Source organism: Colius striatus, chromosome 5 (genome assembly GCF_028858725.1).
Source record: "Colius striatus isolate bColStr4 chromosome 5, bColStr4.1.hap1, whole genome shotgun sequence".
NCBI lineage: Eukaryota > Metazoa > Chordata > Aves > Coliiformes > Coliidae > Colius > Colius striatus.
The window spans coordinates 37,520,810-37,592,898 of record NC_084763.1 but is presented as its reverse complement, the minus strand read 5'-3'; positions in this window follow the sequence as shown (position 1 = coordinate 37,592,898).

Here is a 72,089-nt window from a genome sequence, read left to right as displayed (position 1 = left end):
ATACCCAGTCTGCTCCCTCTCTAGTCTGAGATTAGACCTATCCTTTAAGATCTTGAAAATCAACTTGGTAGACAACCAGAAAGAAATGTAGTATGATAATTTGTGTGCAATTACTGGAAGATAGGCAAAGTCCATAACTCCTGGTCCTATCACCTACCCATCAGAAACAGCAGCACCAAGTGTCCCACTGGGATGGAGGAGCTCAGCCCTGTGAGCAGACACACAGGACTCACTGAGCATGTACATGCAACCACCCTTCTCGTTATTAAAAAGGTGCCAAGTGTAAAACTGTAACTGAGGCTGTGTCAGTGGGTCAGTGGGAGGCCTCGGCTTGTTTATTTTTGGAGCTGCCATCCCAGCAGGAGACCGCTGAACTGAGATTCTCACAGAAGCTATTCCCAGCTTGAAGCCTGTCCCAAGCCACCAATTTAATGAGTGTCATTTACAGCTAGCAAAGATGTGGCTGTAGGTGGAAGCAAATAGATTGTAGCAGTTAGCTGAAGTCATGTAGGCTGACCTGCCACAGCAACAGACTTCACACAAACTGTTGAGTGCTCCAGACACTGATATGCCATGTTAATTCAATTAATTGGTTCTTCAGCTTGATTGAAAGATCAGCCTGTGAAGTACAAATATCTAAAGCCAAACAACTGTTTTTTTCTTGTCTGTCTTGGGTAACGTGTTCTGCAGATGATTGTCTATCAAATGTTCATCTGCAACACATGCATCTGGATGTTTTCAGGTGCTTTTCTCCAAGTTTCACCTTCCCCTCTACTCTGCCCTGGTGAGACCTCATCTTGAGTCCTGTTCTGGGCTTCCCAGCTCAAGAGGGACAGGGAACTGCTGGAGAGAGGCCAGCACCAAGATGATCAGGGGACTGGAGCATCTTCCTTATGAGGAAAGGCTGCTGTAACTGGGGCCTGGAGAAGAGAAGACTGAGGAGGGGAATCTCATTAACACAAGTATTTAAAAGGTGTGTGTCAAGAGGCTCAGATGGCACTTTTGTCTGTTATCTCCAGTGACAGGACAAGGGGCAGTGCACATAAGCTGGAAGACAAAAAGTTCCATTTAAACATAAGGAAAAATATCTTTGGTGTTGAGGTGAGGGAGCTGTGGCACAGGCTGCCCAGGGAGGGTGTGGAGTCTCCTTCTCTGTAGGCTTTCAAAACCTGCCTGGATGTGTTTCTGCGTGACCTGATCTAGGTGGACCTGCTTTAGCAAGGAGATGGACTAAATGATCTCTAGAGGTCCTTTTCAACTCCTTCCATTCTGTGATTCTGTGGCAACTATTCCACATTTTACTTTGCCTTAGGTCAGTAAATGAAACATTTTCCTTCTATGCTTGCATTACATTCAGTTGGGGAGATATGTATGACTAGGTACAAGTCAAACTGATGTTCAGAGATTTTGCTAAAACTGGAAGACAGCATCAAAGTGTGTTGGTCTGAGCATTATTTGTGATGCTTTGCCCCTGGTTAGTCATCCAGCACCTCTGTGTAGCAGAATCCTCGGTTGCATTTGCATTCAGAGACTTTGAACTGCCTGGTGTTTTGTGTGAAATTTCCCCTTGGCTGAAGGCCCTGTGCAAGATCCATGGGCCATTTAAGTTCGTTATGCATTAGCTTTTACCAGAATAGTTAAATAATGAAGGCAGCCTGTTGGCCAATATCTCGATAAATTAATTTCTTTGCTTCCATTAGCTGCTATTTATGTGAGTGGGGGTTATTATTTGCAAGTATTCCTGCAGCTCCAACTATAAGTGGAAGTGCCTGGGTCGTGGAGGGACAGTACTTTTTGGGAGAGAAGGATTTTGATCTCATGGGGAGCTTTCCAACTCTCTTCCTAAGGAGGAATTTGTGTCTGAGGGATTGGGTTCTATTTGCAGACTGCCTGGGCCTGAGACAAAACCAACAAGCAGTTCTAGGACACCTGCTTGACTTGTACTGCTTTGATTTAGGGAAATTAAACTGTATCCCATAGAGAAAGTGCTGAAATCCTGCTGCTTTTGGGAATGTTATTTCAGTGTATTTGTTCAGTGAGTTGGCCTGGTAGTTTACAATTCAGAAACCCTAGAGCATTTGTGAATTGTGAGGGAAGTACACTATTCATTATCTGCTGTCAGGCATTCATCATTCCAGTGTAAGCTTCAATCCTCTCATCAGGATGCAGAACATTACTTAAGACCAGTCACAGGCCATGAATAATGGCTTAACGAAATGAACAGTTCTCTAGCAATTCAAACTCAGGTTTGTTAATCAAAACTATTCAGAGCCAGATTCTGGCATCCCTTCACACACACTGAATGACATCCATCCGCAGAGCAGGCTCTTTGCTTTTAATTGCATTTATGGTTTAACAAACTGGGGTTTTTTTTTAAATGTCTGACCTCACCTACCTCACTCACTGGACAAGCTGGTGTTTGCCTCCACCAAAATAAGTAGTTCTTGCCTTGTTCTGCATTAGCACTTGCTGTTCAAAACCACTTTGGCAGCGATGACGAATCTGCACGTCTTTTCCTTAGCTCCGCCACATGGAATATCCACACTGGTCAGTAGCTGAGCACTGCCTAAAGCTAAGCAATGATTTAAACATATCTTTTATTCTTTATGTGGGAAAAGTAAGTCAAGTGACATATTCTTTATGGGACCTTATACACAGCAGTAAAACAGCATGACCATGTTAATCCATGTGTAGGATCGTGCACTATTCTAGTCAACTTCCCAGTTGAGGTTTCACAGTAACATCAGTTCCCTCCTGTGTATTGCCCAACATACTTTAGGCTCTTGGAAAGTGGAATGTATTTGCAAACCAGTCCCCAAGTATTCCTCTACAAATGTTCCAAGCAGCTGGTAGCTCTAGCTCTTTTCCCCACTTGTAGGAGGCTTCTTACATTTTTTTGCTGTTCTGAACTGTGCCAAGGTACTGCATTTCCAGAAGCAGGGATTAAATTGGAACATTTCATTTGAAGAGTTTTCTGGATAGTGGCAGTAAGGTAAAGTCCTGGAAATACAGAACGGAATCCTTTATCTTCAGTATTATCTTTACATTGTAAAGCACAGCCTTGATATAAGGCCTCCAAGAACGGTTATCTAGAACTATTCTGGGGCATGGGACTACTAGCAGATGTGGAGGTGGTAGGGTATTTCCAGGATCCTGGATGCATTCCTTCTTCCTCTAATATTCTTAGTCTGGGAATCCCAATGGAGACTCTCAGGGATATAGTTACCAGCTTCCATTGTGGTCAGACTCTATGTGTTTGAACAGAACTCTGCATTTTATTTTACATATTCATTTGTAAAAATCATTTTTGGTGTATAATCTTCCATAACCAGTTCTTCTTCCTTGGGATCATATTTTGGGAAACAGTCACAGCAGTTTCACCCCTGGAATGTATTTCCCCATATGATTAAATGTCAGTCTGTATGTATGGGTGAATCAGTGCTCAAAATGAGGAAGAAAAAACCCTCTAGATTCCTGTCAAAGGATCTCTCTACCAGCAACGGCTGGTGCAGGGGAGGCACAGCTTGCTGTGTTTGGTTTTTGTTTTGTTTTGTTTTTGTTTTTTTTTACAGAGTATGGTCTAAGGCACTAGCTGCAATGAGTGGGAAGAGAGTAACAGGGAAAAGAGGGAGAAAAACTGAAAAGACCTGTATCTAGAGAGAAGCCAGGAGTGCTTGTCTCTCCCTCCTCTGCCATGTCGTCCTTCCATCTTGTCATCTCTTTGTGCCCTCAGAGTTATAAATAGGGACATCTATGTGGTAATAACTCAGTATCAGGGTTGGTCTCCTCTTGGAAGTTTTCAGCTAATTTTCATTGTGAAGGTTTCTTTTATTCAGGCATTGTGTGTTCATTATTAGGGAAAAGAGAGCGGTAAATGAAACCCAAACAACATTTCAGCTTCTGCAAGGATCTGCTGGGACAATTCAGGCAGAAAGCAGCCATCTATGAGAGGTGGAAACAGGGGCTGGCTTCTTGAGAAGAGTATAGGAACATTGCCAGGGCATGCAGGGGTGCAACTAGGAAGGCTAGAGCCCTTCTAGAATTAAATTTAGCCAGGGAAGTTAAGGACAGTAATAAGACATTTTTCAAGTATATCAGCAGCAGAAGGATGGCGAGTGGGAATGTGGGCCCTCTGCTAAACACTGAGGGTGCCCTGGTGCCAGAGGATGCAGAGAAGGCTGAAGTACAAGTCTTTACAGCCAAGGCTGGCTCTAGGAAAGCTCAGTCCAGCAAGGATAACAGGATGGCCAGGACAGCAGAGGGCTTGCCCTGGGTGGAAGATGAAGAGGTTAAAGACTTGTTCTCCAAGCTTAAGCCTCATAAGTCAATGGGTCCTGATGGGATGCATCCTAGAGTGCTGAGGGAGCTGGCTGACGTGATTGCTAAGCCTCTCTCCATCATTTTTGAAAAATCATGGTGAGGTGCCTGAGGGCTGGAGAAAGGCCAATGTCACTTCAGAAAGGGCAGGAAGGACGACTCAGGAAACTACAGACTGGTCAGCCTCACCTCCATCCCTGGAAAGGTGATGGAACAAATCATCCTGAATGTCATCACTAAACATATGAAGGAAAAGGTGGTTATCAGGGGAAGTCAACATGGCTTCACCAAGGGGAAATCCTGTTTGACCAACCTGATAGCCTTCTATGAGTAGATAACCAGCTGGATAGATGAGGAGAGAGCAGCGGATGTCATCTACCTTGACTTCAGCAAGGCTTTTGACACTATCTCCCATAACATCCTCATAGGAAAGCTCAGACAGTGTGGATTGGATGAGTGGACAGGGAGGTGTATCGAGAGCAGGCTGAATGACAGAGCCCAGAGAGTGTTGATCAGTGGCACAGAATCGAGTTGGAGGCCTGTGGCCAGTGGAGTTCCACAGGGATGGGTTCTGGGGCCAGTCGTGTTCAACATCTTCATCAACGACCTGGATGAGGGGACAGAGTGTACCCTCAGCAAGTTGGCTGATAACACCAGACTGGGAGGACTGGCTGATTCCCCAGAAGGCTGTGCTGCCATTCAGCAGGATCTCGACTGGCTTGAGAGTCCTGCACCTAGAAAGGAACAACCCCATGCTCCAGTACAGGCTGGGGATTGACCTGCTGGAGAGTAGCTCTGCAGAGAGAGACCTGGGAGTCCTGATTGATAATAAACTAAATATGAGCCAGCAATGTGCCCTCATGGCCAAGAAGGCCAATGACATCCTGGGATGCATCAAGAAGAGTGTGGCCAGCAGGTCAAAGGAGCTTCTGTTCCCCCTCTACTCTGCCCTGGTGTGAGGCCTCATCTGGAGTAGTGTCCAGTTCTGAGCTCCACAGCCCAAGAGAGACAGGGAACTTCTGGAGAGAGTCCAGCGCAGGGTCACCAAGATGATCAGGGAACTGGAACATCTTTCATATGAGGAAAGGCTGCGAGAACTGGGGCTGTTTATTCTAGAAAAGAGGAGACTGAGGGAGGATCTTATTAATATTTACAAATATCTAAATGGTGAATGTCAGGAGGTTGGGACGTCCCTTTTTTCTGTTGTATCTAGCAACAGGACAAGGGATAATGGGATGAAGCTGGAACACAAAAAGTTCCATTTAAATATAAGAAAAAACTATTTTACTGTGAGGGTGACGTAATAGTGGCACAGGCTGCCCAGGAAGGGTGTAGAGTCTCCTTCCTTGGAGGTCTTCAAGACCTGCCTGGACATGTTCCTGTGCGACCTGATTCTGCAGGGGGGTTGGACTAGATGATCTCTAAAGGTCCCTTCCAACTCTACCATTCTATGATATATGATTCTCCAGCAAAGCTTCTATTTTGATTTATTGAAGACTGGTCCAACCAGTTATTTATATTTTATCTGTGAAAGACTCAAAAAATTTCATCTGAAACAGATATTTCCATGGAAACGTCCATCTTTGATGAGATGTCATTGCTCAGATGTTTCAGCTGAAGAATTTTGTCCCTTCTGGTGGAAAAAAAAGAGTTTGGGGCAGAACAAACCAAGACCAAGCTCACAGGGAAACATGCAGTGATTCAAGTTAATGGGCTAAAATGTCAGCTGGTAAACTGCCATAAAGCCAGAGAAGTCAACTAGTCAACCCGAGTCAATGGAGCTATGCTAATTTACACAGAGAATCTGGCCTTAGATTTTAATAGAACCAGCCTGGCAAGCTGTTTCTTCGCTTACCCACCCTTCTCCCTTTTTAATAAGCTCTCAGTCATACTTGGCCTGTCCTTTAATAATTCACCCTTCTCTCTTCATGAGCCTTCTTCCTTTCTGGAGATAATGGGATGGGATTTTCTGCTTGTAGCCCTCACAGAAATATCACAAACAGGTTAAACTCTGCACAGCTGGCTACTGGCTTCTAATGTGTCCCCTGTGTCTCTTTCTGGACTCTAATATCCATCTTCTGTTTGGCCTTTACTTAGCCAGTGCCGGCTGACTTCAGTGCTATTTGCTATATATCATGATAGAGCATGTTGTATTGTAATCGATAGATCTTGGGATATTGAAGTATGGAGCCTACGGAACAATCAGTTACTTTAATGGGGTTGTGTGTGTCTGGCTGCAATTCTGGAAAGCAGATCTATGAGATAGTTCTAGGACACTGTCCAACTTCTGGACCAAGAGACTACTCTACTGCAGAAGTTACTATTTATTTCTTACTCAGGGCCAAATTGGCAAGGTACACATTATTGTTTGCTTTTTTTAATTGTTATGTGTCACTACAGCGTGAATGACCATGTGTAACTGCTCAGTCTTAGGGAAATGCTCTAGTGGTTGATAGGGCTAGGACAAAGGCTGGGCTTGATCTTAAAGGTCACTTCCAGCTGAAATTATTCTATGTAACTTGTAGCTGTATGAAATAAATACTTGATGATATCCAGTTCCAGATCTGCAAGTTCCCTTGAAACCAAGATCCAAAGTACTGATTTTTTAAGACCCACCAGACTACTGTTCTCAATTTGTGTCCTTCCTTATCAGCCACTTTGATTAAACAGAATAGGGAAATGTTAATGCAGAAAAACTTTCTGACTTGCAGTCCTGCAGTCCTTTGAAATCTTGTGCATCTTTTTTTTTTTTTTTCCTTTTGGAGGTTCCTCATTGAAAAATGAATGAAACCTGATCATCTCCTGTGAAAGTAAACAGTTATACTTGATTGTCTCCTGTGAAAGTAGGTAGTTTTGAGTCCTCGGAGAATGTGAAGCCTTATTTTCAGTGATGTATTCTGAATGCTTCAGTTTGTTTTACCTGATCTTGTTCGCATGAAGGAGTGAAGACATCATCAAAGTCTGAGATGTCTTCTCTCGTGCTCTCTGAGTGCACCTTTTGCACACCTTTTTCCAGAATATCTGAGATGCTGTTTGTTTGTCCCCAGTACAGAGCTGGTAATTGCATCTTCCAGGGGAATAAAAAATAATGTGTGTGAATGGTTCCCTTACTGAAACCCCGTGGAGATGGTATTGATTAAATCAACCTTTTGGAACAACAGAAGTGTGATGAATGTTGTTTTAATTTCAGCTCAGCATCTTGATTTTCATTATTGTTTAATGACTTTTCCTTATTTGTTAAATTTAATTGATGGTTATTGCATTTAATTCTAAAGAACATTGCTTCAATTTAAGGAAAAAAAAAATCTCTGCTCAGAAATTAATATTTACCATCTATATTACACAAAAGGATATATGGTGAACATAGAGAATAATTAGTAGCTGAAGAAGGAGAACTTATTATGAATATGTAATAGAGGAAATAGACTGTAAGGAAATTAAACCAAGAAGTTTACAAGTGAATAATTGACCTCTGAGTATATATGAGCATTCTCTCAACAGCCACTTGACGTATTGTTAACCACTCAGTATTTCAGAACATTAACCATGTTTTAACTAACCAGTTCTTTGCTATTGCCAACAACTCATTCTCTGGAGTTACTTCCCTGCTTTACAGGGTGATTGCTTACTGTATGCATAATGCTTAAAAGACACGTGATGCCAAAGCTTTGGAGTTGGTGAGAGAAAGGTCATACATAATCTGTTACATATGTGTAAATCTATCCTTAGCCAAAGGAAATAGTTGTAGGGAATAAGTTAATCTGCTTCTGGAATTCTGCTGTTATAAATGAGAGCAAAATTTTATCACTGCTACCAGATGAAAACAGGTCTCTTCCCACCATCAGGGAATCAGTCCATAGTTGAGATTTTCAGAACCTAGAGGCTAGAGGTTAGAGTTGTCAGCTTGTCCCAGAGAAAGTCCCATTGTCTTACAAATGAGAGGCCTGATAGATATGAGCCAGAAAAGTAAAGTTGATAATGGTTGTATTTGAGAGGTAGATCCCAAGAAACAGAGCATCTGTAAGGGCTAGGCCTTTAACCTGAATTGTATAATGGGAGTGAGTGGGGTCAAGGCTTCCTGAAGGAAGATTAGGTACGTGTTTTGAGGTTTCAGAAATCATAATAGTAAAACAATAAGATGATGAAGTTTGTTCATTGGGAAACTTTTGTTTTAGAACAATCCATGGAGAATGAAGCATCTGAATGGCTGTATATTGAGGGAAAAATTTTCCTTCTAGAGAGATGATTATTATGGACTAAACACCCTGCTAAATTATTGCCAATTTTACACCAATGGAACTGATAGATGATCTCTAAAGGTCCCTTCCAACCCTACCATTCTATGATTCTATGATAACAGAGATATTATATCAGTGGAGCTTTGTCTTTTTTCCTCCTTCCCATTAGAGCCGATTCCCGCAGCAAACATTTTTTATATTATAGAATAGAGGGCAAGTTATCTAGAAATGTAATGATCAACTACAATACATGACTGATTGAATCAGGTGAGTAGTGTGAAATATGAGGTTCACTTGCTGGCCTTGGCCTCTTTGTTTGGCAAAGAGAGATAAGAAGACAAAGCTCAGTTTTATCAGAAGTTAACAAATGACTAAGTAGATGAGAATCTCAAATCAGCTCTTTATTTCATTGTGATCCAAGTAATTAACAGAGTGTTCTTGGAGGTGATGGAAGACCAACAGCTTACCTATCCTCCCCTTCCTCTGTGCTGGAACATAGAGTAGTGCTGTGGGAGGTACTGTCAGTATCATTGAAGACTAGGTAGAGCTTTTGGGATTGAAAAGAGTTGGGCACTTAGTTCTTTAGCCTTCTTGGAAAGTCCTGATCTAGATAGCTTTATTCTGTATGAGTCCATACCTACAGTCCCAAGTCCTACCTTTGGCTATCTCGATGAAAGTCAGCAGTTTTGGGGAGCTAAAGTTATTAGCTATAGGAATGAAATCATAAGCTTATCCCAGAGGAAAGACATGGATGTGCTCTACTTCAGCTTAGCTTTTCTCAGCAATTAACATTTTTCTTTCTTTCTGGGAAGTGGAGAACCACCCATAAGCTAAAAGCAAGTAGTCCAGAAAGAAAATCGTTCCAGGTGTTTTTCTGGTGATGATGGGAAAGCTTTAAAGAATGCATATACAGTACTGAAATAAACAGTATTGACCCCTTAGAATGGTCCCTGGCAAAATTTTTGCCCAGGGTCACCTAACACTTCTAACAATTTCAACCTAATGCTGTTTGGAAGTTCACATGGATGAAGGACCTTTCCCCATAGGCAGTTTGGATGAGCTCACCATTTTCTGAAGGCTGAAGGGACATAGGGACATAGCCAGACTGTGACAGTTGGCTTCTGGACCATAAAATGCTTCCTGGCACAATATAGTCCACTAGAAGAGATGTAGCTGAAACTTGTTAGACTGTATTCAGAAATACAGGGGAGATCCTTCCTCAATTACCTCTTCAGCTAATAGCTGAGATAAGTTGTAAGAGGAAGAGGTAATATATGAAATCTTTAATACAAATCATCCATGTTCTCAATGACAAGACTGTTGTTTGGAGGAGCTGTCACCAGCTGAGTTGTAGTTTAGTACTTTTTGGAGCATTCTGCTTTTTAGTGGTTTTCAGTGTTTGTGGAAAATAGAGAACGTGATGGAGAATTTGGATACAAGAATTGAGGGTATATTTTGAGCTTCTGTGGCTGTGCTCTGTTTCAAAACAGACAAACAGCAGTATAGACATAAAGGTCAAGTTCAAACTGGAGGCTAAGACTAAGATGCAAAAGGAGGGAGCAACAATGTAGACTCCAAGAAAGCACCCTTATGCAACTTTTCTTACAGGTAAACACATATTACAGGTCTGAATAGGTGAACATGGGCTTATACGCTTTCCAGAGATGAGGACAGGTTCCTGCAGAACTAGAATTCTGATGTAGGATGAGTTTCGTTCTAAAGTTCCTGAGAAGGGACTTCTGGGAAGGTGGATTTAGTGTATGAGCAGGGAAATTAGAAACTAGGTGGTTGTAGAAATCAAAAGATGCAAAGAGATTATCCATAGGACAGGATCTGAAAAAGTAAGGTTAGCCTTGTTTAATCAGAGTTAACATTTTCTGAGTGTTTAGATACTGTCTTAGGTGTTCTGTATGCTAAAGCAATGTTAAACATGGTGTGCCCATTTCATTTTTATGGCACAAATGAGAAATAAAACCTCTCCACTCACTTGGGCTCTTACTGCATGCAAGATCAAAATCAGAGCCAGAGGTATTTGGAGTTTGAAAGAAATGTTTTTGTTCTTGATGTCTATTTTTGCTGCCTCTATTTAGAGCAAACATAGCCATGGCTGGGAGTGAATACAGTGTCTCTGAAGAGGTGAATTATTCCCAGCCAATCTGTAGTGGCAGAAGTATGGTACCTTATGGGCTTGAAATAGACGATCCTCATTAACCACATGTTGGGCCAAACTCCATTAGTTTCTACAGCCCCTCAGGGCTGAATTTAGCCCATTATAACAAAGTGATAATATCATTAGAAGCTATTTTTGTGCCCTGTTCTGTAAGTTGGATACTATGATATGGTGTAAACTAGGCAAAAACGAGATATTTTAGGCTTTTTGGCATGAAGTAGTTTCTCAGTATTTGTCCATGTTTTTCTCAAGAGTTCCCAACAGTACTAATTAGTGTACACTAATGATGGTTGAAATTCAGGGAGAATTAATGCAGTAAGTGTGTTGGGAGTATTCATGGTGTCTTCAGAGCCATGACCTTCTAAAAGTGTTTGAAGAGAGCTGTGTGATGTGGTGGTATGTTGGCCAGTGATCACTGGGACTTTACTAGCGGCAGTGATTGTGGGAGTGACGATGATATAGAGTGAAGGAAAATAGGCCAGGCTCTGGGCAAGTTTTCCACTAAAATCTCTGGCACGGCTCACCTAGGGCTATTGCATGTTAATTCACGTGCTTCCCTCCTTCTGGTCTAGGTTATGTAGAGACCTCTCAGGCTTTGCTGGTGTTGAGGCATCAGCTGAGGAAAGAGTGGAGATGATGAAGTTGCTCAGGCTGACATCACAAGTCCATCCTGGGACTAAGAGAGTTGGTCATACCCCTTGCCACAAGTGACAGTTGGAAGCTAAGAAGCAGTTGACATACTTGGTCTATGTGCTACTTCTTAAGCCCTGCCTTCAATTTGTCTTCCCATTGGTCACCTGTCTTGTGGCTTTTGGCCATCTTAAGATTCTAGTCAGTGTCGCATGAGCTCAGGACTCCAGTCACTGATAGGGTTTAGCAGCGCAAATAGGACTCACCGAGTTAATATGAAATTTTCCCCCAAAAGTACACAATGTCTCCAAATTAGGGTCCCTTCCTCCAGCTGAGGTGAAACGGGTGAAGGTGACTGCCCTGCCAACACGTGACAACTTGCTGTGATGTTATGTGATGCTGCTCTCCTATGTTGTTATTCCCGTGGCAACGACAACAATTGTTTGACACATTATGCTGCCTGATGCATGCCTGAGCTGTGCTGGACTGGCTTTACACCTGCTCAATAATTAACGCTTTTTCTAGCTTCAAGATCAGGCATGTAATAAGCTTCAGCCGCTTTGAGAACAGCTTCACTGGAGCAAAAAATCCAGTTAAAGAGAGAAACATAGCAGGCAGTGAGCTGCTGAGTCATTACACAGCCCTCCTCAGATAGCCTTGCACTAACATCAAAGGATCAAAGGTGAGGTGACCTTGTGTGTTGGAGGTGAAGTAAAGTCCTCTGCACTAGCTGGAATGTGCATTAACTCTGGAATGCAGACAGGCAAACACTGCCTCTGTTAGCAGCTGGAGGCATGGGTTTAAGATCATCTGCATCTAAGAGGACAAAGCTTCTTGTGTATCCAAAACCCAGAGAAAGTGGTGGAAAGACTCCCATCAGTTGTGAATCAGGTGCTCAGAGTGAGTATTCTTAGATCTATTCTTCTGGCCAGGATTGTGATTAGTCTGGGTGATGTTTAGTTTTGGTCCACTCTGTCTTGAAGCTGGCTGAAGCACCTGGAAGGCCTAGAAACCTCTCGTTAATTTGCTAATTAGGAAACTTGCAATCTTGTCCCGTAATTTCACAATTCTCATTATAATCGCCAAAGACACATTAAAATGTGTCATATTTTAAATATTACTATTTCTCATCCCATCTCCAGCCCACTCTTTTTATTTCAGTGGTCTAAATATCAAGATCGTTATTTCTGGATATGTGTGAATCAGTGGTTCCACACTTGCTGATTTCTACACCACATTCTGCTCTGTGTAATTGAAGAAACCTTTTGACTACTTTTAGAGGGATTGTCTGACAAAGCCTCTTTCACTGGCTTGTCACTTGGATCCAAAGCAACAAAGAGCCCAGTGTTGTTTGCCAGATCTCCTCCATTCCTCTGAAAGATTTAGCACAGAGAACTCAAAGGTGATGGTCAAGGTGAATGCCAGACTCTTGTTTTTTGTTTAAATCCCTTGCTCTGTTTTGGGCTCACAGGTGTTGTTACAAGGCACAGACTGGTATGATTCATCTCTTTTAACCTGAGACATCTGCAGAGTGGACATTTATAAATATCTAAACGGTGGGTGTCAGGAGGCTGGGACATCCCTCTTTTCTATAGTAGCTAGCAACAGGACAAGGGGTAATGGAATGAAACTGGAACACAAAAAATTCCACTTAAATATAAAAACAAACCTATTTTACTGTGAGGGTGATGGAGCAGTGGCACGGGCTGCCCAGAGGGGTTGTGGAGTCTCCTTCCTTGGAGGTCTTCAAGACCCTCCTGGACATGTTCCTGTGCGACCTGATCTCGGTGAACCTGCTTCTGCAGGGGGGTTGGACTAGATGATCTCTAAAGGTCCCTCCCAACTCCTACCATTCTATGATTCTATGATTTACTTATGAGTAATCATCCAGGACCACCTTTAGAGTTCAGCAATTTATTTCATCCTAAAGAAGACATTTGCAAGACATGCCGAATTAAATTGTTTCCTAAAAGACCCTGGTTGTCTTCATGGACTTTAATGGGGTCTGGCAAATAAGCTCGGAGACAGACATCTACAGCTGAGATATACAGATGTGATTAGAGTGCCTCAGATTTACAGTCTAATTTTCGCTGGATCTCAGTGTTTCAAAATCTGTTGAGCCTATTTTCACTCCAGTCAGTCACCTCTGAAGCTGAATTTGCCTCTTTCCAGGATATTATTTGATTTGGTTCCTAAACCATCTGAACATATGGCCATTTAGAGAAGTCATGCTTTCATACTTTCTTGCTCTAGGGCATACCTCTCTTTCTAACCAACCTCTAGGAAATATTTTGTAACAGGAGAATCTCAGTGGGATGGCTGTGCTTCTTTCCGTTACTACTTGGGAAACCACAACTGACCAGAACACTCATGAGCAAAAAAGCCACAAGGACAGAAAAACCAAACAGGCCTTCCCTGGACAAAGCCCATCATGATGTCTTCATGAGCCAATCTATTCGCATAACAGGAAAGCTGCATCTGGATCATGCCATATAATACACCCTGGGATCCTTCTGATGAAAGAAGCTCTATAAACAGAAAATATCTCTATTGATTATAAATAACAGCAAAAGGGAAATGTATGATTTAAAGCAGTGCCAGCTCTAGTCAGATAGCAGATAAAAAGCACTGAGGCTGCTGGTCAAATGATGCCTTCCACTCTACACCAGTCGTGTTCAAACTGCTGGGGAAGGATAGTTTTTTCTGTCAACCACAAGAAGGTCTGCGTTTTACTATATGTCTTTCCTATAAAGACATGAACACTGCTGACATGTTACATTCCTCTTATCTGAAACAATTGTGCAATCCCACTGGTGTAAATCTCCTGCTTCCTAGCATGATGCAAGCAAGCTCTGCCATCACAAAGCAGGAGGGAGGTTTGGCATGGCAATGCTTTCCCAAAGCAAGAAGTGTGACTTGTCAGCAGGAAAATCGTGAAAGTGATTATACACAAGGTGGCAAAAGGTTGGAAGTTAATACAGGGACCTTCCAAGGTACACCATGCAGTCTCCACAGCAATTCCTCTTCTCTCCATGTGTCTTATGTAAAGTAACAAAAGAATGACTTGCTCAGCTGGGTAATCTTCCAAAAGTCTGGACAGGACTGTCACACTGCAGGCTGCTGTTACATGATTCATCTTTGGAAATACAGTCCCAACAGGAGCACTTCCAAATCATGTATTTTCAAGTCCTGTTGTCCCGACAACTCTGGGAATGATTTTCATCTCATGCAACTTCGGGGGAATGAGTCAGGCTTCAAATGCCTCTTTAGATGCCCTGTGTTGTCAGTGACATTTGCATGAGGCTAGCAGATAGATGGGACCTGTGTGAGACCTGTGCCAGGGGAAGTTTAGATTATAGTAAGAGGGTTGTCAGACACTGACCCAGGCTGCTCAGGGAGGTGGTGGAGACCCCATCCCCGGAGATATTTAAAAGATGCATAGAGGAGGTGCTGAGGGACATGGTTTAGTTTAGTGATGAGCTTAGCAGTGTGAGGTGAGTAGTTGGACTCGATGAGCTTAAAGGTCTTTTCCAACTGTAATGATTCTATGATTCTTGAGTGGCACTAGAAGCCAGGGAAGAACATGAGATTCCTGTATTTAGGCACCTACATTCTTTCCTGCACACCTACACCCTCAGAGTCTCTATCAGAGCTGGTCACTCTGGCCTGTTTTTGCAGTCGGCATACAGATGCGAGTATTTTCAAGGTGTGGCTTAGCCAAACTGTTTTAGACACCTTTTTGAGGAGGAGGTGAATTGTTCCCTAGACACCACAGACTGTCATAACTAGATTCCTGTGACTGCAAAGGGAGCTAAAATACAGATATTTGCATGAAATCAGATGATTCTCATCACAGATCTGATCTGTCTCAAATTGACATTACCTTAATACCAAGAAAACAGCAATCCACAGATCTGATTTTACTTGTAATTACAGCAGTGTTGACGAGATTAGTTTCAGAACCACAATTTGGCAGTTGTCCCCCGAAGTAAGCTCTGATAGATATTCATTACGGTAATGTTTTCATGGCTCCCTGTGTAAAAACAAGAGGTTCAGTTAAGAGTTATTTGTTTGGATTCAAGCCAATTGCAAACAGCTTCAATTTTAACAGGGTGTCCCGTGATGCTTTCAATTACAACGAGGTGAGTAAGAGATGTTTTGTTTTGCTGGCAATGCTGAAAGATAATTACACACATCTATACTGTTCTTGATCTAATAAAAAAGTTTCACTCAATCCCAGAGAAAACATTTCAGTTTGCTCTTAAGCGTTTTTCCTGTTAAGAAGAAAAACAGAGTGAAAGAAAATCTCTGAACAAAGAGACATTTCGTAGTGAAATCCATCTCAAGCAACTTATGTTTTTTAATGCTAAATGAATTCATTTTGTAAAACTGATAGAAATTCAGTGTTGCATTTAACCCCCCAAAACCACACTCATGCCTTTGCAGCTGCAGTGTTCAAAAAGCCACAGAGCTTTGGACCCTTGCTTGCAGGGTGGGTGGGACCTGGGGTGGTCCCTGCAGGTTTATGACAGCATGTTAACAAAGGGCTCTTGAAACCCTTCCTTCCATTATGCATCCACAAGCTAAATGTTCCTGGTACTATTTGCAACATGATCATATGTCAGAGCAAATGCCAGGTACAATAAGACTCAGACAGTAAAGCTGAGTATAAATAGATGAGGGAATTCTTGGCATTAGTTCTGGAGCAGTTTGGGACTGGAAGAAATGAAAAATATGATTTCTTGAAAAGAGAAGTTTCCTGTAAGAAAATTCCCCCTATTTCTCTCCTTGTTCTTTCCACATATTCCAGTTTTTCACCAGGGAGAATCCATCTGTTTCAAGTGAGTTCAACCACAATCTCATTTTGCTGAACTGTCCTGATTTGGGATGCAAACTGAACTCTGCAAAGCTGACCTTTCCCATGGGAGCAGAAATTTTCTGAATTTTGCTCATCTCTAGTTGCTTCTCACACAGAAATGGCCCAAAGCAAACAAACAGCCACTGTCCTGGTGTGGACAGGAGAGCCACCTGGTAAGTGGGTTAATTTGGATGGGGTTCCCTGGTGACAGCTCCTCTTCCTTTCTTCTGCCCAGGGAAGCCTTTGCACTGGTCAGCTCTGCAGACAGGGCATTGACAAGCTTCCCTTGAAGGCAAAAATAAACTGACACATACAGAAACTCAGAGATCTTTTCCTACAGGATTCATTTACATCCCAGGTCAGGCTGGCATCAACAGAGCACTCCAGCAAAAGGATATCCTCATTCTAGATGTGAAAATGTTAAATTTCTCAGCAAAGCTAAGGCCTTAAAGGATTAATTTTTTATTTTTTTTTAATAGGCTCCACAGAGCAGCTGATAGCTCAGACGGGACTTCAGGGCTGTGGCTGGATGCTGAGAGGCTGCCAGCTGGTAATGCATCCCCATTGGTGTGGTATCAGCACAGTAGTAGTGAGGATCAGTGAGAGGAAGCAGGATGGATGTGTGTGTGTTACTCTGGATGGAAGCAACTGGTTCTTTCTTCTTGCCTCTGTCTCTATAACATGACTGCCAGGAGACATTAGCCTCTAGAGGTGATCAAAGCCCAGGGCAGAGCAGCCTTGAGGCAGTTGATGGGGACAGCTGGACCCTCAGGTACAGAGCAGTACTGGTTTTCTCTGCTGCACGTGTATAGGACATGGGATGCAGGGTTGAGTGGTTCGGCCTCATTGTAGCAAAGACAAATGTGCCCTCTGAGCACTGCAGTCTCAGTCCTGAAGTATTCATGGCTTTCCATGCTGAGCTTCAGCCTCACTGCTGCTGTGGTGTAGTATCAGTCTTACACTTCTCATCTGAGGATAGCAAAGTGCCCTGCAAGCAATTAAGTCTCACAATCCCCCTGTGAACTGGAGAAGAATTATCTCCTCATTTTTACCTGTCTAGAAAATGACACAGAAATTAAATGACTTCTTCAAGGTCACTCAAAGAGTCAGTGGGAGATTTAAAAATGAGACCCAGGAGTCCTGACTGCTGGTCCTTTCAAACCACTAAAGTTTTAAAGGAAAATAAAATTCACTGCAACTTTACCCAGCAATGCATGACCAGACACAAGTATTACTTAAGAAGAGCTGATCTCTGTATGCTCTGCATACACTTGAGGTCTTAGGCTCAATGCCAACTGGCATGGGCAGTGCGTCTGGCTCTTGCCATGATGGGCAGCTCAGGTGGCTGTCAGGGCTTTGCGTGTCCATGTCCAGAAGATGAAGTCCTGAACTGAAGAAGCAGCAAGCTGTGGGTTTACACCTTGTACTGGCTTCCCCAGCTGCTCTTTCCTGGTGAGGCCTTGTCTGGGGTCCTGTCTCCAGTTCTGGGCTCCCCAGTTCAAGAGAGACAGGGAACTACTGGGGAGAGTCCAGTGCAGGGCTATCAAGATAATCAGGGGACTGGAACATCTCTCTCATGAAGAAAAGGCTGCAGGTCCTGGGGTTGTTTATCCTGTAGAACGCTGAGGGAAAGCCTCATTAACACTTACAAGTACCTAAAGGGTGGATGTCAGGAGGATGGGCCAACACTTTTTTCTGTTGTCTCCAGTGACAGGATAAGGACAGGGTAATGGACATAGGTAGAAACAAAAAAGTTCCACTTAAACACAAGGAAAAAATTCTTTAGTTAAGGGTGAGGGAGTCCTGGCACAAGCTACCCAGGGAGGGTGTGGAGTCTCCTTTTGTGGAGATTTCCAAATCTACATGAACATGTTCCTGATCTAGGTGGACCTGCTTTAGCAGAGTTGGACTAGATGATCTCTAGAGGTCCCCTCCAAACCCCACCTTTCTGTGATTCAGTTGTGTTACGTGTTCAAAAGTATGTAAGTTAGCTGCTAAATACAAGTAACCTGGGCTTTGAGAATGACATGTAGAGTTCAGTGCATGCACCTCCTGTTCTATTTGCAGACCTCATTTCTTCTGCCACCTCATTTCTTCAACCAGCAAACAGGGACTCCCTCCCAGCACACCCATTGCTCTTTCCTTGGTGCAGCCCAGCCCCATAAATGCCCCATAGCAAGACTGGCCGGGGGAGAACAATCTGCTGCTTCATTTGCTCTTGCCTGCTCACACCTCTCTGAGATTGCCACTTCCCACCCCTCCATCAGCAATACCTCTTCCAGCCATGTGGCTTCAGCAGTCTGACTCTCTGTTACCCTCTAGTGCTGGACCAGGTGGGTGACAGGCACCTCCCGAGAGTAGGCAGGTGCTGCAGGCAGCAATAGGTTGTCCTCTCCATTCCCAGACACCCCAAATTGAAGTCCTGACCCCAGCAACTCATTGTAGGGTGCTCAACTTCAGCCCGTGGATGGTTTGCTGAGCCATTTGCTCTGCCTCTCACACCGTGGTTGGGCAGCTTTGGCACCTTACTGTTGGTAGCATGAACAAGCATTTTGGTTCACTAGATCAGCACCCATTGTGTGTTGTGGGTTTTTGTTTTCCTTCCTTCCTTCCTTCCTTCCTTATGTAAGACTCTCTCTGGCATCTCAAGTTTTATTCTCCAAACTTCATTCGCTGTGGTTTTAGCGAAGGGACTGGTAGCTGCTTTCCTCCTAGTCTCAGAGGAATATTGACATTGGTTTCCAAACAGTCAGGATTTCCCCTCTCTGCTAGGAAAGGAGGAGTGGAGCATCTTAAGAGCTTAGCCTTTATGGATAAGGCAGAAGACAACCCATTGGGTTGGGACCAGAGAGCTGGGATCTGGCCAGGATGGAGTGGGGAGCTTGAAAGGGGGATGGCTTTCCAGGGGAGTGTGGAGAAAGGAAATCCCTTGCAGCAGCGGATCTCTAGCCCTCCTTCCCTCTCTGCTTCCAGGGGAAGAGGATTAGCATTTTTCCCTAATAGGATTTGTCAGTGTTGGGCACCCAAATTAGATGCCTTCTCATCCTAGTGTGGCCACAGCCCTGAGTGCCAATGATTCAACACTGGAAACACTAGTAAAGCTACTTTCTTTTTCACATCTTTCTGTTTCTTTTGTTTCTTAATGAGTGCTGCCAATTCCTTATTTCACACATGCCAATGTGGATTATAACTTATTCATCTGAAAAAGGTCCAGTAATCATATTGGCTATGGGCTTGAAGCTGTGTAATCAGGAGCTTACTTTGGCCCCCTTACACATTTGAACCTGTTTTTCTGATAAGCTTAGCTTGTTTATGGACGTGCATAAAATTGCAGCTTGTGGTTTTCTGTCCTAGTGCATCTTGTTTGACTATATTTTAGCTTCACCAAGTGTTCCCATTAATAGAATAAACATCAGCAATTGTATAAATCATTTACACTTTGAGATCCTGTGATAAAGCACGGTAAAAGTGTCTTGCCTACACCAATGAAACGAACAACGCAAACATCCTGAGAGATAGATAAGGAATGTTTTTAGAAACTTTATGGCCAGAAACATCATTTGATCTTTGAGTCTGAGCACTTATATGAGCCATAAAAACTCACCCACCTGTTTCTGTATTGTGTCCAGCAAAGCATTCTTGAGTAATGTGTCTGTTCCTGGAAAACATAAAGGGCACTGTTCAGTTGCTTGGGTGGAGGTGTATGGGGTTATTTTTTTGAGATGCTATGGGAATCTAAGGCATCCACACAGGTCTGTTAGGAAATAATGCAGACCTACAGGCTACCTCCGTCTTGGAACAGCTGGTGGAATTTGGACAAGATACCCTTAAGAGGTGTGAGATATCTATGTGTTGTCAAGAGAGTTGAGGTCGCTCTCTGCATGGTATGAAGGGTAGAGTTCAACTCACTGACAGGGACAGCTCAATTCAAGTGTCTAGAGAATGGTGTTCAGATGAGCATTCAGTGTCTGAGCCATCAAACCCAGTCAATGGACTTCGGAGAATGATTTGTTTGGTCAGGGAACAACGCTCTTGACTGCAATAGAAAAGACTCAGTTTTCTAGGTTGACATGCTTCTGCAGGGGGGTTGGACTAGATGATCTCTAAAGGTCCCTTCCAACCCTACCATTCTACATTCTACAGTTCTATGATTCTAAGCAGCGGCACATTTTGCTGTGTGAGATGCTCCAGATTATCCCAGACAGCTGATACCCAGAATACCTGTGGCATCTGCAGAGGCAGACATGACAAAGGGCTTAGAAGAGATCAGGTCTGGATGACATTAAAATCCAGAGAGGTGCAAGTCTCCATAGGTCTTTTATCATATCTGCTGGCAAATATGTGTGCAGATACCTGATATATCCAAAAAGCAATAAACACGTCTCAATTGGAAAACTGAGCTGAGCACCAAAACTGGAGATCTCTCCCAACTAGACATTCATAATATAGTTACATCTAATGTGGCCACTTCTGGCTCCCTTTACCATAAGTGGCAGGAACTGTACACTGCAAGGGCATAACTCATCTGCTCAATTTTAAATAGTCTTCTCTAGGAAGACAAGAATAACCCTCTGATTCTCCTGACCACATAGACTAAGTCTCAACAGGGACTAAAAGTTACATAGCAAGATAGGAATCAGCATTGGCGTTTTCCTGTAGATACAGTGAGTTAATCAGGAGAACTGCATCTTCAGGAGACAGGCAGTCCACTAATTCCTTTGATAGATTTTCCCTGTGACTGGTAATTCTGTCATCTGAATTTTTCTGGTTTGAACTTCTGGCTTCAGTTTATGTCCTTCATCTCCTCAATAGATTGAAGGATCCTTTAGCACTACACTGAGTCTTATTTTCTGTTCATCCCATTGATAAAATAAAGAACTGGAGCTGCTCAAGGCCTTGCAAGGTGCTTAAGAACTGAGATAACATATGGTTGAACACGTTGTTTCCATCAATGAGGACAAATAGAGAAAATTATTTACTGATTCCCTATCATGAGATAACTGACTTAATAACATCACTGTGATATAGGCATCTATAACAAGGCAAAGCAAGGCCATGTGCAGGCCACATAGGAATGGAGGGGTTTAACTGCATATCAAAGCGTGTCTGTCCAAAGAGAGAGAGCAGGAAACTGTAGAGAGAATATCCAAGGGACATAGTCACAGGAATGATGTCAGTACTTGCTGAGAAAATAGAGAAGAGCGATAATATATTTGACTTTCGTGTCCTGAGTTATCTGCAAAACAGGTTGTAGCTGTGAACTCAGAAACAGCTTTGAGTTATTTTCCACCATTTCTAGAGACAAAAAAACCCCAAAACACTTCCTCAATGAACATGATTGTGCTGCAGAGATCTTGATCCTATGGCAAATTCTCCTGGTGGAAGCAACTCTGAATTTTGATGACACACCTGTCTTGAAGCATTCTGACTGCCTTCTTCAGGATACCTTCTTTTTATCCCAAGTTTTGGAACAGGATGTTGTGTATTCTCTGTCTCCTTTTAAACTGCACAACAGCTTAGAAGAGGCAATGGGAAGAGTTCAGAGCAGGGAAGGCTGGATGTAATTGGACCACTAGCAGGTGGTCTCATCTCCCTCAGAATGGATCACAACACCATGGCTAACCTCACTGGTCATGATCTTGGCTGTGGATCCCGCAGGAGAGATGCGAAGAAGACAGGCACATAGACTACCTGAAGCCAAGTAGGATTTGAGGCTGAGTGAGAGAGAAGTCCCTTGATACTGGATATTGCACATCAAGGAAGACAAAAACTCGAATGACAGCCCAGAAAAGAGTGCTAAGGCAGCTGCTAGTCACTATCACCCAGTGCCTCTGGTCCCAAGTGGAGCCTCTCTGCATGGATACTATTTATTTTGTCACACTGCAGAGAGTGTAAAAGAGGGGGTTGACACCATTATAGATTATGTGAGCAAGATGAACAGATATCTGTGTTATGGCTTCTTGTTGTGATTAGGTGAACTGGAAAAGCACATGGAGCCACTGTGCTTCATTTTCTGCATCTGCACAATGAAGCTCGTAGGACAAATCCACTGAGTATCTCCTGAGCTGTGTAACTCTAACTGGTCTCAGACCCTCTGATGGTGTAAATCAATTTCCCCTGGGGCCTACTGACAGGGATTCTGGTCTGGAGCTTGCAAAGCAGCCAGAGGTTCACACGCAACATGTGAATCTTATCCCTGGGGCAAAAAACGCTGCCAAGTCCGGGAACAGGAGGGGGATTTTCCTTGCTAGAAACATCACAGTGTTACCCTAGGGAAAGAAAAAGAAAAGAAGACCACATGCTGTCCTTTTTCCAGGAAGACTTCAGTTGAATTTTAAACAGCCTGCCTCAAACCTCCCCCCATGACAGAAAATGTCATTTGTAAAGTATATAATTTGTGCCGGCAGGCTTGTGTCACCCAAGTCACATGCAGATGTGTACTCCTTGCTGTTTTCTTCTCTGCTTTGAAAGCATGTGGTCTTTGCATGGCTGGGCATCCCGATGAGGGCCCTGTAGAGCTGAGGCCTTGCTAAAGCACGTGTGGGCTAATGGGCTTTGTGGAGGTTAAAAAAGTCCCCTCCATGGCTGCAGCCACCTCTGCATATGGCCTGGGGCACTGCTGGCACTGGGTGTCTGCACTCTCCCAAGCACTAGCTGTTTGTTAAGAGATCGTGCGCCTGTGAGATCTGCTGAGGGAGACAGTTCTTGCTTCTTCTTGGGCAGATATCCTGCTTTTGGCCTTGGACTTGTATTTTTCCTGGCTGAGAGACTGCTTCTTACTCCCTCAGCATTGTTGTGTTTGCAACACAGATGGTGCTCGCAGCACCTTCCTTTCCAAGCCTGACCTTGCAGCAGTCTCTTTGCCTCTAACTAGAAAGCTGACACAGCAGATTGTTCTGCATCCTACAAACCCAACCTGTGCTGTGAGACTTTTGGGAAGCCCTTAGCACACCCACTTTGTGACCTATTATAGAGACCCTTTGCAGGTCTTCAAGGCTGTGCTGCCCACATGATGATGGTGTTAGGGTGGGTGGCTGAGTGCTAACTATGCTACACAGACCTGTGGGTGCCCTGATCCATCTCAGCATTAGGCAAGTGCTTCTTCTGTTGGAATTATTTATGTTTAAATATCAAAAAAGCCCTGATCACACTAGACCTCTACTCTGCCTTGGTGAGGCCTCATCTGAAGCCTTGTGTCCACTTCTGGGCTCCCCAGCTCAAGAGGGAGAGGGAACTGCTGGAGAGAGTCCAGCACAGGGCCACCAAGATAATCAGGGGACTGGAGCATGAGGAAAGGCTGCGGGAACTGGGGCTGTTCAGCCTGGAGAAGACTGAGGGAGGATCTCATTAACAGTTAAAAGTACCTAAAGGGTCGATGTCAAGAGGATAAGGTAACACTTTTTTTCTATTGTCTCCAGTGACAGGACAAGGGGTAATGGACGTAAGCTGGAACACAAAATTTTCCATGTAAACACAAGGAGAAACTTGTTTGTGTTGAGGTGTGGGAGCCCTGGCACAGGCTGCCCAGGGAGCGTGTGGAGTCTCCTTCTCTGGATGTTTCCAAACCTGCCTGGACACGTTCCTGTGCCCCCTGATTGAGGAGAACCTGCTTTAGCTGGGGATGGACTGGATGAGCTCTAGAGGTCTCTTCCAACCCCGACCATTTATGGTTCTATGATTCTGTCTTTTCTCATTGTGAAACCTTTGGAGGATTAAATAAGTTCACAGTACCGTCCAACCAAACAAGTTCTAAACAAGCGTCGCATCATTTTGGAAAGCAAAACTTGAGCTTCTCCTGTGTGCCAGCCCAGCAGATGCCTTCTGAAGCTTATTTGTAAATTAAGCAGATACACGGCTCTCCTAGACGTCAGGGAGACACATCTTTGAAAGTGCTCTGATGAATAAGAGTCTTAAACCACTGATGGCCCTCAGCCCTGGATGATACCTATGAGACAATTCAGTTACTTACTGCTTGTTCAAAGACAGCAGTGGATAAAAGTCATTGTAGTAGTCTCTAGACACTCTTACTAGTTTCCCATTTATCAATCAAGTATAATGACATTTTACACCTTTTAGAAAGCACTTCAAGATCTGCCTGTAGTAAGTGCTTTCGAGATGCCAAATATTGCTGTTATTACTTATCCCAATGTCAGAAACATGCCCACACCTAATAGTAGATGGATACCGCTATAAACACCTTACCATCCCATCAGCAAAATGGTGTCAGAAAGACAGTACTCATGCCTCTCTAGCCATACAATGTGCATCTGAGAGAGGTGAAGTGACCTACTCAACGCTACACAGCAATATGTGGAAGAGGAGGGACTGATCTCAGTGCTATAACTCTTGACTCTTCAGGTTAGCAGAGTAAAGCGGTCTTTACAGAAAAGGTTCCTGGTCCTTCCTGGTCTTTGTGCAGAGCTATGATCATCCTGAGCAGTGAGGCTGTGGTGAGTGAGCTTGTTTCTGTATTACTCATAATATTCTGTTGCCTCTTCAGCCCACTCATAAGCACAGCTACTGAATCCCTTCTAGGACTCAGCACATTCATGTAAGTACCTGGTACAGACAGAAAGTTTCCCCTAAACTATTTTAGGGAGTCTGGAAACTGGGTTCTTCTATACTTTCATCTTTCAGGTAAAACACACACTTTGAACTTTCACTGGAAAAGGAAGAAAGCATTTCAGTTTGAAAGCCTGAGACTTTATGCGGGACATTGTACTTGCCCAGCCAGACAGCATGTGAACAGAATAGAAACCGAGTCCCCATCAGATCTAACACCCGTCCTTGATTAGACAAGCCTTAATCTGGGATGATTAAGTAAACTGGAGTTCAGTGGGAACAGTGAGGGTTGTTGCCCGTTGGTGAGTCATCTCCTTAGTGGCTTCATTGTCAATGCCAGCCTGATAATGGGACGAGTGGATGCTCCTGTGAGCAGACCTTGGAGGTAACACTAAAATGACCTAATGGAGCCATCTAGAAAAGCTTGTCCTGCTGAGGATTTGGTCAGAGGTCAAGAGAGTACCTCAGTTTTCAGACACCTCAACCTCAAGCTTTCTATGAAGTGCCATGAAAATATGTTTGATAGAATCACACAATCTTTATTACGGTTGAAAAAGACCTTTAAAATCATCGAGTCCAGCAACTAACACTGCCAATCCCATCACTGAGCCATGTCCCTCAGCAACTCATTGATGCATCTCTTCTGTTTCTCCAGAGATGGTGACTCCACCACCTCCTTGGGCAGCCCATTCCAGTGCTTAACAAGCCTCGCGGGGACAAGTTCTTAATTGTTGTGGTTTAGGACCATGTAGGAGTAAAGGACCATGATCAGCCAAAAGTACTGAGGGCCTTTGGAAAGCCCTAAGGACAGAGAGGGCTCAGTTGCCACTTATGGTCCCAGCAAAAACAGACAGGAGTACTGAATTTGGGGAAGAAACCAGAAATTAATTTAGTCCACCACCAACCAAAAACATAAAAACCAAAACATAACAAACAGAAAATACCACAGAGTGGTACAACGATGAAGAGCACAACTAGCCCTTTAAGATCACCTTCTCCCCACTCCTCCCCTCTTCCTGGGCTCAGAGACCTGATCTCGGTGTCTTTATCTGCTACCCTGCTGAATGGCTTAGGGGGGCAGGGAGTGGGGGTTTCAGCCAGTCTATTCCTGATAGCTTCTGCCATTTGTCTCTCCTCAGGGCAGGCAAGCTCCATGCCGATCCTCCCTGCTCCTCTGCGGGGTACCTCACACACACGGCAGCCCTGCATGAGCTGCTCCGATGTGCGTTCATCCCAAAGGCTGCAGCTCCTTTCTGCCTCTCATGTGGGTCTGCTCTGTGGCCTGCAGGCTCTCCAGCACGGCCTGTGCCATGGCTGCCTCCCCACACAGTCTCTCACCCATCCGGGTGCACTCACACAGAGCTGCTGGTGGCTCTCAGTCCTGCCATTGCCCTCCATTGCAGGTACACAGCCTGCATTCTTGCCAGGGGTTGCAGAGAGGTCTCTGGTCTGGTGCTCCTCCTTTCCTTCTTCTTTGACTGTGGGGTCTGCATGGTCTCTTGCATCTTGTACCACTCCTACACCTCCTCTTCCAGCTCAGATTTCCCTTCTAAAATAGTGCTGGCAGAGGTGCCAGATTAGCCCGGCCAGGCTGGAGGTGGATCCACCTCAGAGTAGAGGGATATTTCGAGAACTGTTTACTGGGATCAGCACTGCAGCTCCCTCCTCCTGTTACCAAGCAAAAAGCAGATCCACACAAAGCCACGACACTAATCTCCAATCTTAACCTCCAGTGATGCAACTCAAGCCCACTTCCTATGTCCTATCATTCATTAATTGAGAGAAGATATAAACCCAGGGCTGCACTCTGCAGTCCCATCACTGAGCTCAGGCTCACTGAACCTTGCATGTTCCCTGGTGGCTTTGCTCCTGCTGCCACTGAAGACCTTAAACACCAACTGAGAACAGATCAAGATTTGTAAAGAGAAACCAAGGTGGGTTTTTTCCGAGGGGAAAGTATTTTTCCTGGAGATTTTTTTCCCTAAGTAATTTGCATTTAATTATTTCATTGCTGAGGACCTTCTTTAAAAATAGACCTATGAGCTAAGCAGGGATCATTTTTGCAATGCTTCCTCTTTTACCTCATTTTCTACCACAGAACTGCTCCTCAATGGGTGCCATTAATAAATAAATACTTCCTTTGTCCCCTCCTTCTTCAAGCCAACCCAAGGGAATGAGATAGTACTTTAACAAGTCTTTATTAAAGTGATGGTAAATATAAAACCTTGATGGAGAGCTGTGATGCAGGAACAGATTGCCCAATTTTCTTAGAGAGCTGAAGACGTGCATGTCATTAATAAAACATCTTGTTATATGGCTTCTAAGTATTTTTCTCATCTCAGTTAAGATCATTACCTCTGCTTACATGAAAAGGTAGATAACTCGATGAAGGTTCTTGTAATAAGCATTGTTGGAGCCATCATCTGCCAGAGTATCTTGGTAATTAATGGTTTGTTTAAATTCCAGTGCATAATTGTCTTTGCATTCTCAACTCTGACTGTGCTCAGATCCTAATGGGACATTTGTAGGGAAAACTGTAGGGCAGTGGGAGTTTAATTTATCACAAATGCTCATCTACCAGGTGTGCTTCAGTGGTGTCATGTCCCAGTGGTGTCACTTCAAGAATGACTGTCAACATGCAGGAAAACAGCATCTCCTTGCTGGGCATCTGGGCTGGTATTTTCTAGCAATTTGCAGTGCCTAACACTCATGTGTGGATTTATGAATTAGCTTATGAGCTAAGATCACAGGGATTTTTCTTTTCTGTTGGCTCCTCAGAGCTCTGAGCATCATCTTGTGTGGTGGCACAAGGTACCTATACAGGAAGGACCAGGAGATCTAATAATCTTTTGTAGACCAACTGGCATCTTATCTTTTCAACACTCAGCCCAGCTAGTTCAGGCCTCCAAACCACTGCACTCATTGGGCTCTTTCTCTTCTACAGAATGGCATGAGAAGTCCTTTCTCCCTGTACTTGCTGCAGCCCTGCAGTTTATTTGTGCTCCTGTCTCAACTGATTTCATTGGGAGACCTAAAATACTTGTGCTTTGTCAAATACCCCTAACCCCAGTGCTGTTTATAATGCTCAGTGAAGTACATAAGTGCAGATATAAAAAAGGTCTTTCCAAGCCCTGTAAATATAGAAGACATTTTTGAAAATATGGTCCAGGCATAGCTCTGAAATTCTCAGAAAATGTAAGAAATACAAACAACCTGGATGAGGGGACAGAGTGTACTCTCAGCAAGCTGGCTGATGACACCAAACTGGGAGGACTGGCTTATTCCCCAGAAGGCTGTGCTGTCATTCAGTGGGATCTCGACCAGCTTGAGAGTTGGGCAGAGAGGAACCTCATGAGGTTCAACAAAGACAAGGGCAGAGTCCTGCATCTGGGGAGGAACAACCCCAGTTACCAGGACAGGCTGGGTATTTACCTGGTGGAGAGCAGGTCTGTGGAGAGGCATCTGGGAGTGCTGGTTGATAATAAACTAACCATGAGCCAGCAATGTGCCCTCATGGCCAGAAAGGCCAATGGCATCCTGGGATGCAACAAGAAGAGTGTGGCCAGCAGGCTGACGAAGATTCTCCTCCGCTCTCCATGGCGATGTCTCATCTGGAGTCCTGTGTCCAGTTCTGGGCTCCCAAGCTCAAGAGGGTCAGGGAGAGCGTCCAGTGCAGGGCCACCAAGATGATCAGGGGACTGGAACATCTTACATATGAGGAAAGGCTGCGGGAACTGGGGCTGTTTAGTCTGGAGAAGAGGAAGCTGCAGGGGGATTCCATTAATATTTACAAATATTTAAATAGTGGGTGTCAGGAGGTTGAGGCATCACTTTTTTTCTCTTATAACTAGCAACAGGACAAGGGGTAATGGGATGAAGCTGGAACACAAAAAGTTCCACTTAAGAAAAAACTATTTCACTGTGAGGGTGACGTAGCAGTGGCACAGGCTGCCCAGAGGGGTTGCAGAGTCTCCTTCCTTGGAGGTCTTCAAGACCTGCCTGGACATATTCCTGTGTGACCTGATCTAGGTGGACCTACTTCAGCAGGGGGGTTGGACTAGATGATCTCTAAAGGTCCCTTCCAACCCTACCATTCTATGATTCTATTAAAAAAAAAAAGAACCCAAAAAATATTGTTATATTTATCTCAGTAGATGCAAATCCTGAGGAGATGAAGGGACCAAAGGGTCTGCCTACAGTGGTTCGAAGCCAAATGGGTCATGGTGTTAGCTTCATGGGGTCTGTCACTTTGCAACCAGCAAAGCATTTAATTAAATTTCAGTTTGACAAACCCTAAAGTGCAAAGCTAATTTCAGTCAATGACATCCCTCTAAGATTGGTAGATGGGTGCACATCCTCACCAAGGTGGTTAAATACTGTCAGCCCATCAGTGGAACAAGGAATAAAAATATTGCTGAAAACATCACCTGCTCCATGCCTTGAGAACCAGCCATGAGAAATTCCTGCTTGGAGGGGGTCCATCAGTGCCACAGAAGGCAATGAGAGGGGCTGGAATCTCAAACAGTAAATAGAGGTTTTTATACCTCAATGACTTTACGACCAATGGTAGCTTTCATGGTTCTCTGTTCTAATGAAATCTCATGCTTCAGGACAGAAAGTATCCTGGCATCAGGAAAGAATCTTTCCTCCATGCACCAGAGATGTCCACAGGTGACTAATGACAAGGTGCATCATGTAAAACTTCCCTCTGAAACATCCACTATTGATGCCTGCTGGTACCATTTTTCAGGCAAAATGTTGAGTAGCTGCTAATTTCCCTACAGCAAGTAAGTGGCTCATAATCATATTGTTGATTATTTTTGAGAAAGCTACTCTTAGTGTGATGACAGCCTAGAAGGAGAGAACATGCAACATTAGGTGCCTTTGGACACCTTAATTTGTGGAAACACGCTGTGTTCCCAGCTCCCAGTTCATCAGCTGGAAGGGCTGCTGCCTTCCAGCTACTGCACTGAGTCAGTAGAGCAGCACAAAATGATTAAGAGTGATGATAAAAGGGAAGGAGAGAGTAAACTCCCTGGGCCTGGCTGGACTCTAGTGAATGTGGGAGAACATCTCACCTGTCAGGGTGGAGGTTTGCAAAATACCTGACATGTCTGAGTTGCTTTAACCAGCTTCTTGTCCCAAGGAAATTGTAACTCTAGACATGTTGGGCTGGTGGGAATCCAGAGAGATTCTCTTGTCCTTTAACAGATCATCAAGCAAGAATCCTTTTGCAAATTACCATGGGTGGGAGTCAGCTGGCAGAATAAGGCCTAGATTTAGCTGCTTTTGTGTAAAGGAGAAACTCTGTTGCGTGAACCTGGTGCTGATAACTGCACCATTGGTCTTGGACCTTTAGCTTTAGAGGGTCTGCAGAGAGGTGAAAGACACTTGGTGCAAGACAAACCTGAGCAGTATGGCTAAAACTGTGCTGTTTTCTGCCAAAATGGTAAGAAACAGCAGCATCTCTCTCCCTCCCTCTTCTTTTCAAGCACCCATGGTTTTTCTCTTGTGTTAACTGTCATCCTCCTCCTGTTTCTGCAAACGCTGTAATTCAAAAATAGAAAAAGGAGAAGAATGAAACAAAGCAGCTGCTTAAAAAGCCCCGTAAAAAAAAAAAAAGGGAACCTAAGATATAATTATGCCTCTTGGATGATATTTGCCTCTGATAATACTGGAAAAATACTAAACATCTTCATGTGATGTTTTAGCGTGCAAGTGTCTGTAGCACATCTCCCTCCTGCTTGCTCTCTCCCTCCCTCCCTCTCTCTCTCAGGAACTGTCAGCATTTCATATAGATACACCAATAGACAACTCAGGTGCTATGCTCTGAGTTAAGAAACAGTTCATAAAAACCATAGAACACACAGTTGCAACATTTAACCTCAGGAAAAAAAAAACATTTTGAACCCTCTTTCCACCATAATTTGGGTTGCTGGCACCGTAATTTGAGTCCTTAGCTCACTTCTGGGTACTTGTGAAGCGACAGAGGAATTAAAGCTCCTTCCCTGGACGCGTTCCTATGCAACCTGATCTAGGTGGACCTGCTTCTGCAGGGGGATTGGACTAGATGATCTCTAAAAGTCCCTTCCAACCCAACCATTCTATAATTCTGTGAAAGTGATTGGTGATGTTGATCTGTCCCTACACTCATCATAGCCTCACAAAAGCAGGCAAGTGCTGGGAGCTCGGTGAGGAGGACAGAGGACAGGAGTAGTTCCCTTCTGGGCTGGTGGATGTGTGCAAGCAGTGGCAGCGATGAAGCAAACCAGGGGTTGAATTTGAGGGACAGGGCCTCATAGTTGAAATGAGGTCTAAGTGAATATAAACATTGGAGGCTTTTGCAGCTCAGCAGCACATGAAACAACAAATAATCTGCCTCTGGCTACTTCTGTTCCTGCTCTTCTCCACTGCTAATTGTGCTGTCAAAGCTCTGCAGGAAATTCCTTCATCCTTAGTAGGGAGGCTTCTCCTGACACACTCCTGGGGTCAGAGGATCCTGAGTTTAATTTATTCAATTTTCAGACTCAGGTCCAAATAAGGACCTATGCTTTCCCTTTCACCTCTCTGAGGTTTGCAGTAGCTGAAATTCAGACCCTGCAGCAGATGACCATGTTTTGCACTAATCTAACATGAAGCTTCAGGTGCTTAAATATTTCTGCAGTCTTTGAGCACAAAAGTGGCCTTTTTTTCCCCTCGCTTTGCTATTCAAACACCGTTCCAAAAACATTTGAGGAGTGAGCCATGTTGCTTATTCCTTTCTGGCACACTTCATGTTTTTAAGAGCAGTTTTTTTCCATCATGTTGCAGAAAGGCTCACTGCTGGGCATGGTCCTTAACAGACTCTTGAAAACCCAAGCTGCATTTAACACTGCTGAGAAATCTGAAAGCAGGTCTGTGTCCCAAAGCCTGTAGTTTGAGTGTTGGATGTTTGCACACCCCAGCACTGGGGATCTGATCATGGCTCTGATGATGCCCTGTGATGTGAGACCTTGGCAAAGTGGGCTTGCGTCCTCCACGTGGGGTAGGTGACGCCATAAGCACATAGTGGTGTATAAAGCTTTATTGTGTTAAAAACTGAAGGCTCACATCTATCATGACAATTCTTTCGATGGCATTTTCTTTTAGGCAACTCTTAACTTGTCAGAAAAAGAGATGAAGAAAGAGTGGACCTTACAACAAATAGGGTGTAGTTCAGTGAAAAGTTAGTGCTGGAAAAGAAGGAGATGCTGATAAAAATTTGAAAAGTTAATGTTTCCATCTTTTAATATATTTTTTTTGTGGGGGTGGGGCCGTTGTTTTAAAAAGATGCTTAAAATCAACCAAAGACTGTTCTTTCCAGCTAGCAGCTAAGGTGTCGTCCTGAATTCAGCCTCGCCTGAAAATTCAAGCTGCCTTGTCCTCATTGGAGTTTTAAATTGAATTAGTTAACTGAATTAGGAATGCTTTTTGCTTTCCTGTGTTTGGTGGTGACTGATAAGCTTGCAGCACAGGTTTGATTCAAGCTGCTGCTCGGACCTGAGTATAGAATAGGTTAACTATGTGCAGGAGAGCTTTCCTGAGCCAGACCCATATTTCCTGCATAAATGATACTTGTGACAAATACCTGGTGTCATTGATATTCCATTAGTTTCCTTCACTGAAAGATCAGACAGCTTTAAAAAGACAATAAATTCCCCCAGCTTGTCTCTGAAAGGGAGGAAAAAAAGATTCCTTGGCAGGCCACAGACCATTAAGCCTGAGAAGTGAGCAGTGTTTTATAGTTAGCAGAGCTGAGGTCACTGCTTTTGGACAGGTGCAATTAAGATTCGCTGAAGCTACCAAAACCCACTGCTTCTTCAGGTGCAAAGACATCATCTTCAGATAGCAGCAGCCTCAACTCAGAGGAGTGCTGCAATTCCAGGCTATCCTGGTCCTGGGAGCATACTCCAGTGTTTAGGGATACAAACTAGCATGGGATTCTGCTTAAAAAAACAACTCAAACCATCTTATTAAGAATCAGGGAAATGTCTTTGATGCCAGAGCATCTGCTTGCCCTGTACAATAGAGGCCATGTGTATTCACATCTGCAGCTGACAACATGCCCACCTTGTGGTCACCACATCTCTGCCACTCAATAAAATGCCTCAGGCTACTGGCTTTCTTTTTTTATATGCAGAGGATCAGTGTTTGTGGCATGAGATTGCAGCAAGCAGCTTCCTCCTTGCCCGGGACCCTCAGGAAATCTGATACTGTCAGTTTTTGGTGCCATTTCCTGACATTTGGGTGTTCTTACACCCATCTATCTGTTGAAATGATTTCCCCAGAGCTTGCTCTGGCTGTTCCCCCTGTTCTGCTTATGGCTGAAAAACTATGTTATTCAGGCCCTTTCAGCAATCTGCACCCAGATTTTGAATTTCAGGGAGACATGCCTGGGACTGTTTCAGTTTTGTTGTGTTTTTCTGCAGGTATTTTATTTGGTTGGGTTTTTTAAAAAACATTTGGTACAGGTAAACCAGATCTTTCTAGCTAAATACAACAAGAAATGAGTATGTAGGATTTTTTCTTCTGAAGGTCGCAAGCACAAATGCTTGCTTTGATGAATGACTCATTCCTTTTGTTATAGTAGCATTGTGGAAGCTCTGGTGTTTTCAGGCTATGAGCAAGGCAAGATTGGGAGGAGGAGTTCTTGTCTTTTATTAGACTGGATGATACAGTTAGGAAAAAAAAAATCAGGCAAAATTTCAGGCATGTGATATTTTTCTTCAGGTTTGGAGCTGCTTTTGCTGCCTTCGAGTCGACTGCAAGAACAGCCCTTGCAATATTTGATTGGGTTTAGTCAAAGTCAACGCAGTTGTCCTTAGCTTTTCCTTCTGACCTGAAAAAAGAGCCCTTGACCTCTCTGCCACTATCACCCTAAATTTAGCCTCATGCTAAAACTTCTAATTATTTAATCTGTTAAATGATAGAAGCCCCTTTGAACATACTTGCCCTTATGTCTGTTTAGATTCTACTTGCTCTTTTGTACCAGCTAAATGAAGGCAATTGGAGACAACTAATAGCATTTTTGGCTTCTTTCTCCTGACATTCCAATGAAATCTCAACATTCATGAGGAAAAGAAGAGAACAGGAAGACCCTTGTTGCAATTTACACCTTCTGTCCAAAATAACAGGGAAAAACAGAATCACAGAATTACAGAATGGTAGGGGTTGGAAAGGATCTCTAAAGATGATCGAATACAACCCTGAAGTTCCCCAAATTGACGAACCTCTGAATAAACTTATCAAAAAACTCTGTTTCAGAGAAGACCCTGGGGGCAGAAAAGTTTGCTACAGCCCCATCACAGGCAGGAGCTGGAGGGAAGCATGATGAGGGGGACCTCCACCGCGGGGACAGGCTGTACCCAGGCCAGTGGGAAGCCAATGGATTTACACATCCCTGGCTGCTAGGAGAAAAACTTCCAGTCCCCATTGTGATACCCTCACTAATATGAGGCTGGGGGTGTTGCTGCCTGCAGGCAAGGTACTGCCCACGATGGATTTGCGTGGAGGTAACCCAGTGGACTCTCAAGTCCTGAAGGGTTTGCATAGGTGTTTGTGTTTATCAGGAGAGATTTCTGCTCTCAGCCAAGGCAAATCTTGCACACTCTCCAGCCTGTTTGTTTCAGCCTGGTTGGGTGCAGGAAATCTTTCTTCCTCCTCTCCCACTTCTTCTGAGTCAGAAAATGTTTGAAAATTCCAGGTTTCTCCAGTCTCCTGCCTTTTCCCCTCTAGGCCGAAGGAGAAGCAAACAAAGGCTCCCTTATGCTGAACAATGACTCCTCCTCTCCTCCTGCCATCCTCCCAGGGATCCAGCCTCCCCATTGTTTGCAGCAGCTCCAGGCATGTTAAAGGCTTCCTTGGCTTGGCTTTCACATCCAAGGAATGGCTGGGACTGATGGAGAAGCTGTTGATATTAATAATCCAAAATTGCGGTACATTCTCGAGCCCTTTTCTGTACCTCAAGTGTTCTCTGCTGTGCCCTGATGGATCAGGAGGTTACAAAGCTGGGGGACAAGGCACAGCAGGTATCTTGTTACCTTGACCATCTGCATTGGTGTTTTCTTTCCTGTTTTAAAATTATCTTGCAAGCTTGTTGGAGCCAGGGTTTCCCTTTATTATGTTTGTGTAACAACAGGCACTGCAGGATGTTGTTCCATGTCCAGGGAGCATCATTTTAACTGAAACAGTGCCACATTACAGCTGTGGATCCAAGGGAGAGAGGGTGGCTGTGATTTGTTTCCAAAGTCTGTTGGAAAAACAGGGACCAGACCTGGATAGCTCAAGTGAGGATCTACCCACCCTGGCTGAGGAGACCATCCTTGTGCACTCATCAGTTGAGGGTGTAGGAAGGGAAGGGACATGGGCTGATGTGGCAGAGCTGGGCTGTCTGCTAGATACCATCCTGCAAACAGCAGCCAAGAGGTTCTCCAGCCAGAGATGGTCACAGCAGTGGATGATTGGAGGAGTGATGAAATCAACTAGTGAAGAAATAAAGACTGCACCTTGATGCGATGAGATTTGATTTAAATCAAAAGGAATTTATGGCTACCAAGATTATGAAGAGACTGAAGCATCTCTCTTATGAGGAAAGGCTGCAGGATCTCTGGCTGGAGCAATCTGAGAAGGGACCTTGTCAACACTTACTCATACCTAAAGGATGGGTGTTAAAAGGATGGGGCCAGTCTTATTTCTGTGGTGCACAGTGACAGGACAAGGGGTAATGGGCACAAGCTGGAACACAGGAAGTTCCACTTGAACAGGAAAAGAAACTTCTTTGGTGTTGAGGTGAGGGAGCCCTGGCACAGGCTGCTCAGGGAGGGTGTGGGGTCTCCTTCTCTGGATGTTTCCAAACCTGGCTGGACACATTCCTGTGCCCCTGATCAAGGGGAAGCTACTTTAGCTGGGAGTTGAGCTGGCTGATGTCTAGAGGGACCTTCCAACCCCACCATTCTGTGATGTTGTGATTCTATGTAAAATGCAGCTGAGATTCTGCACAAGGCAGACCAAATATGGTACTCTTTTCATCTCCCTCTCAGGATTCCTGCCTGCAAGCAGGGACTAATCCTTTGCTATTTTGTGTTATTTTTTTAAATGATGGCTCAGATATATGCAGAACTGCATCAGTGCTTCTGCTGCAGCACTGGGGTGTCATAAGGACATAGGAAAAAAAAATCGCAGAGTCATTTGGTAGAGTCACTATGCATGTTCAGATTGGCACCTGGGTGAGGAGGAGCATTTCTGAGAGACCTGTTGAGGAGGTTTCTAAAAGCATTTTCAAACACTTGACCTTGTCAGTTGAGCTTCCGAGCCCTTTGATGGCCAGAAAAGCTACATCCCTGTGTGGTGTACTCACCTTCTTTATATAAACCCAAGCCCCAGGCAAGGGCAGTTGGCCAAGCAAATGTGCACAAATTCCTTCCTTCCCTCCTTCTACCCTCTGTTCTGCTCAATGCAAAGGCCCGACATGGAGCCTTGGAGAGAAAGGTCAGGACCATTTGGTGTCCTCTTACTTTGACTAGTGAAAGAGTGTCTCTGGCTGTGCAGCCTTCTAAAAATAACCCATGCCTGCAGAGCAGTTTAGCTCTCCATCATGTACAGGAATAAAAGGATAGGAAAGGTCTGCAGCCAGCAAGATGTCCCAAAGAGGTGTCCCACAGTGCCCTGCTTCTCTAGAAAAGCCACACATATGTTTCCTCCTCCATGCAAGCATCCCTCATGCTGACAGAGCGGCTGAGAGGGAGGAAGAGACCTCAGAAAGCCTCTCTTGGCCACTTGCATGGTTTCACAGACTGCAGATCCCTTGGAGGGGCCAGTGGCCAGGTGAGGGGAACCCCACTGTAAGCCCCTTATGAGCGGGCTGGCAAATGGGGGCCAGGGCAGGTTGTCATGATGTTTGTGGCGTGGATGTGCAGCAGGCAGAGTGCCAGGGCACAGCGAGGGGCTTTGGATGCCCTTGTTTTTCTGGGGGGACTGTGCCTCCTGGGCTGCTCAGAGTGATAACAGCCCCCAAGCTGCTGGATCAGGAGCACTGCCTGGAGCAGGGCTGAAGGTGTGGGAGAGAAACTTTTGGGAGCAGGTGTGCCTGCTAGAGGCAGGCCCTAGGAGAAGGCACTGAGGGAGATTATAGGGCTTCATTTAACTCCTTCAGGACCCTGAGGGGTCCAGCAGCACATAACAGATTGCAGAGGTAGTCTTCGCATTGACATTTCAGGCTTTGGAGGATCTCCCATTATTAGGGTTAGGCAGCATAAACCAGCCAGCTTCAGTATTGACTATCATCTATGTTTTTAATTTGGCTTACCAGGCAAATATGTCCTGTGACTGCACTTCTCCTGTGATTTCGAATACTTAATCCAACTTGATGTTCTGTGAAAGGCATTTCTCACTTGATTTTTCCCAGGCAAACCTGTATCGACCAATTAATTTCTCATCTAAGCATGCCCACAAAGTGTGACAAAGCCAGCAAGAGGCAGCAGAAAAATGTGCCAGGAAAATCTGCAGTTACCCTGGATTTCAAAATCAAGGGAGTGATTACAGAGAGCTTGGAAGATTTCATCCTGAGTGCTGCATGTGGATCTTTTGAGTACAAGGAACAAGGTATCAACCCAAAGGAGCATTCAGAAGAGATCTGTGTGGAAGGTCAGAGGAAATAAGAGGCATCTTTAGGAGAAGGGACTAAATCCTTACAGTGTTTTAGATGGATTTCAGTCTTTACATGAGCAGTATTATATTTTATGGCTGCCTAAACCAGCTGATTGTGGAATCTGAGAAATCACTGTCCACATATTCTGCACTGTAATCAAGAATTAACCTGGCCTATTGCCTATAGCTCTGTGATTGCATCTCTCCAAAAGGCAGCAGGGCCTTAGAGTATTTCTTGACTGAGGTCTGGGATGGGGGGGAAATGCTGGGAACAGCCATCAATCTCTGACAAGGCAGAGCAAGTGGTGGTGACAATAAATAAAATAGAGGTCAATCTGATTTCCTTTAAAGAGCCATTTGAGAAAAAGAAGTGGGGGTGGGGGTGTGTGTGTGTGTGTGTGTGTGTGTGTGTGTGTGTGTGTGTGTGGCATGGTGATGATTCTTTGGACCTTTCTAAACTAAAGTCTGGGGAAAACTTTATCGGAGAGGAAGGATCTCTCTGCTCAGTTACTTCAACAAAAACCCCTGGGCATCTGCTGTGCTGTAGATCAAAGCATAGCATCAGAGACAGCTCTGGTGCTTACACTGGAGGACAATTCATCCAGCCTGGCTGAGCTGAAAAATAATAAAAAATAAAAGCATCTGGGAAGGCTGGTTTTTCCCTCCAAAATAGATTAACCTAAAAACCTTCATGTGCTCTTGTTTCCTACATGAATCACAGGGAAAGGCACTGCATTGGGAGTAGGGATTTCATTGGTAGTCCCATTTCTGTGCTTTTTCCACTTGTGATCTGCCTTTCACTCTCCTCTCTGTGAGAGGAGGATAATCATGCTTACAAAATGTTCCAAAGTTCTTCAACAAGCATTTGACAAACACTGAATGCTGTAATTAAACGTGGGTGTTGGATGTCCTTGGATGACGTCCTAACCAACATCCGTCTCCTAAACCAATCTGGTGTGAGCAAACTGTTCTTCAGGCTATAAACCTATAGTCAGGGTGGGCAGGAAATAATCCATGTAACACTTGCAATTAACAGAAAACACCTCTGGTCACAAAGCAAAGAAGGATCCCAAAGGCTGATCTGGTCCCTCTTTACTTGTTGGGCTCTACGTGCTGCTGCAAACCCATCCACGTTGTGCTCTGCAGAGGGGAAAGCCAGCCAAAGGAGGCAATACAGAGCCTGCATCTCGAGGCTCATTTTGCAGGGAGCTGTGAGAACTTTCACAGACATATATAAACTTTTTAATAATAAACAGAGTTGTCTGGAACATTCATACATCCCATGTAGGGTTTAGTGCTTCCAAGTCAGGGAAACTTAGTAGATGAGCAAACGGGACTGCTGAGGTTTACGAAAACATCTGTGTAGGGCTGCACCCAGAGCCATGAATCCCGGAGGGAGGAGATAGGCAAATGTCTGCCCCTGGTTCAGGAGAGCCAGCCCGGGAATCAGAGCCAACAAAGACTCCTATCACTGGCAACTGTAATAAAATTAGAGGTCCTTTGCTATCCATCATCAGGTGTGTCAATTTTCAGCACTTAATAGCTGGAAGTTAAAGCCTTTCTCGACTGCGTTCCCAGTCACTGGCTTTCAATTTCAGGCTCAAGGAAGGGATTTACGTTAGAGGTATTGCAGGTGAGATTTCCTCCCTCCTGCCACGCATTTCTGTGGCAATGCATCAGTAATGAAAGTTTATGTGTAGCATCTTCCTTGCCAAATCAGAATAATTTATTTGGTTTTTTTTATGTAGTTACTCATCCAAAATTGGTCTGAGATAATGAGAGAGAGACTAAGCCAGTCTTTTTCTTTGGTATGTGACAGCCACATGTCACACACCACATCACCACCTCTCCTTGCAGAGATGGAACATCCAAGAGGCAGAGGATCATGCCAAGATCTCACCAGAAGTCTGGGACGTGTTCTCAGCCTCTCCAGGTGTGATCCTAGGGCCATCCACACTTTCCTTCAGTAGTCCACAGTGAGGAACACGTACATGGGGTACTTTTCAATTCAATTCAATTCAATTCAATAAGTGGTGTAGGATAACCCTCCTGCACTCTTTGAAACATAAGTTCAATTCTGGAGTGAAGAAATGAACAGAATCCCACAGTGTGTGAGAATAACAGTGTATGAAGCATGGGAGAACTGAAGAAAAGAGCCTCTTTGCTTTCACAGACACATAAATGTGTGTTAGATAGAGATACAGACTCTTTTTTGGCATTTGTCAGGCAACAGCAGTTTTTCAAGGCTGTTTCTGACAGCGTCATATGGATTTTCCTTTTATAACAGTCTCTCTGGTGGAAATCCACATTGGCCCCTGCTATTCCAGCAAAGGAGACTAATTCAGCTCATTTTTGCCCCGTGAGAATCCAGCTGATTATGCAATAGCAATGTGTACCAGAACATTAATGGTGCTTGGCAGCTTCCTGGGCTGCATGGGAGGTAGGGGATATTGCTGTCATTATGAAATTAGTCACGCTGGAAACACCTCAGGGTTTGTTTAATCCAAGGAGAAAAGAAAAAAATCCAAACTTGAGGTGTGGTGGAGAAAGACAACAACTGCAGCTCTCTAAGGCAGATGGTGAGGAAGCCATGGCAGGACTCCTACGCCTTTGCTGGTGAGTGAGTGTCCCGTGTAGTCCCCTTGCTCCAGGTGCCTGTGGATGTTAATGGCTTTTAACAAGCTGAGCAGTGGTGTTTGGTTTGTTTGGGTTTTTTTTCAGTGCATGGGACCCCAGCAGCTATGTGTCTGGATTTTAACTGGTATAAATGGTCAGATCCCTGCAGACCCCTGTGGGACAGGAGGTCTGGAGGCAAAGATCCTCCCTCCCCTTTGGTGCAGATGGTCACTGAGGGTACAGGTTCAGTGGTCCTGAGTTGGGGATACTCTCCTCCTGCTGCTGAGGTGAGGATGGGTGAAGACCAATGCTCCCTGCTCTGCTCTGACGCTCTCCAAGGGACATTTTCTCCCCCATCAACCTGACTAGGGCTAATGAACTTAAGCTGGAACATAAAAAGTTGCACTTAAACACAAAGAAAAACTTTACTATAAGGGGTGGGGGAGCCCTGGCACATACTACCCAGGGAGGATATGGAGTCTCCCTCTTGTGAAGTTTCCAAACCCATCTGAACACGTTCCTGTGATTGAGGGTAATCTGCTTTAGCAAGGGGTTGGGCTGGATGAGCTCTGGAGGTCCCTTCCTACCCCCACTATTCTGTGATTCTATGATTCTATGATTTTATGAACTCTATCTGTGTGAGGGAGCATGTGTCTTCTATCTTCCATTTCCTCCCATCAGAGGCCTTCATCTCTTACTCACGTAGAGGGAAAAGCAAGACAAGGTGAGGATGTGTGCTCCCCTGCTGGATACTGGTAATTAACATGAGAAATGGTACCAGAGGCTATGAGCCATTGAACTGGAGTATAATTAGCTCCATGGGATTTGCTAAGTGTCTCAGTCCGAACAGCAAGCAGGAGACCTCAGGGCCAGCCTCTGCTGAAGAGCTGCTAAATGAAAGCAGACACCCCTTGAGGAACAACAAGCAGGAGACCTCAGGGCCAGCCTCTGCTGAAGAGCTGCTATATGAAAGCAGATACCCCCCCAAGGGATGCTCAGCACTGCTGTCGAGGCCCGAGGGTCCTTTTGTGCCTGGCACAGGCTGTATAGGGCCATAGCAACGACTGATTACTGCTCCGTGCCCCAGGATGCCAACAGCACAGACAGCTCTACTCTTCGCTACATCTTATTTAATATTTATTTTATTTATTTAATTTATTTTATCTTATTTAATTCAATTGCTGAAGAGCAGCTCTGCAGAGAGAGACCTGGGAGTCCTGATTGATAATAAACTAACCATGAGCCAGCAACGTGCCTTCGTGGCCAAGAAGGCCAATGTCATCCTGGGATACATCAAGAAGAGTGTGGGCAGCAGGTCAAGGGAGGTTCTTCTCCCACTCTACTCTGCCCTGGTGAGGCCTCATCTGGAGTCCTGTGTCCAGTTCTGGGCTCCTCAGCTCAAGAGGGGCAGGGAAGTACCGGAGAGAGTCCAGTACAGGGCCACCAAGATGATCAGGGGACTGGAGCATCTTCCTTATGAGGGAAGGCTACGGGAACTGGGACTGTTTAGTCTGGAGGAGGCTGAGGGGAGATCTCATTAATATTTACAAATATCTAAAGGATGGGTGTCAGGAGGTTGGGACATCCCTTTTTTCTATAGTAGCTAGCAAGAGGACAAGGAGAAATGGAATGAAGCTTGAACACAAAAAATTCCACTTAGACATAAGAAAAAACTATTTCACTGTGAGGGTGAGGGAGCCCTGGCACAGGCTGCCCAGAGGGGTTGTGGAGTCTCCTTCCTTGGAGGTCTTCAAGACCCGCCTGGACATATTCCTGTGCGACCTGATCTAGGTGAACCTGCTTCAGCAGGGGGGTTGGACTGGATGATCTCTAAAGGTCCCTTCCAACCCTACCATTCTATGATTCTATGATTTATGCACCCAAATGCTAGAGAATATCCTAATACTTCATGAGCTCGAAGGTCCAGAGCTATGCCAGGGTATTTTGCTGCCTGTTTCTCCTTTCCTTTTGCAGTAGGTTCTACATAGGTGCTGTACTGTGTCATTCCAGCCTCCTACATGGGGATGAGAACAAGCTCCCCAGCTGGCATCAAGGTTTCTCCTGGTCTCCTCTGTTTGCTTCTCCCAGGCACACAGGCAGGATGCCCTGGGTGGGCACTGGAACTGGATTTCATCATATCCCCCTGGCCAGGCTGGAGCAATGGGCAGAGGCCAATTGTATGAAGTTCAACAAGGCCAAGGACTGGGGCCACAGCAGCCCCAGGCAATGCTACAGGCTTGGGGATGTGTGGCTGAAAAGATGTCTGGAAGAAAAAGACCTGGGGGTGTTGTTCAACAGCAGCTGAACATGAGCCAGCAGTATGCCCAGGTGGCCAAGAAGGCCAATGTCATCCTGGCTTGTATTAGAAATAGTGTGATCATGAGGATCCGGGCAGTGATTGTCCCCCTGTGCCGGGCCCTGGTGAGGCTGCAGCTCGAGTGTTGTGTTCAGTGTTGGGCTCCTCATTCCCAGAGGGACACTGAGGGGCTGGAGTGTGTCCACAGACAGGCAATGAAGCCAGGGAAGGGGCTGGAGCACAAGTGTGATGGGGAGCAGCTGAGGGAGCTGGGGGTGTTTAGTCTGGAGAAGCTGAGAAGACATGATCACTACAAATCCCCAACAGCACGATTTAGCTAGGTAGGGGTTAGTCTCTTCTCAGTAATGAATAAAAGAAGAGCAAATGGTCTCAAGTTGCCCCAAAGGAGGTTTAGATTGGGGATGAGGAAGAACTTTTTCCCCGAGAGAGTTGTCAGACACTGTCCCAGGCTGCCCAGGGAGCTGGTGGAGTCCCTGGAGCTATTGCAAAGCCGTGTAGCTGAGGTGCAGAGGGCCATGGGTTAGTGGTGGGCTTGGCAGTGTGAGGGGAGGGGTTGGACTCAGTGATCTTAAAAGTCTTTTCTAATCAAAAAGATTCTATGATCTTTTGCAAGACATGGTGATCTAGTGAGTACCAAGAGGTAGGTGTCCAAAATATACCAGATGAATCACACCTCCAGAAGCACCTGGTTTTGTACACTGAGCACACACGTGCTCAGTATTGACACTTCCACAGTCTGAGACAGACAGCTTGTCATTCCTCACAGGACCTGTGGGCTTTAGGAACTGTGAGCCTGAGGCAGGAAATATGTTGCTTCTGGTCTCCGTGAGCATTTACTTGTGAGGGGTTGAAATGAGATGTGCCTGGATTTATCCAGCCTTTGCTGGGATAACAAAACCACCCATTTCATCTATAAAGGCTTTGCAAGCCTAGGGTAAAGGTATTTATCCTCAAGAAGCCAAACCAGAGGCTGTGGGACGACCCAGCTCTCTTGCATTAGCCAAAATGAGACAATAATAGCTTCAGTCCCACCAGAAGCCTGAACCTGCAAAAGGAAACAGGGTTTGTGCTTCATGCCACGGCTGGGTGCCCATAAGGTTTGCCCAGGCCCAAGGCAGTTGCCAGCAGAGCTGACGGGGTTCTGGCCCCAGCTGTCATGAGGGCCTGCAGGAAGGATGGATGCTTTCTGAAACACACCAAGGCTTGGAAAGGAGCATCACGCCATGCTTGGCAGGAGGAACTTACTCCAAACAATGCAGCTCGTGTTGAAGGTTCCCTTTGTTATTTTTCCACATATGGATGGTGAAAAATGTGGTTTTTTATTTTGCTTTTAGAAAAAAAAATATCCCAAACACAGTGAAACATAAACCAAAGGGCACTAGAGGCACGTGGGCAAAGGGGTGGTGGAGAAAGGAAAAACAAGGTAGCAACCAAAAATGTATCAACTGCTGTTAATGTTAGAGGAGTTGTTTGGTCCTGTTACTGCTGTGTTGGCTCTCCTGCTTTCAGCCTGGCAGTTCTTGCCTTTGCTGTATAAGAAAGGAGTCAAAATTACTCATGGGAGTGATGAGATCAAGGCTCTGGTGACCTGTTGAGCAATACTAACAGCTCTGTGGTCAGGATCTGGGGCAGTGATCAGCAGCAAGCAGCTTGAGGAAGAGCAGGGAGGAGTATGAAAGCCCACATGACAGCTTTGGCACCAAAATAATCCCCCTTCCCAGGACTTCTCACCTGGAAGGAACCTTCTTTGCACTTATTTTAGGCTACTTCTTCTCTACCTTGATGGAAGAAGAATAGATCTCTGTGGCCAGAGAACAAGAAAGCCCCAAATGGTTAAAATAAAGAATAATCTTTGCTCACTTAATATTTGATGAAAACTGGTTCTGTCTCAGCTCAGAGTGATTTGGTTTAGCTGCAGTGCGCAGGGGAATTTTTTACAGGCATTTACAGATAGATACTGAGTCTTTTGGGTTATGCTGTTACCTCACGAGCAATCACTCTGGGGTAAATGAGAAAAGGTTGGGAGGAGGGAAGGGGCTCTGGGTGCAAAAGAAACCCCAGAGATGGTTTTGAATGGCAACTATAATTGCCTACACTGAGCTTTGCTCAAAGAATGGGACATAAATGCTCATCTCCTTTACAAACAGAGTGAGAAAGTCTTTAGTTGTCCATCTTACATCTCAAAAAAAATTTTTAAATCCTTGGGCAGGAAAGCTTCATCTTTCCCTATTCCTTGTGCTTGCAGTCAATAAAAGTGGCTCCCTGCTGCTTCTCTTACCTCTCTGATCTCTGATGTTTCCTGGCTCTTATCTTACACTAGAGGTCTGGGCTGTGTTCTGCAGCTAAAGGCAAAGAGGGGTGGGATGGGGTTTTCTGCAAGGCAGGTGCAACACAAGAGGAGAGTCTGTGTGTCTGGGGTGGGATGGCAGGGGCTGGACTGGAGGGACTTCACTGAGACCCCTCTCTGCTTTTTCTCCCTTTGAGAAAGAGAAATCAGCACCTCCTTCTGAAGGATAAGATTTTACCTGAGCTCCCTGGGGTGACTGTGACCCAGGTGTGGGTAGGTGTTTTGATATTTTGGTAATTAACATCTATCTCCTGAGAGACAGCAGAAGACATGGTGAGTGGGAGGGAGGTAACATAGCTCCTCTAGGTCCCAAAGCTTTGGCCAAGCTCCCCTGTGGCAAATCACCTCTCCTGAATGTTAACTGGGTAGGTGCTCCAGCTCTTCTGAAAATCCCACCCACCTGGCATCACATGGAGTGCTGCTGCTCGTGAGGCTGGACCACTGTGCATTGCTCTGATCTCCCTCTTTTGGTTCCTCCGTGGGGACAAAATGGCCTTGCTCAAGTTGTGCCATTAAAGCTGATGGATTCTCACACCAAGCTAGGCAGGGGGTGGAGAAGATGAAGATGTTTCCACTCATGGCTATGAGTGGCTTCTATTCATGATTCCTCCATGTCTGGAGGATTTTGCCACTGTTTTGTTTGGATTCACCGTGGTGTGGTGACCTGAGTGTGAAACTGACCTGGGACTCTGCTCTAGAGGTTAGATTTAAAGACAATCATAAGATGCTGATGGGACATATGGACCATCATGATGGATACAGCACAGGGTGGCCATTCACAAAGACAGATTCTGGGAGGTACTCCAGCTCCTTTCCACCTGCAAAGCATCTACAGCAATGGGATGATGCACAAATAATGGCACTGGACAGTTTCTCCCAGCAGCATGGGGTGAAGTGGCACTGTGGCTACATGGTCAGCTGAATTCCTCATCTGCAAGCCTCATTTTTTCTGACATACTTACCTCTCTGGACGTGTAGCACTGTTCCCCAGAATGAAAGGTCATTTACTAATATCTGACACCACTAGAATCACTTCTCTGAGGCTGGTATCACGGCAGGGAGGCAGTGGTCCAAAAAATGAAGCAGATGTTTCAGCTTTCCAAAGGGAGAAACTATCACATAACAGGCAGCTAACTAAAAAAGCTGCTCTCCCACCGTTGGCAGCTAAAATGCTGTGTTTATCTGCCTTCACACACAACTCCAAATGTGTCTTCCCCAACATGGGTCATTGGCACCTTGCAGATTTAACCTAACTGTATATATATGATAAAAAAAGGTAAAAATTAGACAGCTTTTCTGATAGATTTTCCTTCTAAAAGAGGTTGTTGTGCCTCAACCAAGCTGTCAGCACCAGATGGAAGTTCCTGTGAGGTGGCCTCTTGGAAATGAGATCGAGCGAGTGCAAATCCACTTCTAGCCTTGACAAGGTCCAAGAGTCTCTCTGCTCTGCCCCTTGGCACTGGGAAGTGAGGAGCAGGAACTGGACAACACCTACTGCTTAATTTTGCTGAGGATGATGCTGTAGCTGGCCTAACACAAGGTCTTCATTTGAAGTGATATTATGCAGGAGAGTCCTGAAAGGGACATTTTGACTTCACTCTTGTGGGTTTTTGTCTCTGTCTTAAAAGCAAAGCACATCAGATATGTCTGGACTGTTAAGCTAAACAAATCCACGACCAGAGAGAAGGTTCCTGTGATCATCCACAGCATGATCCCTGCATGTACATCATCCCAGACCAATTAATTCTCCCACAGACAGTACTCAAGGCATAGCAGGACACTGCAGCTCTATTTCAAGTACCAAGGAGAGGATGTGAACTGTGCAGTGCAAAAAGCTGGCCCTGACTCATTGTCTTTTCCAGTACAGGCTTAAGGTGGAGAGTCACCTCTACATTGGACAACAGTGCCTTCCCCAAAGCAAGCCGATTGCATCATTCAACCTTCCTGGGCTTTGAGGGTAGGTGAATGTTCTGGGAACTTGGAGCCAGGGCAAAAATAAGCCAGAAAACAGACTGAGAGCCAAACCCATTGGAGTTCCTGAATGCCTTGTCTAACCTGCCCAGAAACATGCAGAAAATTTCTCACCTGGACTAAGAACTGTTCATGAAACTCATTGGACCTGGCCAGTGAGGTTGGATTTGTGCTGGGACCTGTCTCCACCAGCCATATCCCTGGTGCCAAGCTCCACTTGCATGCCTTGTGAGTGAATGAGCTTTTATTTTGTCAATGGTATAAACACAAACAACACCCAGAATAAGCAATTAAGTCTGGATTGGATTGAAGCAATGAGCTGAGAATGATGGGAAGAGCTGGTGCACTGCAGGTGAGGATAGAGTCCCACTACCCCAATGGCTAAAGACCAGTCTCCCATGCTGGATGTGACGCTCCACCTCACATGATGCTGATGTGGCCCTCAAAATCTTCTATGAGAGAGAATTTTTGAAGTGGATGGCGGGGGGGAGGACAGTCCTCTTATTGCTTTGTTCCTTCCATTTGTGTTTGGAGAGAGAGGATTTGTGGAAGTCAATTCAAGTTTCTGTCTTGTTTTGACTGATTTTAGAGATAGGGACCTTCTAGAGAGAGTCTAGGGGAATGCTACCAAGCTGATCAGAGGACTGGAACAATTTTCTTATGAGGAAAGGCTGTGGGATCTGGGGCTGTTTAGTCTGGAGAAGGCTGAGGGGAGACCATATCAACATTTACAAGTACCTAAAGGGTGAATGTCAAGAGGATGGAGCAACACTTCTTTCTGTTGTCTCCAGTGACAGGACAACGGGTAATGGACACAAGCTGAAACACAGGAAGTTCCACTTGAACAGGAGAAGAAACTTCTTTGGTGTTGAGATAGGGTGTGGAGTCTCCTCTGAAGGTTTCCAAACCCGCCTGGACTTGTTCCTGTGCCTCCTGATCAAGGGGAACCTACTTTATCGGGGAATTGGACTAGATGATTAGAGATTTCATTAGAGGGCCCTTGCAATCCCTATCATTCTACATTTCCATGATTCTGTATTTCTCCCCATTTCTCTTCAGTGCCATTAAGGAAGAGCTCAGACAAGTCCTGGGACATGGAGGGAGGCACACTGGGAACTGGAAAGAAGTGCTTGGAGCATTCAACACCACTTCAATGGCCACCTCTCCTGCATCAATTCCCACTGGGAGACATCAGCGTGCTGAAGTCCACCTCTGCCTCATGGAGAGAGAGTGGAGGTCCAGGCAGGGCAGGGATGGAAAGCAGTTTCCCCACAGGTGCAGGCTCCAGCCCTGGGGATGCTCACACTCACTGCCACCACACAGCTGCTCCCCTCATCTGCATATATTCAGATCAGCTCCATTCAGCAACACCACTTCCTGCAGCCTGAAAGGGCTCCTGATTGTTTTTAATGAGCCTTTACCTCTCTGGAGAGTTGTTTCTCACTGACTGCATGAGCAGCACCACAGCATCCTCCCACCAGGCAGATTCACTCTCCAGCATCACTTGGCACCTATGGAGAGCTGGTGAGGGGAACCCAATGAGTTTAGGGAGCAAATATGCAGGTTATCGAACTATCACTCCCATGACTCACTTGAGAATAGAGGAGCCCTATGGGAATTCAGGGCCCCAAAATGGAGGAAGGCAGCATACCTTCCAGCCTCACTCTTGGAGAAGGTTTGATCTTTACTGCATGATACTCACCCGGCTTGAACCTCCTCTGTCTGACCTGGCAGCAAGGTTAGCCTATTTGGGAGGCTCCTGCCTTGCCCTGGATCCTTCCAACACACCTGTCCTAAGAGCACAGGGAGCTGGGGATGTTTATTCTGGAGGAGGCTGAGGGGAGACATGATCACTCTGCAACTCCCTGACAGGAGACTGTAGCGAGGTGGGGGATGATCTCTCTCCCAAGTAACAAGTGACAGGACAAGAAGAAATGGCCTCGAGTTGCACCAGGGGAGGTTTAGCTGAGAGGGTTGTTAGACACTGTCCCAGGCTGCCCGGGGAGGTGGTGGAGTCCTCATCCCTCGAGATATTGAAAAGACTCATAGATGAGGTGCTGAGGGACATGGCTTGGCAGTATGAGGTGAGTGGTTGATGATCTTAAAGGTCTTTTTCAACCAAAATTATTCTATGAGTCTATGATTCAGCTCATCCCAAAGCAGAGCAGATAAATCACATCCTTTAAGCTCCTGTATGTCTCCATCAGCTCTAACAGGAGCCTGGGATGCAGAGCTGAGCTGACTCTCTTTGGATGCTGAATCAGGGCCTTTATATTCTGGAAAACTGAGCATCATCCTGGACTTACAGGAAGTAAAATTAATATGATAGAAGGTGACCCTGGAGCAAGGGCAATGTGAGATGTAGTACTTGGGGTTGTTGCTGGAAAACCACCGGTTCTGATGAATGTGGGGCTGCTGCTTGCAGCAAATGCTTCATTCCTTAGTCTGTGTAACCTGACTGGACATAGCCTGTTGAAACCTGCTACCCAGCTTCATTTTTGCACATCACTCTTGCTGCATTTTTTTTCCCCTGGATAAATTATTTAAACAGATGGCTGAGCTTGATATTAATACACTTATTTCTACGTTTGCAATGAGCATCTGTTAGGGGAAAAAAAAAACCACCTTTTTTTTCATCTTTGACTTGAAATCCAAGAATCTCAGAAGATGACTATCTCTTCCAAGAATGTATAACAGTTTCATATATTTACCAGTAAGATGCCACTTTGCTGAAATGTCACTCACTGACAGATGATTTGGAAGTAGAGAGGGAAATAAAGGTATGTATTATAAAGCTAATGAAGTCTAGACCAAAAAAGAGGGAGACTTTCAAAAGCAAACTTTGAGTCTAGTCTTCTGCTATTACTTGGATCAGTCAAATAATTTTGAGACAAATTGTCTCATTTTTCTCCTTGAATAGTTCCTCATTTATTGCGCTGTTCTGCCTGCATTCCTGATTTGGTATGTAGTGGTCATCTCCTGGCCGTGTCCTGAGTTTGCATCAGGCTGAGTTCCTCTTTTCCCTCTCCTCCTCTTCCCTTTTGTCTTCCCTGGAAAGGAAAGCAGGGGACACAGCCCAGGTGGGACTGCCAATGCATCCCTCCCATCCACGACTTGGCTGCCCAGAGGCACAGAATCTTAAGGTACATGTGGTGTGTCCTCAAAGAGGGGCCTAGATGAAGCTGTTGAGATATTGCATCTTATCTTATCTGACAGTGTGTCTAGATCCCATATACCTCTTTCTTCCCCAGCAAAGCTGTCCCCGGCCACAATAAAAATAAAACTTCACGAAGACCTATATGCAACATCACTGCACATTCACAAAGGGCCAATCCCTTCTGTCCAAACTCTTTGGGTCACCTTGTTAAATCCCCAGGGCCAGTGCTCTTCTTCCACCCAAAGGACTAGTCTGATGCTAGTCTTTTTGTGTAGTCCTTATTCTCCCTTTTATGACTATATTGAGTAAAGCAACATCTTTCTAATGTTTTCAGCTGCCCTCCACACTATGGGCTTTGTCTGATAAGCTTTGATAACGATGTCTGCCCATCACTGAAAGCTGTAGGTCAGACTAAGCTCTGAATCTATATCTATATACATGTCATTTCCTCCACAATAGGATTTCTCTCTAGTTTAATACTATATGGTTTAAGAAGGTGGCTATTCATACCTTCAATTTTTATTCTATCTTCTTCATAATTCCCACTCAAGCAGCATGGAGGATGCAGTCAGACAACCAAATCCTGCTTTTTGACTCGTGATGAAGACTGATCTCAGCAGACCTCAGATGTAATGGAATCACCTACAGTAGCATTGATCCAAAGCAATACTTTTGGTCTGTAGTTGTTCTAGATTCAAGGCTTCACATTGCAAGGGCAAGAATAGTCTTTTCAGCTGCATCTCAGACTGGTTCTCACTTGGTTTTATATATCATTGTATCCAGAAGTACTATAGTCTGTGGTATTACAGGCAAGAGATAGCATTATAAATCATAGCATACATATGCTTTAATTATTTTGTCAAAATGATTTATAAGCTCTAACTTACTGGAAAGTACCAGGCTGTACTCAGTCTTTTCTGGTCCTTACCTGGGTTAGCACTGAGGACCTGCTTATCACCTCTTCCTCCCATGTTTGTGCTCAGGGAAGGTACTTTCCTGAGAAAAGCAGCCTCTTAGCTTGACAGCAACTATGGAAATGGGCTCAAGACCACACAAGTGTTTCACAGATCAAGCCAATATGACACATGCAACTCCTGTCACCTCCCCTGCCATGCACCAGCCACTCACCTCACATCCCCACACCCCCCACATCACTCCTGCTCAGTGAGAGTTTTGCTCTGGGCTTGCACTGGCCTTACACACACCAGGGCAACTCAGCTTATCCCATAGCAAACTTTTTTGGCAGGGTGTCAGCTCAGCCAGAGTAATAAAAATTTACAGCCATAGCTGAGGTAATGCCAAAAATACCTGGTGTAAATGAGCACATCTCAGCATACAGGTTACACAGTTCTGATTTAGGTCCCTTGCAGTGAGAGAGGAGGCAGAGAAGGAATGCTGCTTTTTTGAAAAAAAAAAAAAGTGTTTTCACTTTTTAATGACCTGATTAACCCATTGCTGAAGGGTGTAATTTATGGCTCTGAAACATAACCATGGAGTTTTGCAGTCTACATGCTTTGGCTCTGGCTGCTTTATCACTTGGTTCATTCCTCACAGTTTATCATGACAGCACAAGCGCCGAGTGCAATGAATGGTATGCAGATAAAAACAGGGATACAGGGATAAAGGCTTTCTTTCAAAGGCTGAGCTCTTGTGGAAGAGCAAAAGGGACAGGGAATGGAAGGGAATGTGCTTGAGGAAGGCTGAGAAGAAGCTGCAAAATGCCTCTGCAGCAATTAGAATAAGATACACAGAATAAGAGATGTTGGAGGCTGTGCGGTGGAAAGCGAGGTCTGGATGCAATACCACAAGCAGAGGGGTAGGAAAATTACATCCTCTATGCACTGGAATGGGCAGGAGCAGTGATGGTCATGCAGGGGTATCCCATCTCCCACCCTCTCTGTGCAGACCCTGGCTGCTGAAACTGAACCCAGGCAGATGTGTAAGCGTACACATGGGTCCTGCTCCCCTCCTGTTCAGGGAGAGTTTTGCCCTGGGCTTGCACTGGCCTTATGTGCTCCAGCCTCATATCCTGGAAAATGAAGAGAATCAACAGGAAAGCTGAATGCTGTGCATGAAAAGGCAAGGTGATTCCAGGGGAGGTTTAGATTGGAGCTGAGGAAGAACTTTTTTCCCTGAGAGGGTTGTCGGCCCCTGTCCCAGGCTGCCCAGGGAGGTGGTGGAGTCCTCTTCCCTGGAGATATTGTAAAGCCATGGAGCTGAGGGACAGGGGTTGGTGGTGGGCTTGGCAGTGTGAGGTGGAATCATAATGATTCTATGATTCCTTTTGGCATTTTTTGGAGTATAGAGTGAAGACGTGTCCATTGGTGGAGGGAGGGTGAGAGGAGTGGGAGGGATGACTTCCCATCTGCTCTGCGTGGAGCTGCCTTCCCTGCAGCATCCACTGCTATGTTTAGATCACAGGTAAAACGAGGGAGAGCTGACATGGCAGAGGACTTGTTTCCTCTTGTCTGGGGTTTCCAGGGAGCAGAGCAATAAAGCCTTGGGACTGATTATCTCCTTGCAGACAGACCTGGAGGAGGCTCCTGATCGTGTCTGGAGGCTGGAGCTGTGGTCCTATGCTTTCTAAACTTCAAAACATCCATGTTTTGTCAGCAGTAGTGGAGCCAGAGCTGGGTCACAACCCTCATCTCTGAGCTAAAGAGTTAGAGCCCCCTTATTTCTCACCCCAGCTCCACCACAGGCACAATTTAGACACCACTAGAAAACACTGCATTGTGGATTCCCTCTATGCTCATGGTTAATCTTTGGGGAAGGTCTGAGCTGGGTTGTGGAGGGACACTCACGCCCACTCCTGTTCCTTATCTCTGTATACTCTCTCAGAAAATAAAACTATGCAGCTTTGCCTCCCTCCTGCTCCTCATGAGAGCCTGGCTCCAGAATTGTTCTCCCTTGCTCTGGTCAGTTCCTTAATTAAAACAATAGGAAGTGAATGTGATTTAAATCGAGCCTGAGCTCTTGAAAAAGCCACCTGTGGTGTTAAAAGCAAGTCAATAAAGTGTGTTAATAGAAGTGTTAACATTTCAGCAGCGTATAGGCAGTGTTAATTATGACATTGCCCATCACAGAATCATGCAGTATCCCTCAAGGAACAGACAGTGGTGATGGGGTCTGAGTTCTTGTCTCAGCAGCAGCACAAGTCACCAGGGTAACACTATCAGGCTGGGCAGGCAAAAAGCATGGGAGAGACAATCTGATCTGCTAGTTAGACCTCTTAAATGCAGGTTGTTATCCCACCCTGGATCCCAGAGTCACCAGCTGTCTGCTATTTCAGCACCTTCAACTGGGACTTAACTATACCTTCTGCATATAGACAAGGGCTGGCCTGAAATCATCCCAGGACAGAAGCCTCTTTCCAGGCACCAGTGACATCACCACGGGGAGCAACTTCTGCAGGCTGTTTGCAGTTTTTGCCATCTATCTGTCCTGCTGTGGGCTCCTGGTCCTTTGTTCATGAGGTTGAGCCCAAGTTCCAGTTATCTCCTGCTTGGCAGCTGGAGGTCCTCTCTGAGAGACATGAGTCGTTACAGGTGTAGGAAGAGGTATTCCATCAGCAGAATGAACAGAGGACCCTCTACGATCAGCCCCTGTTTTCCCAGGGCTAGTGTGTTGGGATATGTGGGAACAATTTGAACCTATCCTGGCTCCAGAAACAGTACAGCTACAAATGTGTTCAGATGTGTGCTACCTAACCCTTGCAAGTACTTTTGCCCACCTATACCTTGCCTTACCCAGAGACTGGAGAGCTCAGGCTGCAAGCAGTTTGATACTGATACTGCTCTAAGTGCAAAGCCTAAGAAAATGGAAAAGGGGGTTTTACATTCTCAGGTGCCAAAATATTTAAACCAAATAAAATTTATCCTGAATTTACTGTCTGGAAAAACACTGCAAAATGCTTTGCTTTTCCAGAGTGTTGTGATGAGTCTGCTCACATGTGCACAGGGATAGGCTCCAAGGAGAAACAATGACACCAGCACCTTCTCAGAGAAGCCCTGAATTAGCAAGAAGATGCTTGGCACATGCTTAATATTAAGCATGTGCTTAATTTCATCCTCCAACAGCGCAGCCCTTCAACATGGCAGAGAATCCACCCTGGAGCCAGCCAGTAGCTGATACTCCAGAGCTGTCAGCTGAGACTTAAAACATCTCCTCAAGTGTTCTGCAAGGCAGGGGCCAAAGTCCCACTGAGCCAGCTGAGTCTCTGTCTCTTCATTTTTTAATTAAATTCCATTTTTACAGTAGGAAAAAAGTGCTCACAAGTATTTGATTAGAGCTTTTTCAGGTTTTTTGATCAGCATGGGACAGAGGACATGTTCAGTCTGTCATTAAATATCCTCTGATGGCTTCTAGAAGTTAAATACTGGTCTTAAAATCTGTGTTATATTAGATCCTTCTCTCTTTCATACTTGCTGCTTCGTAATTTTGCCTCCTCCAAGTGAGGTCTCAGTGGGTATGGAGGACATAGAAGCATTTCTACTTGTGCTATCTCATATAGTGTTCTTTTTGCAGAACATAGGCATTGTTTCTGCAGATCTTCAGGACAGGTGACATCCTTACCTCCCATTATACATGGGGAAAAATGAGGTAAAGAATTTGAGTAGGCCAAGGGCAGGTTGGCAGCACAGCTGGAAACTGGGATGCTTTCAACCTGGCTCCTTGGACTGTGACAATACACTCTAAATTTGTGATGCAGGACACTGTTCTCTTGCTGCAACAAAGAAAATGGCCGTGCCTGACTTGTGTGCTTCAGACACTCACGGACACTGGAGGCTGAGAGAACCTGTGGGACACACAGAGCAACTGCTGGTAGAGTCAGAGGGTGGTCCTGCAGATATCCCAGCAGGGCTATGGCAGAAAGGATGGCACACAGGGATGGCACAACCTGCTCTAGAGGCAGGGCAGCATCCACATACTGCCTGGGGCTTTAACACCCAAGGATGTTTTGCCTGGTCTGTGTCACCTGCAGGTCCACAGGTCCACCTGCAGCATCAATTTACTGGTGCTGAAGTGGCTCATGGACATCTCCAAGGGAAGGACGGATCAAGAGCAGTTCCCTGGGGAGGAAGTTTGCACGTGCTGGTTGTGTCATTCAGCATGTTGGGTCTTGCCATTGGGCAGGGAGAGAGCACATCTCTGTGCCAAATCCTTTCTCAGCCCCTGTGCTGAAGGAGGTTGTGGGTGGATGAAAGAACCAAGGAGGCAATGAAAGAGCTGTGGAAAAAAGTTAACTCTGAATCCATCCAGGATACCTGCATAGTGTGCTGCTTGTTACAGTCACAGAAGATGCCATTGTCAGGCCTCTGCCTCTCAGGGGTTCATGTCTGGTGTCAAATTCCCTTTATATTTCTCTCCTTCCCTCTTTAAAAGGATTGCAAGCTTCTCAGTGGCTTTTATCCTCATCTTTCCTACCAGCACTTTCGTCTGATGTGGCTGAGTCCCTTGTTGTTGCCTAAAACAGCTCCTGGCTTCCGAGTGTAGCCTCTCACCCTACCCTAAGCTTCCAATATTGTCCTGAACATGGAAGAAGGGTCCAGAGAACTGAGCCACGCCTGGATGTCCTCAGGATAAGGGTGTAGGTCTCCCTTCCCCAGCCCAGATTGGTGGCAGCTCACTGCATGTTTTTCACTGAGCCTTGCAAGAGGAGGAGCAGAGAGCTGAAAGGAGAGAGTATAGTACAGGTATATCATCACAGTGGACATGCTGGTCCTTCCTTCTCAGATCATCACACAACTATCTTCTCTGCTCCCTCTCACTGTCAGGAGGAAGGGGTTCTGCACAAGCAAATAGTTTCCCCCTCTATAAGTTCCTTACCCAGGGCTTGACAGCAAAGCCCACTGCCTGCTGCAGTGCCAGAGTTGTCTGATCCTCCCTTGTAAGACTCCAGGGTCTGCCTGTCTCCATCATTCACCTTTCACTCTGTATTTTAAACTACCAGTTTTTAGTGCAGGGAAGATCTTGCAGGATATATTGAGCCTGGTACTCTGGTCTTTGATTGTTTCTTTGATACTACTTTAACATGAATGATTAGAGCCCTGTGATAAGCCATCCCCTGCCACACACCACAAAGGCAAACTTATTGTTTCCATCCCAACTGCTTTGCCTGTGTTCAGACTCTTCAGGCATTTCCTTACTTGGCATTTATCTCTTCCAGTATATCTACATGGACTTTATTTTTCTTACTAAGGCAGATTGAAAAACCATCGGTTTCCTGACTGCTGTCCCCTTGGCTTGTCACTAAGTATTCTTCATCTTAGAATATGCTCTTTGAAAACATATAGATTCAAGTTCTGCCTCTTGTGGCTGACATTTAGCTAAGATATGTATGTTATTATTCATCTCTCCAGTATCTTCTCAGAAGCCAGTCCTTGTACTCACCACCATGACTGGATTCTTCTGTTACATATAACATCTGCCTTTTCCCTGGATGGAGATGTTTTTTATTGCCTTATACTCTCTTGATTACAGAGAGAATAAAATCATCCCAGCAGTTAGCACACTGCTTTGAAAGGTGTGATGGCCCCAGTCCTCCAGACTCCAGCATGAGCTATGGCTGCCAGTGAAAACTAATGTCAGCAGCGAACACAAATCAGACCTGAAGAGCTCAACAGGTTTTCCCTGGAGATTGAGTGGTGATGGTGCATGGGGGAGACCGTGAATGACCCCTCACCCTGAGAGTGAGGTGAGGGCTAACAGTGGTGATGGTATGGGCAGCAGCACCAGAGGGAACTTCTGCCATGACTGCTGACCTCAAAGTGGAGTGAGACCTCACATAGATATCTTTTAAGCTGTTTGTTAGTTTTCATCAAAGTGCAGTAATAAATTCATTCCATTCTACTCAATTAATGAACTTCTGGGATGTATGAACTTGTGCACAAGAGGGTGCAAGCTTAGTGAACCTAGCAAGGTGTTCAGAGTGGGGCCACAGGGGAAGATGAACCTGCCTCTCCCATCTGCTCCAGTTATCTCCTCGGTACTCCTGTATGACCTGGTCTAGGGCAACCTGCTTCAGCAGGGTGTTGGGCTGGATGATCTCTAGAGGTCCCTTCCAACCCCCACCATTCTGGGATTTGTGATACTTCCACTTACAACGAGGGAAATGTCATTCAAGCTGCAAGCAGTTATTCCCTTGAGGGGTTTAACTTAAGTATCCTTCTGTCATCTCCCCAATGTCACTAGAAGCCAATTTACAGGCCTATTGCTGACTTCCTTCTTCCAGAAGTTTTGAACCACCCCAAAATTATAAGACAGGCCCCACAGCATCTTGAGATTAACTGGGAGGAAAAAAAATCCTCATGAAAGTGTTTTCAGAAACAAACACATGTGGGGTACTTTTCCTGGCTGGCTGTGCTACGTGGAATTGGACTGTGTAGTGCCTTTTATTTTTTCTCATCCTTGTGGTGATGAGAGACTCATAAAATCGTCTTAAAAACTGAAGAGAGAATTTGCATACAGTTTACAGCTTCAGGAGTCCATGGGCTTATTTAAACAGAAAACCAAATATTTTTCTGATGTACTTGGGGGAACTGGGAAAGCAATCTCCAAACTTTACACAGGCTTGTTATCAAATGGCACCATCCCCAAAACAGCACAGAAAATGGAAAACCCACAGAGAGTTTAAGTCCCTTTGCAGAGCTGAGAAAGCCTGGGCTGCAGAGCCCCTTGTTATCTAGTGCGTTGGTTTGGGATGAATACTTGGAGATACAGTTATTTTCCTAAGCAGGACGTCAGCTGCATGATGCTCGTTAGTGCTAATGAAAATCATACAGTCCAATATTGTGCTTCAGCCAGTAATTCCTCCAAGTGCTGCCATTTCTACTTTCATCCCAGGGAAGAAACTGGAACAGAGTCTGAGTTATTGGACTTTAAATTAGTGCCAGTATCAAAAAAAGCAAAGCCATCATAGAGTATGAGGAGGAAATTATTAGGTTGCCCTTGAATTTTATCCATCTGGATAGGAAGGGCCAAAAGCACCTGACTTTATAGGAGCCCTAATAAAATTAAAAGAGAAGTTTCCACCAGACTCTGAAGATAATTGCTTTGAGACATCTGCATGTAGACAGCTCTTATCCTGCCATGTGCCCATGGGGTCCACGTCCCACCATCCTCTGTGGGGATGGCACACCAGCCCCAGTAAAGCTGCTCCTCCATGACATGGTGTAAACTCTCCTTTGAAAGCGTGACTCAAACCTTTCCGCTTTCTTATCCGCTGCGGGCAAGAAGCCAGGTTAAGGTTTAGTTGGTCAGGAGTGTCCAGACCACATGGATCACACATTTCCTATGTGAACCTGGCCAGTTTATTCACTTCTCAGTCTTAGCTTCCTTACTTTTAAAGTCTGGGCAATACTAGTTTCTTAGAGGAAGGAAGCAGGAGGATTCATATGTTAGCGTTTCTAAGACACTCAAGGGATAAGTTGAAGAGGTCCATAAAAATGTCTAGCAGCAATGAATAATGTTTTTTCTGGGCATATCTTGAATTCAGACCAGGCTGCTATTGTTCCCTGAGCACCTGTGGGTACTAAGCCTCAAGGATACTTTTCTCAGCTCCATAAAGATGGAGAAAATGAGAGGGGGAAAAAAAGCAGCTCACACATGGCTTTGATGGATAAAGCCTTCACTCACAACTGTGTATCAAACCTGCACTCAAATCTGGATCCCTTCCCAAAGATTTTTCCATTTTTGGTCTATTTCTTCAATGTTTCCTTTGCTGACTATGCTAGTAGCTGTCTGGATACGAAGTATTCACTCATTTGTTCCATGGTCAGCAGTCACTGAAGCGTGTGACTCTCTTGACACCTCTCAGCAACAGCTTTCATTTCACAAAGGCCTATGGATGAGAGTCTCCACTTTGGTTGCTCCATTGGAAACACAGACTGAATAGCAAAGGCATCAAGGGGGAGAAAGCTAAACTTTACATTCACATAACTGGGAAGAGAATTTATTCCAAAGCATGCTATTTTAGGCTTGATTTCTCCATTAAAAGAATACGAGCACTGTGAAAAAAACCCTTAAGCTTTCATGGAAAAGCGACTCTGTGATGGTGGGCAGTAAAGAGTGATCCATGACTTGACTAATGAATAGAGTGGTGTTCATGAAACTGAATCTGCATATGTTTTCCATTCTAGGAAAGGACTGGAAAAGCCTCGCTCTTGTAATAAGGTATTACTTCACTCACTTTGTTGGTGTAACTTATCGCCTTGCAAAGCCAGAGAGACTTGTCTGTGCATGCAACCACTAGAATGGTGCTGGGAGGACTTCTCTGGATGTCCTTCTGGATGGGTTTTCTTTTCATGCATGAGTTAGCATTATGGAGAGCATGATTTTCTGCATGGTAATCTGGAGGTCTTAGATTCAACGCCTAAGAGGAAAATCTTTTATCAATTACATCTATTTTATCAGGGTTCCTGGTGGAGGGGGTTACCTCCTGAATATGAATGAAAGTTTGGGAGAAGCTGGAGGAGTGCATCAGGGCCCAAAGCAAAGCACAGGACCTTGTGATTTTGTCCATCTGCAACAAGAAGCCCCACTTGAGCAGTGAGAAATGGAGAGGCTGTGGCTGCAGATGGCTTGCAATGGCACCTTTGCACTCCCTGACACCCAGCTGGATGCAGGGATGCCAGCAACCAAGCAGTCATCTATTCCTGTGCTGGCTGGATTGCACCCACGTGGCTGGCAAACCTGTGTAAGAGCTCAGCCCTGGCATGCTTACAGGGCCACTAAAGCAGTGGTGACACCATCCTTAAAAGAAAGAGCTGCTGAGGACATGGGAATTGCTGGAAATAATTTCTTTTTGGGTTGTAAGCTGTGCAGACCCCACACAAACAGGCAGAAATTTGCCTTAGAACAGCGTCGTGAGAGTCAGAATTGTTCAAGCTTACCTCTTACAGAGCCAGGAGGGAGAGGAAAGCTGGATTAGGCCAGACTGTTGATTTTTAAGTCTTGTGAAATGTTGTCAGGCCTTCTGTAAGCATATTTGCATGCTGCAGAAACAAACGTAAAACCCGCTGAAGCCCAGAACAGCCCAAACCAGAGTCCTGGAGGGTACAAGATGAGGTCTTCTTGCACTTCTGGGAAATAGCTTGTGAAAACAGATGTGCTCTGACAGAGGCTGGTTTCTGTAGCTGGGAAAAGAGTGTGAATCCCAAAGCAGAGGGCCCTTGATGAATCGCAGTTTGCTGCCAGGGATTCCTCCTCCCACCCCCTCTCCCTCCTCTGAGATACTGATACTGGAAATGGTCCTGCTGATTAGACAGTGTCTGAGCTGACGAGTCTGATTCTGGAACACAGAGTACTGTTCTGATGCCCACGTTTTCAGAATGAAGTTGAAAAATTGAGGAAGGTGCCAAAAACGGCCACAAAAATTATACAAGGGCTGCAAGAAACAGCTTACAAAAGACTTACAGAGCTCTTGCGGATTAGCTTGTTGGAAAGAAGATTGAGAGGACATTACAGTACAGAAGTACCTTCTCTTGGAAAAAAAGAAATGACCAGGTACCAAAGAGGCCTTTAATCTGTCAGAGCAAGGTATAGCAAGAAGTGGTGCTGGAGGGCAAAGCCAGACAAACTCCAGCCAGGGAAAAGGATTTGTATTTTCCCTCTGTGAAGGTAAAAAACTGTTCCAGGGAGGGGACCACGCTCCATCTCATCAGATCCAGGCAGATCATTTTCTGATGATGCCATCAGTTCCTGGTTGCTGGATTCCAAACAACTGTGGCCTGCCATATCCTGGAGCTTGAAGGAGAAAATGCAATGATACTTTCTGGCTTGAGGCTTTCTCATCATTCACAGCAAGGCAGGAAGAAAAAGACCTGCTGTTGAGCAGCCACAATGCAAAACACAGACTTGCCACTCAGAAGCAGCCTCGTGTCCTCTGGCAAAGAAAATATCTCAAGGTCTAATCTGCAGATGCAGATCACCCACTGATGGTCTGGTGTCCACAGAATCAAACGTGGTGGGACCTGACAACAGCTAGTTTCCTTCTTCTTGTGCTGAGGGTTAGACAGACTGTTGACCCAACTATTTCTCTGGTGGGACTTCCAAGCTGGTGCCCTGAAAGAGACTGTTGAAAGAAAGCTTTTTCCTTTTCTCTGTGGCCCAAACTGGATTGAGAATAGCTCCAGGCTTTGGGTGATGCAAACTCAGAAGCAGCCTTTGGAAATAGGCAAGAATCAGAGGTGTGATTGCACATACCTCTGGAGGGGAGGGCTTGCCTCAATTAAGGGATGACCAGAACAAGAATATGACCTACTGGAAATAGGCTGGCCCTACTCTGTCTATGTGTGGTTTCCACCTGCATAATGAGGTGTAAAACATTCCCTAGTTGAATATTTTAACTTGATTTTTTTATGCTGTCTCTGACTGGATATAAATACTTACTCAAGGCACGGACAAGAGTAAAAAAAAAACCAACAAAAAGGCTTTAAATGCTTTAACATTCAAGAAAAGTACTCTGTGTACCAGGAGTTTTAGTGATCACTTTGGGAGAGCCAAGTGTCTGAGCAAATTAGCCTAGGATCTGAACAGCCTTGCAAACGGCTGCCTAAGAGTGAGCAAATACCGTATTATTAAAGACAAACGAAAGTAGCAATTGAACTGAAGGAGACAAAGAGTTTTGCTCATGTAAATGCCTCACAATATTTTTCCTGTGAGTGCTTCTGAGATCAAACCTGATTAGAGTTTCTTTTCTATTCATTGCCATCCCAATGATTATTTAGTGAAGGTCCTATGCAAATTGCACAAGTCACAACACCCCACTGCTATCGGGAGACAGTGCAGTTTGAAGATTAGGGTGCTGTATATGAGACTTGTTTGCTCAAGAACTGCTTACACTCTAACCTCCTCACAGGGCTCCATTAAATACAGTGCTTCCATATTTGTCAGAAATACGTCTCTCGTTTCCAATAAACACAACAACTAATTAGCTGGGGAAAGGGATCCAAAGAAAACAAACACGGCTGGAATGAAGACTGAAATTTCTGTAGCCTTTGAAATCCAGGGGAGGTTTTTGCAGCAGGGGAATGTGATACCAGGTGAAGACCATTTTGTACTGTCTGGACACCTATAAAAACCCAAACCAAACTGCTGTGGCAGAGCTCTCCCTGTGAGCCCAGATTGCTCCATATGTAGCCAGAAGTTTATGCAGACTTGTGCAAATGTGTTCCAGAAGGCCTTTAGGCCCCTCCAGGGTATGATACAAATTTCCTTTTGTGAGACAATGAAGAGGCAACATGCTACCTACTTTCCCTTCAGTGTACCTTCTCCCTGAACCTACTGTCAAGGGAAAGCTTTCTGTCCACCTGAGTCCTAAATCTGTCCTACATCAGGGATAGGATCTGCTCCACCCCTGGAGCATTTGTCCAATGGCCACATCCTGGCTTGTGTGAAACAGGGCATTCAAAACCCTGTGTGCCTATATGAAAGCTAATGTTGTGCAGTCCTAATTTCCTGGCAGGTTGCCTGAGCAGCCAGATGTGCCTGACACGTGGTGGGACTGATGGCATCACACTATATAAAGATCCCTGAGCAAGCCCAGAGGTTGGTACCAACAGAGAGAAATTATCTGGATGTGTGGAGACTCAAGGGATACCAGCTGCAGCAAGGCAGTTTATCCCTCTGCTGCTGGTGCCATCCACAGAGCAAGATCATTCAACACATTTCTGTGCTGAGCTCTGTGGATATGGCCTTTGGAAAGATCCCCAGGGCTGTTGTGTGGCTGTTCCCTCATGGCTGACTTGGAAGGCTCCTCACTGCCTACTTGACTTCTGAAAGGCTTAGCAACAGAGGTCCAAGCTTTTCTGTAGGTTGCATGGGAAGTGCAGGAATATAGGCTGCAGATTTCACTGACACTGCCATTTTGATATTGCTGATCAGAGCCTGACTCTTCCAGATGGATCTGGTGCTGAGTCCTTACTCTCATCAGCCCCAGATTTCTAGTCAAAGCAATCCCTACATTGAGCCTGCTCAGTTCTGGCTCTCTAGGTAGCTAATCTTGCCTGAGGGTCCTCCTAGAAACAAATATGTTTGTGCCCAACATGATAGTTAAACTGGAGAGGAGGAACAAAAAACATATAGAGCCAAGAGAGCTGAAAGAGCGGGCTCTCTAGCTTGAGATGACTAGCTGGATTGGTTTCTCCTTTTTTAATCTTGGAGTGATTTCATGAATGGAACAAAGCATCTGATGTTTCCCTTTTCCCTGTCTACATGGTGTGTCATTCACTTTGTAAGGCTGTATCAGCTCTGCCAGAGGCAGCAAGGGCTGTCAGAGCCAAGAGGGGAGTGAGATGCACTCAGCAAACACACGCAATTCCTCTCTTATGTACACCATACTCAGTGCTGGTGAGGCCCCAGCTCAAGTGCTGTGTTCAGTGTTGGGTCCCTCACTCACAGAGGGACACTGAGGGGATGGAGCATGTCCAGAAACAAGCACCAGAGCTGGGGAAGGGGCTGGAGAACAAGTGTGATGGGGAGCAGCTGAGGGAGCTGGGGGTGTTTAGTCTGGAGAAGAGGAGGCTGAGGGGCGACATGAGCACTCTCTGCAACCCCCTGACAGGAGATTGTAGTGAGGTGAGGGTCGATCTCTTCTCCCAAGTAACGAGTGGTAAGACAAGAAGAAATGGGCTCAAATTGTGCCGGGGGTGGGGGCTGGGGTGATTTAGATTGGATATTAGGAAGAACTTCTTTACTGAAAGGATTTTCAGACACTGTCCCAGGCTGCCCAGGGAGGTCGTGGAGTCCCCATCCCTGCAGATATTGCAGAGCTGTGTAGCTGAGGTGCTGAGGGCCATGGCTTAGTGGTGGGCTTGGCAGTGTGAGGGAAGGGGTTGGACTAGATGATCTTAAAGATCTTTTCCAATCCAAATGATTCTATGATTCAACTTTGCACACTGTCAGGATCCTGCACTTCTTCTGTGGCTTTTTTTTATGTGGTGGTCAGGCAGAGTCAGAAGCTAGAATCACTCCTTTTTTATGAACCCCAGTCTGAATATATTGCAACATTTGCTATATATTTTACTTATATAAATATAGATGCAGCTGGTGAATATCTAAAATGCAAAGCTGTGATGTGTGTTGTCAGTACAGCAGGATCTGGAAAGTGGAGAACGCAGCACACCCTGTCAAACCCAGAGGCCCAGCACCTGCCCTCTGAGTCTTTCCTCAGTGCTGATGAAGTTGTGGCTAATGCATCAGAACTAGAGAGGGTCAAGGTCAGGTTTTCACCCACTGGGCCAAATCAATACCCAGTTAAGACCATTGATTTAAATGGCTGTTTAACATAGTGGGATCTGAGAGGCAGTGGAGTAGACAGGCTCTCTCTCATACTTCCCACATGAAGTGACTCAGGGGTGTTTTCAGATCTTTATAACAAAGGTCTCCAACTGGTTTTTTGTGGTTTTTTTGCAATCTTCTTTAGGAATAGCCTCTGTGGAAGATTTATAAGCCATACTCCAACAAGCTGAACCCATGTGCTCTCTGATATAGACCTGACTCCTTCCCTCTGCCCTGAAATCATACCAACAGAAAATCTCCATGAGATGTTGTGGGCCAGTGTTCACACTGGACAGCCCAGATCCTTCCTTCATGGCACGGCTACTCTTTGAGGTTTGATTGAGTCAGTTCAGCTCATGACATTGGAAGAAAACTATTCCTGTTGTTTTTTCCTGGCAACATTCATTTTCCCTCTGAAGCTACTGGCACTGGTGTTCAGTAGCCACAAGGGAAGAGGCAGGACAGCAGAGCTGTGGGGAAGCAAGGGGAAAGCAGGATGGGTGGGAAGAGGAGCAGGGCTTCATTTCCTGCCTTGGTCCCAGGAATGTGGGTTAGCACTTGCAATTAATTTCCTTGGGAATGTTCACTCCAAGTTATTTTACCTGTTCAGGTATTGGGTAGAAGAGCTATTTATTATTCACTTGTCTCCTGCAGAAAAAGCTACATTTGGCTGCTGCCATGACGGAGCTACTCCCAGGGACCAGCTGGTCTGGTCCCAAAGTAGACCTTGCCATGACACTGGCCCAAGTCTCAGCCATCAGCCCCCTGCTTTCTCATGCAAGTGGACAGATGCACATCACTATCTCTGCTTCTGCTTGCCATGAACTGCAGTGTCCTCTCCCACCTCACTCAAGTGCCTTCTCCCTCTGAAGGGAGGGATTTTTCATTGTCATGAAAAATCTTTCTGGCTTTTGGCTAATTGGCAGAGGTTATGTGCATGCTTCAGGAAAAGGGTAAATCATTATAACCTCATGCCTCTGTAGTCAATTATAGATTGTTTTCCCAGCTCAGATGATTTGGCAGGCAGTGGCATTGCAGCAAAAAATGAAAGCCTTGAGCCAGCGTGTCTGACATCTCTGCTTGAGAGCAGCTCAAACCAGAACCCTCTATCTCAGTGCACATCCCAGTCTGGGAAGAGACAAGCTCTGGATGTGGGCCTGTCCCAGGTCTATGCAGATTGGGTTAGTCAGTCATTCATTTCTTCTCTTTTGGCCTGGTCAGAGATGCTGCTTCTCAAAGGCAGCCAGGCTGCTTTGTTCCAGGATATGGAATCAGTCCTTTAGGACCATATCTTCAGGAAAGGATGCTCGGGTGGACCTTCACCACTACTTTCATCCCATCCCTTTCCTTGGCCCTTGGTTTTCCTCTTCCAGTGCAGAGGCAAGACTCCCTTCCACCTGGGCTGCCATATGGACCTCTTGAAGGTGCTCTTGAAGGACAATATGATGTAATTTCAGTGTACACAGGGCCATGAGCACTTGCCTTTTCTCTGATGGTTCAACCTTGCCCTAGGAAGATGATCTGTGTGTCCTGGAACAAATGTTTTAGGAATGTCTGGGATTCATTTTCACAAAGATAGTAATTATCTCACATATTTCAGGAATTAATTTACAAGAACACTGACATTTCTTGCCTAGACACTTCCAGGGTCTGTGCAAGGGCACAATACCCAGAGAAGCAACCTGAGTGTCCCTTTGGATGCTTTTGCAAAACAGAAGATGAAGTATTTATTTTCTCTTTAGAAACTTGAGCAAAACAAGATATTTGTACAAAAAGCAGGACTCTGGAGCATGTGTCAGGGCATCACTAGGCAATACCCAAGTGCTCTGTTTACCAGTCTAACACCTGTTAAGGCAGCACTGTTTGTGCAGCCTTTCAGAGAATTACAGTGGAAAGCTCTTTAGAAGGTTGCTCAGACTGAGGGCAGCCAGACAATGCCCCCTTGACCATCTGCTACAGAGCTCAGTGTAGTGCAGCTCCTCCATGGTGAGTTGGGATAAGCCAGGATTTTCAGCCTGCTTCACTCCATGCCTGCTTTTCCAAGTCAGTTCTCACTTTCACATCACATCATGAACATTGATCGTGGCTGCAAACCACCCATCGTGTGTTTCACTTTCACATTTGCTTGGAAAGGAGGTTCCTAGGACACATCACCAAGGCAGTGCTGGATTAACAGGTTGTCATGGTGCCACAGAAGATGTTTCTGGATGGTCTAGTCATGAGGCTGTGTGATGAAACCTCAAGAACATAAATTACAGTGGGTCTCAAAGTTTGCTGTGCTTGGGATCTTCCAGTTAAGGTGTACAAGATGGAAAATGTCTCCTAAATTGTGATCTTCTGCTTTTTTTGCTAATCTGACAAATTAAAAACCCTCAAGTTTCTGGTTGGCTTTGAAAAGAAAGGCATATCTCCTTCATCCTATTTGGGGTTCAAGATTTTCATGACATTGAAGACACAAGGGCTCCAGCTACTTGGCAATCCATAAGTGCTAAATATGCCTCTAGCCCATGGCAAAAGACCAAACCCAAGCCTCTGAGACAGGGAGCAGCCATCTGCTCCATAACAGGAGTGAAGAATTAAGTTGTTTGGTCCACTTGGCTTATCCAATAGAAAATTAAAATGCATTTCATATCTTAATATTTAGTATCTGTCAGTATCTGTGCAAGGAACAGATTTTTCAGAATAGGTAGCTCTCTGACCTCACTGGGGCAGTGACCAGAGGCTGAGAGATGGTGCCAGAAAAAAGGAAAGCAGATACAAGGCATGATTTTTAACAGCACAAGTCATTAACGGGTGAAAGTGCTTCCTCATGACTTTTGTGCAAAGCCTTTAAATCACATCTGCATCTTTTTCTAAGCTGATAGACTGTAACTCATCCAGAGATTACGAGCTTGTTGAAGGCATTCCCAGATAAGAGATCAGAGTGGGTAGAAGAGGTGGGTTGCAAACATCAGCTCCATCTGCAGCTCATAGTCCCAAAAACGGAGAAGACATCATAACAGTCTTCCAACCCTAAACTCTTCTCTGGTGCTGACGTGAGGTGCTGAACAACCATCCCTTTCCTCCTACTCAAGGCTCTATGTGTCATCTGGGGTGAATTATCCAATTATTTCTGGACAAGTGGGGCCTAATTTTTGATTTCTTGATGGAGTCATTCCTCGTGCCCCGAGGGACAGCAGAAATGGGCTCTTGCACTGCAGCAGCACAAATTCCCCAGAAATTCAACAAGGTTAAGCAGAGTGCTGCCCACCTGCACTGCCTGAGCTGCAGAATGGGTGACACTGAAGATGGTGAGCACTGTATCTCACTATTGTAGAGAGCTTGAGTTGGATGAGTTTTTCCCAGATGGAATACCCACTGAGATCAGTATGAGGAGTCACGTGAGTAAAGCTGAGCATGGAGGGTTCTGTTCAGGAGTAAACATGGACAGGGACAAAGATATTAGTGTTAGGAGCAGGAGTTACCCAGCCACGTGTTGCTGTCCCCACCAAAACTGGTCACCCTCCATGCTAAATTAGCCCAGAGTGCGTTTCTTCTCCTATGTCTGTCACTCAATTTAGAGCAGAAACACTAATCCTAAAAGTGCCTGTTTTTTCTTCACTGGTCATAAAGGGAGCCTGAGACAAAAGGGTCAGAGATGTGGATATCTGATGTTGGGTGAGGTGCACCCTATCTTTGTCAGGCTCTGCCACTGCCCTGCAAAAAGACAGGTCTCATCCTCTCCTCCTCCTCAATTCAATCTTTTTTCTGAGATTTACAGGACATCTTCCTTTGCACAGGTGCCCAGTAAGGTTCTGAGCTCAATCTGGGATTTTTCCTGTAGGACACCAATGTCCTAATAATATCCTCAGCATAAAGCACAGAGAAGCTTTAGGAGGAAGGAACAAGAGGTTCTCTCTCTCTCATTCACAGATCAAAATTGCAGTCCTAGCTTTTTTAGTAAAACCTTTGTTTTTATTGTTTTAGAGAGAAAATGGAACTCAGCCATCCAGAAATGCTATGCAGATCTGTCAGCTTTTGTTGAATTGATCAAAAGGAAAAATAAAAAAGACCTTATATTAATTACATTCAATACAGTGAAAGGGTTCCATTGCAGGATTATAAACATCAAGAAAAAATTAAAAATTCACTTACTAATTTCTTGGTTTTAACATTGCCTCAATTTTATCTTTTAGAAGTTTGAGACCTCTTAAAGTCAAAAAACCCCCTCTTAGTTCCCAGATGAAAAAAATGTCTTCTTTAGCGAGTTGCTGTGGTTTCTTTCCTTGTTAATTGATTGATTGACTTAAAATTTTCAAAACATTGCATTTCTGGTCAGCTTAAATCTGAACTTTCAATGAACTGTACCAGTCACTGAGCTGCTTTATAAGCTTAATTAGTTAATGAAGTGCTTAGTGTCCGTGCTAAAGATTTCTTTGACGCAAATTACTAACACTTAGAAATGTAAATAACCCCCCAAAACCAGTTGTGAGAGAATCACATTGGCTAATTGATTTTAAACACAACTAATGGCTTATATTGCCTGGCCAGTCAGTATTGATTCATTTTAAGCAGTAGTTAACCACTCTGTGAGTAAGAAATATATTATCTTTTGCCTGTAAGAATAGGTAGTTATACACAGGGATCAATAGTGATCCAGCTAAACCCTACTGCACTGATAAATTGCTGCTGCTTGCATTAATTATTTATGCTGTTTCGTGGGCATCCGAGTTCAATGTATGCAAGTGCATTGTTAACTAAAAACTGATAAAATATCCAGTTAATTTATGGGCTGTGCTGAACCTCACTGTGAGAGGCTGGCACAAGGTGCAAGGAGGGAGACCTCCTCTCCCTGCAGTGATCACAGTGGCAAGAAAAAGGTTTCTCTCCCTTGTGACTGGAGAAAGCTGCTTGAACAAAACTCATCTGTGAAAACAACTAACACACATGCTTTTTAAAACCCCGTATTACTTTCCAAATCCAGTCTTATGATTTTTCATGTTGGCTGCGGAGAGAGGGGAAATCTGCCTCATGACCACTGGTTCTCGTTAGTAGCGCTGCGGTGATTGTTACACGTGGGAATGCAGCTGGTGAATATCTGCAGCTCTAACACAAACCACCAATGCAGCATCCATCGCCTTCCACTGCAGGGATGGGATGAATTAGGGATCATAGAATCATTATGGTTAGAAAAGACCTTTAAGATCAAGTCCAACCACTCACCTCACATACTACACCTAACAGGACACTTGGCACATTCAACTCTGACAAACTCAAGCCATGGCTGACCAAAACTTTGGGGATAGTCAAACTGGGGTTTAGACACTTCGGAAGTTTTGTACGTTCAGGATACATAATTAACATTCTTCTATTCATCTATGGTACTTACATCAATATCACAGTTAATTACAAGTAACATTTATGGTGTTACACCATGTTATGTGTGCATTTATAAATAGAACAAAGTAATTTAGTATTTACCAGAAAGGCAGAAAGGGAAAAAAACCCAAATGACGGGGATCTAATAGTTGTGAACAAAATACGTCTACAAATACAGTCCAAAAACTGGAATTGTTGCATGGGGGAAATAGTAACATAATGACATTTGTCTTAAAACTGCAGAAAAACATCAGAATAGCAGAACATTTTGCAAGTTAATGTGGGAGACCCAAAGTAAGGTATTGCAGAATTTAGGGATTTGCCTCAGTTTTCAGAGGTGAGGAGTGAACAAAGAAGCTTAAGAAGGGAGCAGAGTGGTACTGGTCTAAAATTCCTGACTCAAACAAAACATTTCTGTGTGCTTAGAGCTGCATCACAGCAGCTAAAGAAGTTTCTCATAGATAAGTTGTGTGAAATTGTCAAGTCCTTACAGATGGCTTGGATCCCAGCAAAATCTCCCTGTCTTATGGCAAATTTTGTTTCCAGACAACATCCATCTCCAGCAGTAGCGTGCAAGACTCTCAGTGCAATGGGTGGATAGTATCCTTAAGCTGATGCCAAACTGTTTTGCTCTGTGTATCCATCCTTGGGTAATCCAGCAGCAAAGGGCCAAATCTTCCTCTTGGGAGAGAATTTATGGACCAGATTGGTGAAAAAAGTTTGGGAAATGATAGCTTTGAAGTCAGTGGGAATGATTTACACTGTTATGTGGCCTTACTTCTAACTCAACATGAAAGACAGCTACCTAGGGCAGTTTGATTTCTTGGTTTTTTCTGTTTTTTTTTAAAGGAAGCTCAATTGTTGTTACTGAAAAAAGCCATAAAAATTTCAGGGGCAAAAGGACATCTTCAGGCTTCCAGGATTTAATCTTTTCTTAAATTTTTCCAGCTGCCCTAGCTAAATGCAAGTATTTGAAACATGAAAATATTCAAAACTTAAGTAACAACACTCCAGTTACAAATAAAAATACATGGGGTATATATGCTATTATAGAATTCAGTTGTTAAAATATTATTTATGTTATTAGGAAAAAAAGAACTTTGTTATAAAACATAAAATAATATATCCTGCGCAGCCAAAAAGATTTGAAAATTTTAGGGTCTAGACCTGAGGGGTGCCCATCAACTTGTCCTTTGAAACTACTGAAGATGGAGGACACTTGAATCCCTGTAGGAAAAGGCCCCAGAAGTTTCTGGCCCTCAATGACAGGGGGAATCTGGAGCAAGCTGGGAGCACTCAGGAGTTGTACAAATGAAGCAGGGTCATCAGTGGAGATTTTGGGGCAAAGTCATGTGCTTTGAGGTCTGGGGAAATGAAGAAAAAAAAAAAAGAAATAAAATCTGGGGGAAAAGTCTTTTATCATAAACTCCTCCCTTCAAAATGCTATGGTAATAGCAAATGCATCCTCCAGCCCATAACAGAGAAGAAATAAAGGTTAAAGCTGGGTGGAACTTTATCGTATATATTTTTTAAAACCTTTTTACTTTAATTGTCAGTTATGATGGCAGGAAAAAAAAATGTAAAAAGCAAGAATAGCTAAAAATAGGTCAGATAAAAGGCAGCACATCTAGCCATAAATTATCCAGAGCCCAATAAAAGCTCAGTGAATGAGACAGTGGAATGTGTGGGGGCATGAAGACATAATGATATTAAATTAGAGCTTGCCTTCAAAACTGAAGAGGGTTGTGAATTCTCTTGTTTAAGAGCCTTGTGGTAATCGATAGCGGTTTTCACTGCCTGTGGACAAAATCTCATCAATTCTGTTTTATTTTAGGTGTCTATGCAGGAGCAACATGTGCCATGGAGGCTTTGTGAGAGGTCAGTGGAGCCAGTCCGCCTGTGTCCTGTGATCCTGGACTCTTGGACTGGGATTTGCTCCTCCTTCCTGCCCCTGTTCCTGAGGGGAAAGCAGGGTGTTAAATGCTGGAGGTACTAATTGCAGTGCCATCACACTGAAGAGGTAAAACATCGTCTTTGGAGAAATTAAAACTCCCTGAGACCCTCTGCCTACACTGTGTGCAGCATCAGCCTAGACAATGTCTCTGTAACATGTCACCGGGCCTGATTCTGTTCTCACTGTGTTGAGAACGATGTAATCCTAACATTGTTTTCCTTCACATAATGTGGCCAAAGCATCCAAATTATTCACTTCTGGAGCCATCTGAATTTTGTAGAGCTCTAGTGTGCCTAGCTCCTTGTAAGCCCTATCCTTTTTTAGACAGGAACCATTTGCAGACTTAGAAGTTCCCCATATTCTGAAATCTGACGAGAAGTGCTGGTGTCTTGATTTTTAGAGTGGGATGCCATTGGTGTGACAGAGATGTCCGGGCATAGGTCTGCAGAACCCATTATCCCACGGCCAAGACTTACTATGGGTCACAAAACTCTTCCTAAAAGACTTTCTAACCCCCATTAAGACAGACCCACAATAAAAGACCACAAGTACAACATGCCACACGAAGAGGAAGACACACCAAGGGCATCTCCCATGTCTCAAGGGGATTCATTAAAGACCTCCCAGAGGGACCTAGAAAATGAGGCATGC